The sequence below is a fragment of the Arvicola amphibius genome, chromosome 9, assembly GCF_903992535.2.
Source record: "Arvicola amphibius chromosome 9, mArvAmp1.2, whole genome shotgun sequence".
In the NCBI taxonomy this organism is placed as follows: domain Eukaryota; kingdom Metazoa; phylum Chordata; class Mammalia; order Rodentia; family Cricetidae; genus Arvicola; species Arvicola amphibius.
In genome coordinates this window covers 75132810-75204898 of record NC_052055.2, presented here as the reverse complement: position 1 = coordinate 75204898, position 72089 = coordinate 75132810, and the positions used below count along the sequence as shown (strand labels likewise).

General features: G+C 42.4%; 1 protein-coding gene across 1 annotated transcript; it reads right to left on the bottom strand.

Moving 5' to 3' along the window:
• Positions 1 to 17246: 17246 nt before the first annotated feature.
• Positions 17247 to 65454, bottom strand: Opn5 (opsin 5). Its single transcript, XM_038344146.1, has 7 exons — positions 65325 to 65454; positions 61303 to 61422; positions 54007 to 54177; positions 50197 to 50531; positions 39869 to 40110; positions 36757 to 36814; positions 17247 to 17324 (listed from the first exon to the last, which is right to left on the bottom strand). Exons 1-7 carry the CDS (start codon positions 65452 to 65454, stop codon positions 17247 to 17249), a joined length of 1134 nt encoding a protein of 377 aa, XP_038200074.1.
• Positions 65455 to 72089: the final 6635 nt, after the last annotated feature.

Genomic DNA, 72089 nt, shown 5'->3' with positions numbered 1-72089 from the left:
CACAGCACATTCATCCGGTTATTCATATAGCAGTAGTATCCCTCCCTTTCTTCTCTCAGTAGGAGCATAGTTATGTATGCCCATCACATCTCAAACATGAAAGTATATGTTCTAAAGGGCTTATTGCTTGATAAGCTTTATAGCACCAGTAATCATGTGCTATCTTGCATTTGAAAAATTCCTTTTTAGAAGGCTTCTGCCTGGTATGGTATTGGTTTTCTAAGATATTAGTTGATCTTCTAAGACTCTCAGACCTCTATGCACATCCTGACTATAAGCTGGAAGCTAAGGATATTTGACAAGTTGCCTAATATATAGATGCTTCTTGTCCTCATGAGTAAAAGCATATTCTATAACTATTATAAATTATGAAGCTAGATAGAGTTCGATGCTAGTTTGCTTGTTTGCTTGTTTTTTCCCTGTGTTACATGAAATTTTATTCCTGAACGGCATTCAGCCTGGTGACCTGAAGATGCATTGCTATATTCCATACGGCTTCCAAGTCCTTCAACCCCCATGAGGCTCATCTACAGCCTCTCCTGGCCTCAGGTGGTTATGGGATGGTGAGAAACGCTGTGCGGATTTACAGGACCCATCATTCTTTTCCAAATCCATTCATGGTTCCACCACACTGAAATACCATCCAGTCTTTCATTCTGTTGTCCACGTTCAGCAATCTTTAGCGTAACAACTACTCCATGATAGACTCTGAGATAAGCAGAAGGATAGGAATTTTCTGTGGAAAGCCCTATGCATTTTGGTAAGGAGAGACAGACATAATTTTAAAGGCAATAAATGGGATAGTAGGTTATTTATTTGAAGTCCATACAAAGTAGAAAGAACAGAAAGCAGAGAAAAGCCACATCTCTGTGAATGGAGAAAGAATTATAGGAATAAGAAAAATGCCATACAGAGCGTTTGTAGGCTTGTGAGGAGAGAGACCTGCCTGCCCTGCTTGCTATTGTCCTTCACGGAGCCTGACAGAGGGTCAGTCAAACATCCAGTCCCTGAGGGAGACTGAGGCATTGAGTTTTTCTCCAGCTCCAAAGTTCAAAGGAGAAGTTCTCTTTACCCAGAGGCCAAAAGCTATGACTCTTCCTACAGGGAAGGTCTGGGGAAATAGACTCTGGTCAGGGGTTGGTCAGGACAAACCTCTATGGTCTCTGGCATTGATTCCAGTCTGACTGATGCCATCTACTGAGCACCGCCTGCTTCCTTGCCCCCTGGTTATCTCTGAAGCAAAACCTTTCATAGTGAGCACAGACTCAAATGTGACAATACTGTGCAGTGGTAAAGGATAATTTCCTCTGGCTATGACAGAACCTGGCAGGCCCTCATCTGTCACTCAAAAGACAGGAAATCATTTTCAGCATGTCTGCACCCCTTGTTCTCATCCATGCCAACTTTGAGGTATAGCTAAGCACACACTTGCAGTCTTCACAGAAATTATTTTAATTGCTTACATTAAAAAAAATGAATGAGGGTAAGACTGGGCTATGTTTAGAAAGGGAAACAAAGATGTTAAGAAGGAATCTAGCTCTGGAGAGACAGAACAACAAACAGGACCTAAAGGACAATAAGTGATGGTAGCCTCTCCATCCAATCGGCTCAGGGCCCCCGAGAGAGGATACAGAGATATTGGATAGTGACTTGTCTTAGGGAGTCAGCTATCAGACCTGAAAGCAACATGTAAAGGACAATTGGTGGTGGTGGTGGTGGTGGTGGTGGCGGTGGCAGTGGCTGCAGTGGTGGCAGTGGTGGCGGCAGGGGCTGTGGTAGTGGCGGCAGGGGCTGTGGTAGTGGCAATGATGGTGGTGGTCAACTCTAGCTAGATCAGATCAAACAAATTTCAGGGACCTCCTCACCAAGGGAGCATGTTCAGAAAGCTTAACCTTCTGTACATATTCTTATATCCAATACATCTGCTTATAGCCGTCTGGAAGCTGGGTAAAATGGGGTTCTGAGAAAACACATTTCTCACCTGGAAATGCCACCTTGGGGAGCCATTAGCACCAAATAACAGAGAGCAAAGATAAACCTGCCCTGTGCCACAGAGCTCTGGGGCTGTAGCCGCTCTCTTCATCCCACTCTCTCTCTTTTTCCGAGAATGTGTTCTTGCTTCCTTGCTTGCCCTAATTAAACCCTCAACTGCTGACTTCGTATCCATCTGACTTCTGTTTAAGAAACCAAGGACTGAAATGACTGTTAGGTTTGCTTCTAGAGGAACGGGAGACCTCCCTGTAACAAAGACATATCCTTGTTATGCCTTAAGCTTCCTTATAGGCCATTACCCAGTAGGGCCCCATGTCAATTCTGGTTTCCTTCAGATAAGGGTGTATCCCTGTGCCATAACCCCCACCCCCATCCATCTGTTCTCTCTCAAGCACAGACCTGAAAAAGAATTTTCTAGCCCTTTCTAAGGTACCAACCACATTAGAGGGAATCAGAGACCATAACTAACAAAATGTGAAATACCTATTTATTTCCTGGCTTACTACCGAGTTACAGTGAAACTTTGCATTTTTTTTAAAAAAAAGAGCTTTTTTCTCATTTCTTGTTACTATTTTTCAAATTTTACACATCCATGCTAATGCTCTTGTACAGCCTTGGAATTAACCATGTGGTGTTTGAGATTTGGAATATTTAGATTTCTTTGAGATCTTCTACCTACCATTCACTTAAGTCTGAGGCTCAGAGGGTTACTTCTCTTCAGTGTTTAGGCTTTCTTAGCCCTTATAAGCGTGAAGACCTGCATGCAACAGATATACATTGAGAGTCTTCTTGTTTCACCATTAATTCACTCATCCAATATCCATTCCGTGTTCTCATTCTGTGCTCAGATATTTGCACAAAAAAATTAATGCAAAGTCCTTAGAGTTTTGACGCACACTTACATAGTAAGGACTGTTACTGGTATTATGTCTTCCATTCTTGAAAAAGGAAATTTTGTTTACAAAGACTACATATTCACGTTGATTTCTAAATTCATATTATCTCATCAACTTCCTGCTGTTTCCCCGCTTCTGTGCACCCCAGCTTATGACTGAGGGAATGAGAAATATTTTACACCTAACTGCTGAGCCTGTTGTCTTGTCTCATCTTTCCGGAGTTAGGGGATAATGACCTAAACTTATTATTAGCACGCCATTAGTTCCATGGAACAATCTTTCTTCAATCCCTCGAAGTTATAAACCAAATTCCTGTTCTTGTCTTGGAGAGATGAAAAAGATAGAATTTTTGGTATTGACCAAGTTGTAACTAGGTTATTTTATTATCTATCACTGATGATGGAATATATTTTACCAGTTCTTATAAACTGAGTAATAAGTGAAACAACTCCAAATTTTTGGTTTTTACTTCTTTTTCTTCCAACTTCATCTCATGGATACATCATGCCAATCTAAATGGTACTAGAAGGAATGGGTTTTGCAGAAAGCAAGAGCTAATTTCTACAAATTGTCCCCTGGCCACCAGAAACACAGAGCACACACAACATGCGCATGCATGCACACACCAAATTATAAATGAATAAATAACAAATAAAATTTCAAAATAATTCAAAATTCATTTTGATTTTAGGTAAATACATACCAAATGGAATATTCTTGGAATATTAATTTTAACTATTTTCAACTTGGTCATCCAAAGTTATCATTTATCCAGCCATCATCACCCATATAAAGGTAAAATTAAAAGAACGGAGGGAGGTCTTTGTTTTTCACATAGTTTCCGGTCAGATATTTTTCACTCTTAAGGTAGGGCCATAGACATGAATATTCCCAGTTTACCCTAGTTAGGAAAGTGTTTCACATGGCTGGGGATGTGGGAAGGAAGTAAATACCAAGGACTTTTCCTGTGTTACACTTTAAAGAAAAAAAAAAAACACCTGAGAAGACAGGCTCGCTGTGAGCCACTTAGCAACACAAACAATAAAGGAAATCAACCAGAGAAATGCATTCATTTCTCCCCTCAGCCCTCACTGGCTCCTGAAGTCAGACACTCCTGAGCCTTGAGAATGTGAGCGAGCAAGTCATGGTTTAATGAGATCTGGACATCAGGCCCAAGGGACACAGAGAATCGACTATTGGCAGGAAATAGCCGAGCCCAAACCTCCAGAAGTCCATTCCATATGTGACAATTGGTAACTAAATGTTTATGAATCCGGGGACCAAACTAGACCATCTATTCCATGACAGGATTCAAGAACACACTGCAGATGTCTGATGCACTTTTTTCTGTCTATGCCTTCAGATCTTCTTACCAGAGAGGAGATACTAGCTATAGCAATGAGTTTTCTTTAGCGGTATCTGTTGTTAGTACAACTTACCTAACGTAGGATCCTTTATTGTTACAATCTCATTGTGCTATCAATGACTATGACAGAAAGGCATAGAAGTGTGACCTTCTCAGACTGTTATGACTCCACTTGGCGAGTTATTTGTAAATTATCTTATGTATAGAAATTGCCAGCTGGGCACAATGGTACACACCTTTGATCCCAGCACTACAGAGGGGAGGCAAGCTGATCTCTGTAAGCCAGCCTGGTCTACAGAGCTAGTTCTAGAACATCCAGAGCGACATAGTGAAAATCTGTCTAGGAAAAAAAGATAGAAGAAAAGAAATTTCCTCCCTCACTCAATCCCTCCTTTCCCTTTTTCTCTTCCCCCTTTCCATATATAACCTTCTCATTTAGTCTTCATGAATGCCCTGTATGTATATGTGTATGTATTATATGCATGTATTTACATATATATGTGTGTGCTATATTATATATATATGTTATATATATGCATTGTATCTATGTGTTTATATAGTGTCATATATTATTATGTATATATATTATGTATACACATATTATGAATGTGTGTATGTATTTTATAGTCTATGCATAGATATGTGTGTATATATTGAGAGACATGAAATATATATAAACTATTTCTAGAGATTTATTTTACTTTTAATTATATGTTTATGTGAGCATCTGTGTGTCAGCATATGCACATGCGTGTTTGCAGAGACTGGAAGTGTCAGGATCTCCTGGAAGTACACTCACAAGCAGTTATGAGCTGCTCATTGTTGGTGCTGGAAAGGAAGTTGAGTCTCCTGCAAAAGTAGCACATGCACCTAACCGCTGGACTGTTGTTCCAGCCCAGAGGACAGGTAAACAGAAGGAAGGAAGTATTTGGAAATTTTACATTCTCAAGGCCGTGAATAGTGGCATATGAGCATCTCAATCATCAATATCAAAGCAGCCAGAGAAAAGTGTGGAAGGAGAATAAAACAAATCCACTCTCAAATGCCCCGCGGTCCTGCCCTTCACAGGGACAGTGGGCAGGGAGGACTCTGAAATGCTCATGGTGACAGGAGTGAGATGAAGCCTGACCTGCATCTAGACAGCTCATTAGAGAGCAGAGAAGAAAGGACAGACGACATTCCAGCCGTCCCTCTCATCAAGTTCTTTGTACTCCAATGTGTGCACTCTGTCTTGAGGGAGAATGCTAAGCCTCGGGCTCTGTGGTAAGTGGTGCTTTCTTCTGAAGATCCTGACATGATACTTGTCATTCCCACCTTGTCTCAGGGTCCACTTCCCAGATCCAATTAGTTCAGGCCTTCAAAGACAAAAGGATTCTTTCTGGTCACTGAATATCTAAAGTCTCTCTCTTTTCCTCCTTCTCCCTCCCTTTCTCTCTGTGTCCTTCTCTCTCTCCCTCTCTTCTCTCTCTCTCTCCCTCTCTCTCTTTATCTATCTATCTATCTATCTATCTATCTATCTATCTATCTCTGTCTGCCCTCACTCTCTGTCTGTGGTTTTAATTAACATAACCATATTGCATAGTTTGATTCTGGATTTCTGATAAACGGTAATCAATTCCACTGTAAAAAGCAAAATTTCAAAGTTTAAAAAATCTTGATTTTTTTCTCTTTATATCATAATAATATTTTTTAAAATGACCTCTTTTTTCTTATGGAAAATGGACTTTCTTCAAATAACGTATTCTGATTATGGTTTATCCTCACCCAACTTTTCTCAGATCTTTCCCATATCCCCACCCACCCAAATCCACACCCTTTCTTGCTCTCTTTAGAAAACAAACAGGAATCTAATAAGATTTGGTGCTGGATGGAGATAGAGACAGAGACACACATGGGAGCACTGGACTGAGCTCCCAATGCCCAAATAAGGATCAGAAGGAGGGAGAACATGAGCAAGGAAGTCAGGACCGCAAGGGGTGCGTCCACTCACTGAGACAATGGGACTGATCTAATGGGAGCTCACCAAGGCCAACTGGACTGGGACTGATGGAGCATGTGATCAAACCGGACTCTCTGAACATGGCTGACAAGGAGGGCTGACTGAGAAGCCAAGGACAATGGCACTGGGTTTTGATTCTACTGCATGTACTGGCTTTGTGGGAGCCTAGTCTGTTTGGATGCTCACCTTCCTAGATCTGGATAGAGGGGGAGGGAGGACCTTGGACTTCCCACAGGGCAGGGAAACCTGACTGCTCTTTGGACTGGACAGGGATGGGGAGGGAAAATGGGGGGAGAGGAAAGAAATAGGAGGAGGGGGGAGGTGAAAATTTGTAAAAAAAATTATATAATTTAATTAAAATGACCTGGGTTATATAGGGGTTTCCATGAAGCCTCTTTGGTCAACAACTTGAGTAGATGTAACCAATCCTTGGCATGGAGGTTTCATTTGGTGGTGAGAGATGGCTAGTTGGGACTTTTGCTCCCCAGTTATTTGGTGATTCCTTTTAATTTTCTTTCATATATGCATATATTTAAAGAAGCTTCTATAGTATTAGGTTTCCATATAACCCCTTAAATGAGCCTTTGTTTTAACTGCCCCTCCCCATATTCCCTCTCTTAGTTCTCACTTTGTTCCCCATTTTATCCTCCCCCTGCCCCTGTATATTCATAACTATCTATGCTATTTCCACTTCCTAGGAAGATCCACCCCCCCCACTGCTGTCCCTTCTTTATAACTAACCTCTGTGATTATATATGGATTGTAACCATCTTGTTCTAAGAATTGATAGCCAATATCCACATATAAGCAAGTGCATACCATGTTTGTCTTTTTGGGTGTGAGTTAACTCACTCAGGATAATTTTTTTAATAGCTCCATTCATTTACCTATGAATTTTATGATTTCATTTTTAACAACTGAGTGATATTTTATTATGCAAATGTACCACATTTTCTTTATCCATTCACCCACTGATGGGCATCTAGGCTGTTTCCAATGTGGGATACTATTAATAAAACAACAATAAATACGGTCGAGCAAATGTCTCTGTAGTAGGATGTAAAATCCTTTGGGTGTATGTCCAAGAGAGGTATAGATTGACCTTGATCTATTCCCAACTTCTGGAGGAGCCACCACACTGATTTTCATAGTGGCTGCACAGGTAAGCATTTCCATCAGCATTGAACATACACCAACTCCTGTCCTAAAAGCTTCCAGCATTTCAATAGTTCATCTCACTTACTGATCCTGAATACACAGTGACTAAAGACCCTTCCTTTTCCTGGTTAAATAACTGAGGCTTAGAGAACTTTTCAAACCTAGGAGAGTATAGAGCCTGGGCTCACAGCACACTCTTGAAGCAAGGCTTGTTCTGGAAATGTGAGCTGCTCTATGATACCTACCAAATAAATTTAATCTGTCTACATTCTCTTGACTCAACAGATAGTCAAATTACTTTTCCACACTTCCAGTTGTGACTGGAATGATTGAAGGTTTAGTTGAGGAAGCCACGTGGTCTTCGGAATATGGCTTGCCAACCATCGCTCAAACGGCTGCCACCAAGATGAGGACTGGCTTCTCGCATACATTTCCTAACACACACTGAAGCCAGTTGGAAAGAAACACCGAAAATTACAGAGAGAAGGGAAATGTCTGTCCTGCTTATGAAAGCATGCCTCCACTGCAATTGCTGTTCCCGTGTTAGGCTTGTTATATTCTAAAAGAAAAATTTAGTTCTGATGGGCCATGAATCTTCTGGAGCTCCTGTCTGGAAAGCAATTTTGCTTTCTTAAGCAATTTGATAAGTTAGCTTTGCTGTTCTGCCAAAAGGCGTCTGCTGAAAGCACCCAGTCATTAGTACAAATCTAAGGAGCTATAAGCCTGTCCTATTTTCAATTGAACCTGACCTTGAAAAAATATTAAATATGACTTGTTTAGAGGGGCGAGGAAGAGAATTACTTCATATTCCTGCCACTCTCAGCTCATCTTAATCGGAGGGATTTTACGCCAACAGGAATTCGGGACGTGATGAATTGCTAATGGACAGAATCTCAGCGGAGGTACGTCGCCGCTCTACAGTGATGGAAACACACTACTGTGAATAGACTTTCATGAGACAGCCCTGTCACTGTGTCCGCTGAGAGGAAGTAATTTCCCTGTTACTGGATCTTTATATCTTATCTGGGAGAAAGTGAGGAAAAGCTTGATGTCTTTTCAAGGAAAATGTGACATTGTATTTCCCCTTCAACTTGATCTTCAAATTACATGAACTCTAATTTTACTTCTGCTTTACGATTAAACAAAAGATGGTAGCAATTTTGCTTGCTATGGACAATTTTATTTTTTTTAATTTAGTAAATATTTTTCTTTAGGGTTTTTCAAAGGCCTTCAAAATTATCTCCCAATAATTGAATGTTTCTGGTCGTTGTTTCAGATCCCCCCATTTTTTGTCTATCATCCACTCTCAGAATCATGTCTATTTGCTCTGCCGCCGGGGCCTATGTTGCAGCATCATTGACTCTACTTTCTCTGCTCTCAGACACATCTGCCCTGGTCTCTGGTCCACTCACATTATTTTAATGTGTCTCACACTGTCTTAGTCCCTTTGTATTATGATAATACAGAATAATACAGACAGGTTGGTCAGTCAGTTGGTTCATTGGTTGATTTTATCTTGAGGCAGGTTCTCATGTAGCTAGCTTGGCCTCAAATTCACTGTGCAACCAAAAATTCCCTCTGATCCTCTTACGCTCATCTCTCTGTGCAGGAATACAGGCATATACCATCATGCCTTCTTTGTGTGGTACTGGGGGTCAAATCTAGGCTTCATGAGTACTAAGCAAGAACTCTCCCAACTGAGCGACATTCTTGGCCATTACTGGTCAATTTATGAAGAACAGGAATTTAGCTTGTCATAGATCTGGAAGTTGAGGACCCAGCCAATTCAGCTTTCCGGTAAGGGCTGCTCTCAGCGCCATGATGGTGACGCACACCTTAAATCCCATCCCTTGGCAGACAGAGGCAGGTGGATCTCTGTGAGTTCAAGGCCAGCCTGGTTTACAAATTAAGTTCCAGGTCAGAGAAACCCTGTCTTGAAAAACAACAACAAAATAACAGTGGCTCTCTATTTGCAAGGGAATACCCTCAAGCTGTGTCCTCTAGAAGAGAAGAGGACTATGTCTTCACATGGTGACAGACGAAACACAAGTCAGGATTTTCCCCGATTCTGGGAGAAGCCTTTTCTACAAAGGATCTAATCCTTTTCATAGGGAGAAGCACTCACAGCCCCAACGTCTTTCAATTTCTTGCCTGTTAATAGCATCACCCTGAACAAGCTTCAGTAGCACCTGACTCTCATAAAGAACACATTGAAACCTTGACACACATGTCTTTTCCACCATTTCTTTTTTTCATCATTTACTTCCTCCCCTCCTCCCACTTCCCTCCCACCCCCCCCCCACACACCCTCCCCCTACAACCAGACTTAGGAAGGTATGCATCCAAACAGAATAGGATCCCAAAAAGCCAGTACATGCAGTAGAGACAAATCCCAGTGTCATTATCATTGGCTTCTCAGTCTGCCTCAATTGTGAGCCACATTCAGAGGGTCCAGTTTGATCCCATGCTCGTTCAGTCCCAGTCCAAGTGGATTTGATGAGCACCCATTAGCTGCACACTGTCTCAGTGGGTGGACCAACCCCCTCATGGTCCTGACTTCCTTGATCATATTCTCCCTCTTCTGCTCTTCAACTGGACCTTGAGAGCTCAGTTCAGTGCTCCAATGTGGGTCTCTGTCTCTATCTCTATCCATCGCCAGACAAAGGTTCTATGATGATATTCAAGATAGTCATCAGTCTGACTACGGGACAAAGCCAGTTCAGGCACCCTCTCCTCCACTGCCCAGGGTCCTAGCTGGGGTCATCCTCGTGGACTCCTGGGAACCCCTCCAGAGCCAAGCCTCTTGCCAACCACATCCATTCTTTTGGTGCTGATCCATTTGACGGCATTTCTAAGGAGGAAATCTGACCTCCCTATATACAGTGGTTTCCTATTACCTGTATGTTCACCTAGAATAGTGGATAGCACAGTGCCAAAGAGGATTCCCACAGAACAAAGCAAGAGGCTGTGGAGAGAAAGTGACAAAGTTCTTCCCATCAAAAAACCCAGAACTATCAGATGGAGCTCAGCAGCAAACTGGGTCTACTAACCCGGAATTATCAGATGGAGCTCACCAGCAAACTGAGTCCACTAACCCGGAACTATCAGATGGAGCTCAGCAGCAGTCTGGGTCTACTAACGCGGAACTATCAGATGGAGCTCACCAGCGAACTGAGCCCACTGCTGGGACAGGGGAGCTGACATCTTCTACATGATCTTTGCTGCAGTGTGGTGTTTCTACCTTGCACTTGTTTGGGAATGAGACTGTATTGAAGTCACCTGGTTCTTAACCCTCACACCTTCTCGGTAAGATAATGGAAGTCCAGGTTGTCCTTCCCAAATCTAACAGAGGACTTATGTCATCCACATCTTCGAATGTTTTGACCAGTTGAGACTTTGGTCTAACCTTTCCTTGTGCGAGTGGAGAGGTAAGTGATGGGGTATCTGTGTGATGTTGTAAGCTTAATATTAGTTGTCAGACAGATGTGACAGAAACTATTTGTCCTTCATCTCTGTCCCCTTATTGATTTAACTCTCTATATTAGCTACTTAAAAATGCCCTCTAAATGGAAAAAACATTTTTCTTAGTCATCAATGTAATTAGATATAATCATATGATCATGTGACTAAGTTCTGGCAAGAGGATTGTGGGGATGCTACATCGGACTTCCAAGGTGTGTCCTTAAGAAGAATGTATTCCATGTCCGATCCTTTTAACCCTCCAGCCTCCGTGGATGTGATAGGAGTTTGGAAGTGACAGGAGTTGCTAGTCCAGCCATTTTGAGCATTAAGAATAGTTTTATTTTAGCCATTGAGAATGACTGAGCCGCAGGTGTAAGGATCCAGGGTCTCTGCTGAAAGAGAATACATTATCCAGATAGTATTAGGCCTCTTGGCAGAAAAATTAACTTCTAGCCTATTTGGGCTACTTTATTTTTATTTTTCAACTTAAATGTTGACATGAACATTGTAAAAACATTTGATGAAGCCAGGCGGTGGTGGCGCACGCCTTTAATCCCAGCACTCGGGAGGCAGAGGCAGGCGGATCTCTGAGTTCGAGGCCAGCATGGTCTACAAGAGCTAGTTCCAGGACAGGCTCTAGAAACTACAGGGAAACCCTGTCTCAAAAAACAAAAAAAAAAAAAATTGATGATCATATCCGTAAACCTGTGATGTTGGTTTCTAATTCAAAATTAAGAACATCAGCTGTAGAATGATTATGTCTTTAAAATATCATCTAAACTAGATCCATAAAGTTTGTGTCTATTATTCCTTCTGACAAGGTTGTGATGAATACAACAAATATTAATCATTACTTGAACTGTGCTCTAAGAAACTGAGAGGAGTTACAGCAGGCCCGGTGTCTAAACAAAAGCAGGCCTGAAATAATAACTCCTGGATTTTATGTCATTGGCCACACTTTCAGGTTTTAGTATCAACTTCATTCTGACATGGCCAAGATGACATATCTATCTCTGTCTTGACCATAATGTTCAAATTACAGCTGCCGGCAAAACACCACAGTCAGTAATTAAGGTATTAATTTCAACATCAGCTTGAAGGTCCTACTGAGCTTCTGGAAAAAAATTATGAGGACAGCTGTGGACCTTGTGTACAGATAATAATAAGACAGTGACCGCCTCGTGTTAGAAAATGTGTGGAGAGGGATGGAAATGGTTGGTGGGTTTTTCCATTCTGGATTCTTTCATCTTTTAAAAGCTAAACCATGGGAATATATTACCTAGCTCCCCCAAAAATATCACGCTTCAATGACAAGGACATCGTTCTGGATTTAACAGAGCCGTTACCATGTTTGGTTGGAAATGCCAAGAGAGTAGGAGGTAGGTATTTTGCCACTCCATGTTCATCCTGAGATCATGCACAGATGGGCAGAGCACCTGCTCTGAGTCAAGACAGAGTCAACCGAAGCAGATATATATATATATATATATATATGGAAGACGTTGTTGGAGAAACAATATGGTGTGATAAGAGCACAGGCCCTCACCAAGGTCCCGACCGAATCTCACTTTTATCTTCTGTGGCTGAGGGATAATAAGGAAAGCTATCTCATTCATAGAAGGCCATTCAGGAAAGAATTGGATAAGCATTGTAGATTCTACAGTGTATAATAAGAACTCAATGAGAGGCTGGCAAGGTGGCTCAGCGGGTCAAGACATTTGCATGAAGGACTGACAGCCTGATTTGGGGACAGCATCACACAACGAGGCAAAGAAGAACCAAGTCCTGAGAATTGTCCTTTGACCTCCATGTGTGTGTTGTGTGCTTTATACTTTTAAAATATAACTTAATAGTGGCTAGAGAGATAGCTCACTGCTCTTGCAGAGGACAAAGGTTTTGTTCTGAAAACCTTTATCTGCTCACAACTTCTTAGAACTCCAGTTCCATGTGATCCAATACCCTCTTTCCTCTGTGGGCTCCTGTACTCAGGCAAACACTTACATAACAATGAAAATAGCAAACACTTACATAACAATGAAAATAAATAATCCCTGAAGAAGGAAGAGAATGAATAATATAATAAATAATAATAATAATAATAATAATAATAATAATAATAATAATTAATAATACATATTGGAGGCTGGGGAGATGGCTCAGCAGTTAAGAGCTTGTGTTGCTCTAGCAGAGGACCAGAATTCAGCTTTCAGCTCCTATTCTAGGAGGCTCACAAATAGCTGTTTCCAGCTATAGATCTGCTGCCCCCTTCTGGCCTCCTTGGGCACAGCTCTCATGCACAGACCTAAATGCATACAATATAATTTAGAAAAATAAAGAGAAATACATCTTCTAAAAATCAACTAATGAAAAAAGAGGCAGGCCATGAATTTGAAAAAGAGCAAGAAGGGGTAATGGGGAGATTCAGAGGGAGGAAAGGGGAGGGGAAAGTGATATAATCTCAATGGTAAAAGAAAGAATATTTTTAAAATCAGGTAAATAATGAACAACAATTCATTCTCCTTTTCCTTATTAATAAGGACTTTAAACTCCTCAGAGCTGATGCCCTCACTGCTAACAAATCAGAAAACAAACCACAGGGTCCTGTTTTCAACAAAACCTTTGCATTCTTCCTTGGGTTTTCGGGAAGAGTCACTTTGCTGTACCTTGTCACAGCTGGATCGAGTCACAGGAAGTGCTGGCCAGTGAACAGTGGTGGGACTGCACCATAAAACACGGCATGACGTAGCATCACACCATTCGAGGTTCTGCTCTCATTGTGCCCTCTACAGCAGAGATGGTAGACTGGAGACAGGGGTTTCACCAAGTGAAGTGTCGGGAAGATCACACAGGGCAAAGTCCCTCTAGGGACACATGGAGTCGTGACACAAGCAAGAAATACGCTTTCATAGCACCAAACAGCATAGGTTGGAGGGTGAGGGGAAAGTTTTTGTTCAGTGTTACTGCGTCATTGCGGGACCTTCGCTTTGAGGAATTATAAGAGTATGTCATATCAATAGTAATATTTTAAAAGGTTTAGAAATGCAGCTGTCGCTCGAACATCTGGATTGACTACTGTGTCTATGCTGATCTCACTTCCTCCTTCTCTAGCTCTTCTTGCTGTTCCACGCCCAAGCACAAACACTCCAAAGTATACCCTCTTCAGGCTGCTGCTTTTGGAAATTCTCAACATGGTTTGAAACTGTTCGCTTTATATATTCTTTTCTTATATAATGTATCCTAATGATGGTTTCTCCGCCCTCTGCTCCTCCCAGTTCCTCTCCACCTGTCCTCCCATCTGGGTCCACCCCCTTTCTGTCTCTCATTAGAAAAGAAACAGGCTTCTGGGGTATAATAATAAAACATAACAAACTAAAATATAAGATCAAACAAAAACTATGACATCAGAGTTGGACAAGACAAACCAACAGAAGGAAAAGAGACCAAGAGAAGGCACAAGAAACAGACTCGCTCGTTCACAAACTTGAGATGCCCATGAAAACACCAAACTGGAATTTACAATACATACAGGAGAGGACCTGGTGAGGCCCGAGCAGGCCCTATGCGTGCTGCCTCCGTCTCTGTGAGCTCGTATGGGCATTAATCCTATTGATTCCTAGGCCTTTGTTAGCTTGGTGTCCCCTATTTCCTCTGGCTCTTACATCCTGCCTCTGCTTTCTCAGTATTCCCTGAACCCTGAGGGGAGGGATCCCATGGAGACATCTCATTCAGGATTGAGTGTTCCGCGGTCTCTCTCTCTACACAGTAATCTGCCTGTGGGTCTCTATATGTGTTCCCACCTGCTGGAGGAAGATGGCTGAGGGGGTATAAAAATGTACATTCTTTATTCCATTCCACAGGGAATGGAAGACACCAAGAAAACAAGCAACTAAACCAAGAAAACAAGGCCCTCTAAAGCAACATAAACTGTGCACATATGAACTTGCAGAGACTGAGGCAGAGTGCACAGGGCCTACAGAGATCTGCACCCAGGTGGAATCCTGGAGCTGAAAAAGGTGGGGGGGGAGGCACACATACCATCCCTCACCCAATGCTAGCTCAAACTGAGAACCACTTGCAAATGAAAATCTATTTTCATCCAAGGGAGCCTCACAGGGAAACAAACCACTCTTAAGTGTAAGCTGCATCACCCATGGTAGATGGCCAGCTGGAAACTAATTCATTGGCATTTTTGGAGGTCCCTTTTGTCACAAGGCTTGTTAGGGCTTTTCATATTTTTTTTAACTTTATCTTATTATTTGTTTTTTTTTACCTTTTTTTGTTTTACTTCTCTCATTTTACCCTTCAGGTCGTGTGTGTGTGTGTGTGTGTGTGTGTGTGTGTGTGTGTGTGTGTGTTATGGCTTCCAATTTACTTTTCTTATGGGATTTCTGAGTGTGTGAATGGGTGGTTCTTGGACTCTTGTGCCTTCTTTTGGTCTCTTTTCCTTCTTCTTGTTTATCTAGTCTAATTTCAGTGTGTCCGTTTGGGCTTTTATCTTTTTTATTATTATCCCTTAGAAGCCTGTTTGTTTTCTAATGAGAGAGAGAAAGGGAGTGGATGCAGCTGGGAGGAGAAGTGTGAGGGAATTGGAAGTAGCAGAGAGAGGAAAATCACAATCAGGCCATATAATGTGAGAAAAAATCTATTTTCAATCAAAGTAAAATATAACAAAACTTTTTCCTACTATTTTGTAGTGCTGGAAATTATGTTTAGGACTTTGCATGTGCCGCATGAATACTCCATCACTGAGCTATACTGTCGGCCAAGCCCCATTTTAAGTTATAAACGCAGTCTGAGTTGACATTTTCATACACTAGTGAAACTTTTTCTTCTCCCTGGGCTACTCCTTGTTACCTTCTGTTGCAGATTGGAGATGATGTTCCTTACAAAGGTTTGTGTATTGACAGTTTGGTCCCCCACTAGTGCCGCTGAGAGGTGATTGGATCACCAGGGAGCTCACATCATCAACAGTTCATACGAGAATAAAATGAGCTATTAGGAGGGTGGCCTGGTTGGAGGAAGGAGCTCACTGTAGTGTGTACTAAGGTCATCTAGATGGCCAATGGGAACCTAAATCAGCAGCATCATTGGAGGTCCCTTGTCTCACAATCCCGTGTCAAAGTTTGGGGGGGGGGGAGCCTTTTTATTTGTTTATTTTTGATTTTGTTTGTTTTTGTTATTCCTATTTTTGAATATTATCTTAGTTACCATTTTTGCTTTTATTACTTTTTCTTCCTTTTTACCCTACAGATCCTTTGCATATATATTAAGGCTTCCAGTTTAGTGTTTTTTATGGAACTGTGCAAACAAGTAGGTCTCTGTATCTATAACTGTTTTATATGCCTTTCCCTGTGTTCATTTCCTTCTGTTTGTTTTATCCTATTTTGATGTATTAGATTTTGTTTTATATTACTATATATGAGGGAAAAGCTATTTTCAATAAAAGGGAAAAAGGAATAAGCAAAAAAGAAAAAGAAACTCCCAACCACTGAACATTTTTTCCTAAACTCTATGCTTTTAGAGAAGTTGACACGAATCACCAAGATGGGCAAATGGAGAACACCAAATCATGCAATTTGGCTGGTTCCCTCAATGTAAGGTACCTTTATTTCTGTCCTGTCAGAGCTCCACAATATTGCTGACTCTTTAGCTGTAAAATAAACAATGCCAACAAAACAACAATGGTTCAGAATATTGGTGCAATATATTTTCTTTATTTAAAAAAATGTACTTGAACAGCAGCTGTGGTTTCAAAAGAAAATAATCTTCAACAGACAAAGTTGAAAAGTGCTAATCCATGCTTTCCCAGTACAGTCAACAAACCGCTCTCCAGTTCGGCACACAGCTGGGACGAAACCAAGGAGTCAAAGGCTAAAGCATCTTCTGAATGTTCTCATAGAGAGTACTTACAAGTGCTATGTACAGGTTGACTTGACAGAGGACTCTTTTAGAAGCTTCCCAGATAAGTGGTCCAAATGCTAACCTTCTACAAGAATAAGTGGTTGGTGGTTTCGAGGGCGTGTTCACAGTAATTAATGCATCCATCAGCTCTATGACTATCACAATGAAGAGGAAGCTTAGGGGACAATTCACCTTCCCATGGCTTAGGACATGCTTTTCATCCTGGACCACTTTAATCATCTATAAAGTCTAAAGAGTGGACACTTCACATGCTATGTACTTGTGATTAAACTTCAATATCAACGCTGCAGTCAACACTGACCATATATTTTCTCAAACTTAAGAACAAATGCAAAGAATACACTACAAGGGTTTTTTTTTCAGCATTTCAAAGAGTATATTGAAGCTGGCCACTTATTTCTGAAGCCCTGAAGGACAGGTGCGGGGTTTCTCGGCCTCAGAACACAGGTGTCTATTTCTCGTCACAGTCCCCATCATTACTGTGACTCTCTCCATCCATAACATGGGCACTAGTAAATCTGGAACTGCTCTGTTTGAGAGAACAACAACATTTTTGAGGTGTGCATGTCTGCTAATGTCAGGCCATCTTCAACAGCTTCCCAACTATTCACAGATGCAGAATGGTGGAGATCAGTGGTTCTCAATCCTCCTAATGCTGCAACCCTTTAACACACTTCCTCGTGTTGTGGTGACCCCAGCCATAAAATTATTTCACTACTACTTCATGGATGTAATTTTGTCACTGTTATGAATTGCAATGTAGATATCTGATATGCAAAATATCTGATATGTGACCCCACAGGGTTACGACTCACAGGTTAAGAACCACTGATGCAGATGGTCCACAACCCCAACCCATACTCCCTGAAGCCAGCCTTGGACTTGTATGGATTTACCCATATTTGAGCAATGATCACTGGAGCATAAATGTTTAATGCTTACCTTGGGGCACCTCAGGTAGATGCTAAAGATGAAGCCCAATGGGAATGGGAGAGCTTCAAGAATAGAATCTGAACTTTGCTGAACTTAAAATCAGAAGGAACTATGGTGTGGTGCCTCTCTGGAAAGTGAGTAAAGACATTCTGCCGCTTTTGAGGAAAATTCAAGGACCACAAAAATATAGCCTATGTTCAGAAAACCTCAGCTATAATGCAATTATTACCACATATCTTTACAAAACACTTAGATGGGAGATGGATCCAAGGATACACATGTGTATGCAAAGATACGTATATACATGCATGTATTTAAATAGATGAATGGGTGATAGGTAGATGGATGAATATAGATAGACAAACAAATAGATTGTCTCCTTCAATTCTCACATATGTTGTGTATCTATGACAGTATTAACTTATCATTTCACAATGTAGACAATGCACTACATGTCAAGAAAACCTCACCCCTAAAAAGACTGAAATCTAATAACCTTGGAGCAGTAGAATTATGCCTTTAAGGTATTTCATGTTGCAGATTCTAAACCAGCCCTTCTCTGTGCCACACTCACCAGACAGAAGCATAAACATCACCAGGCCCAGGTCATCCAAATGAAACGCATCTGTTCCATTCACCTCCCCCTTAGCCTCCCACAGAGAGAGAGCCATATACAGCAAGCATACAGGGTTCTGGACCCATTCCACTACTTCTCTTGCTGTTTGCCTAACCCCACGTTCTTGACTTGCTATACTCCAAGAGTAGGACCTTTCTTTTGCTATCTTAACTTTCCTCATAGATACCTGTTAGATACACTCTGCTGATAAGAGCTAATGTTCTGTGATGATTAATGATTGACGTGCCATCATACAGCTTTCTTTGTCAAACTTGATTAAGGAAATAGGAATGTTAAGGGAAGAAGTCTAGTTAGCATCTAGGATCCTGCAAATGTGTTTGTTCTAGAAATATCTTGCAAATATGCTTTTCTTTAATGCCTTCTGGTGACCTCTCTTAAACTCTACCCCTAAGCCTTCAATCCAGATTCTCCTATCCTGATTCATTCCACGTTGGGTTGTCTTTAAGAGTGAAATGTCTGAAGTGTTTTGGGGATTCCCTGGTTTTGTCTGATGTTTTGCCTCTTTAAAGTGTTTTGCTTATCCATGAGTTAAGGTATTCCTTAGACAGATGGATATGCATCATTCTTTTCATACCAAGATAATAATGAAGAAGAGTGATGGATTATTTTTACATGTGTAGCATTGTTCCATTTTTGCTAATAAAATTGCATTATTAAGAAAATGTTTAAAAATTCTCCCTGATAGTTTTAAGTATCTTTAGCCTCTTTAGAGTAAACTAATGGGCAGTGGTGGCGCACGCCTCTAATCCCAGCACTCGGGAGGCAGAGGCAGGCGGATATCTGTGAGTTCAAGACCAGCCTGGTCTACAAGAGCTACTTCTGGGATAGGCTCTAGAAACTACAGGGAAACCCTGTCTTGAAAAAACCAAAAAAAAAAGAATTCTAGAGTAAACTAACACATGTCTGTATTTGGTTTCTTTTTGATATTATAACAACCATAGTTATAGAAGAAATAGTTTTCCATCAAAAATTCAATTTGTCACTCAAAATATTTGTAATCTTTATATATTTTATTCTGTTGTGGAATACTATTTTAACTAGGCAAAGATGTTTACTTTTGTTTATGTTGCAAAATATTACTTACACCATGTAGAGATGTGTTACATTTGTTTATGCTGTATTGTTTAAGTGTATAAAGATGTATTGCTGTTTCACCTTGCATGCCTAAGGCTCCTGATTGGTCTGATAAAAAGCTGAATGGTCAATAACTAGTCAGGAAAGGAATAGGCAGGGCTGGAGGGCAGAGAGAATAAGTAGGAGGAGGGGTTTATTCTCGAGGGATTGAGAGCAAAATATGAAGGATGAAAACAGGAAGACACCCAGGGCCAGCTAGGCAGTCAATAGCCAGGCAGACATGGAGTAGGACATACAGAATGAAAGAAAGGTAAATAGCCCCAAGGCAAAACATATATTAAGAGGAACAGAGCAATTTAAATTATAAGATCTATTAAAACAGGCACAAGATAAGGCCTAGCATTCATAATTAATAAGAAGTATCCATGCCATGATTTTGGGAGCTAGCAGTCCAAGAAAAAAACCTGCTTCATTACTCTGAAGTAAATGAGTGGCGGTGATGAATTTGAGCATTTAGCACTTCTCAAATCACAAGTTTATCCAGAATAATATGGTGATAACGCAGGAAACTTATGAGATAGAGAACTACAGGGTTCATCTCCAGATCAGGGAGAACACCTCCCGTCTCCACCTCACTGTTGGCTTCTCCTTTCAATCTCCCCCAACAAACTGTAACCTGCATCCTTAAACATCCTGGTCTCAACTTGGTGGCCCCAGACTTCCAGCCATGCATTCTCCTTTGGATCAGAAAGAAGATATATTCCCACTTCCTCTTTTTAGAATTTCTTTATGGGAGGAGAAGCTGTGGGGGGGGGGGGTGGAGAGGCTATATGTATGAGTGTGGTGTGTGTATTAGTATAGCGTCTGTGTGAATGGTGTATGGGGGTTGGTTGCACACCTCACACCTCCGCATTTGCTCTTGGAAACCAGAGAAGGAATCAGAAGCCCTGCCTATCACTCTTTGCCATTTGAGAGCGGCTACCCCAATGAACTGGTAACTAGCAAGCCCAACTATCCTGCTGAACACCTCACCCCACCCAGTACTGGGATTACAGGTGTGCAGACATACCTGAATTTTTATAGGTGTTGGGGATTCGAACTCAAACCCTTATACATGGGCATCAAATGCTTTACCGAACAACCCAACCCCTCAGCCCTTTGTCTTCTTAGCTATGAAGCTGTCACTGCCAACTTTTTCTATCTCTTTAACAAATCCATCTGATATAGAGATCCACAGTCAAGCACCCAGTCGAGCTCCAAGACTCTAGTCGAAGAGAGGGAGGAGGGATGATATGAGCCAGGGGAGGCAGTGTCAAGATCAGGATCGGGAAACTCAGAGATAGCAGACCCGAGCTCATGAGACTCTAGACGGACAGCTAGGGAGCTTGCATGGGACAGATCTAGGCCCTCTGCATGTGGGTGACAGTTGTGTAGCTTGGTCTGTTTGTGGGGCCCCTAGCAGTGGGACCAGGATCTATTAGCTGGCTTTTTAGAACCCATTCCCTGTGGTGGGATGCTCAACCTTGATGCAAGAGGGAGGAGCTTGATCCTACCTCAACTTGGTATGCCAGGCTTTTCTGCCTCCCCATAGGAGGCCTTACACTTCCTGAGAAGTAGATGGAGGGGAGGTGAGTAGAAAAGAGGTTGGGGGAGGAAATGGGAGGAGAGAATGAATGGGAAACTTTGTTTGTTATGTAAAATAAAAAAATGAAAATAAAAAACAAAAAATCCAAATCAGTCTGAGGTAAACCTCAGCATATTCCCCATTCATGCTATACTCTAAAGGTTCCCTTTCCCTCAGTAATATTATTGTGGAATGACAGCCATTGGTGGGGGAAATATTTTACAAAACATCCAATTAGCTTCCAGGAGTTCTAGAAGAAGGAAAGGCCGGCCTCGTGGTGTCTTCTCCAGTTCTATTGCTGTCTTGCTGTGCTATTCATCAGTCTAAGAAGACGGTCCATATGTTATATCATTTGATCACCAAAAAATAATTTAAGGGCTATATCCCACTTTTCAAATAAGCACACTAAGGCTCCCAGCATTATTCTCCCAAGGCCTCACTGTAGAAGCATAAGAAGCAACTCCCCGACGCTGGAGAGCCCACAGCAATAACAGTGCTGTCTGCTGTATTTTGGTGGCCCCATCTTTTTAACAGCAAACTATAAATTTACACCCCTCGTAATTATGAGAGTGGATATAATAAGTAATGGGATCAAGATGCTTCACTCTGTATCTTCCCTTTTTAATCTACCTAGAGACAGTCCCTTTTCAATCACCTGCAATGAATGATTGCTTATTACATAATTTTATGGCCCAGATACAAGCAACACTAAAGCTAACTGAATTATCCTTGGTAATTATAGCATGGGGGAAAAAAATCACATTTGCCTACCTTGACCTACTTGAATGAACTGATAGCGCTCATTTTTAGCAGTCATCCAGCCAAATGTTCCTTATCTCCACGCAAGTGTAGCGCAGCCAGAAGAAAAGTCCCATTTTTGCAAAAGCTCTGCTAATGGTGGTGCTTAATTCTCTGTGACCATTATACAACTAACTGTCCTGCTTCCCTTGATGCATTGAACAGAATTGTTTAGTATAGGCTTTTGCATAAGTTTCTACTCGTCAGATAATAGAACTAACATGGTACCCAGGAGGCAAGGCTTTGACCTTGAAGAGAGAGTGGTGTGGGTGAGATGTCTCTTCCATGATTCTCCTCTGGCCTCTCCAAAAACATTGTGGGTAAGTCCACTAACGAACCACTGGCAGATTCTGCAGAGGCTAAGTCATGATGAGCCAAGGACCAGAGTTTACAAAGCACGGCAGGGGTAGGCATCCCAGTGAGCACCAGCGGGTCTCCATGGTCTGGATGAGTGGATAGATTCCACGGCCTTTCTTACCTCAGCCGCAGGTTTCCTTTAATGCTAATGAAAGCTTGAACTCCTGCCTCTACAAGATGCTCAGAAAAGCATTCCCAGTAGAACATTTACCTCTGTCTGGTGGTTCTGGGTAAAGGTGACATCCCTATGTCCTAGCCCTCAGCCTGCCCCTTCAATCAACTAGAACAATACAGGTTTGGGGAAGCATTCCATCTGTGAAGGCAGTATTCACTATGCATCAAAAAGAAACTTGTCACGGACATAAAAGGTTCTAATTCCCATCCCACGGTGTGCTTATGACCTTGTATAAGACATGTACATTCTCTGGCTTAGCTGCTGACCAGAAAAAAAAATCCATCCTTCCTACCCTTTTTACAAGGCATCGGAAAGTTTAGTTAAGACAGGGAGCTCTAACAAGAGCACACCGTACGATGGAAACTGAAAACATTACTGTTAAACAAAATCCTAGTGGCCCTTACCTAGTGTTTCTTTTTGTGCCTTGTCACTACAAGGAACCCAAATTATGTCAGAACCACCAAAAGCCCCTCAGGTCACCAGCTGCTGTTATTTGTCCTGTCAAGAGCATTGTGGTGCCTGAGAACTCGGGCTCAGGGAGTATCGCACAGCCCCAGAACACCCTGCACAATTTCATGTACTACGGAAGCATTTTCTGGGTTTCATTTCCTCTTCTGAAATGGCATGATATGTTCATAGTAAACCCCAATGAACTTGACTACCTAAGTGAGGATTAAATGAAGCAATTAACCCATATAAGAGGATTTAATATCAAATTTAACACACAGTGAGTGCGTGATCAGAGTTAGACACATTATCTCTTTAAATGCCTTCCCTATGACAAGAGTAGAACCTTCAAGTGAGAAGGATTTCCAGAATCAATTAAGTTCAGAAGTGGATAAATTCCTATGAGGAGACCATGAATAGGCCCACTCTTCAAAATGGAGGTCGTCTTATCTACACTTTGCGTAACGTATTTGAAGATTAGAGTGCTTTCTTTTTGAAGATACTGCAGAACTTGGATGCAGGGGGTTATTTTGTGAGAAATATTTCTCTCAAAAATGGGATCTTCATTATGCTATGTTGCTAAGCTCCTCAAAATCTGAGAAAGAGAGCCAGCCTTTGCCGGATTCAGCAGGTGAAGGCACCAGTTACCAGGGCTGACAATCTGAGTTCCATCCCAGAGACCTGCTTAGAGGAAGGAGAGAATAAATTCCGACCTCCACACGCATGCCATGGCAATGTGCTTCCCTACCTGGAAACACACAAATAAATCAATTTAGTTTAGAAATTATTTTAAAATTTGAGGAGATGAGGAAGAAAAAAATGGATAAATGCATCTAGTGTCTGTTTCTCAAAGTTCATGGTGCTTCAGGACACTTTGGTTTGTTTCCTCCCTGGGAAATTCCTGTGTCTATTTTCCCTCTAGCCGGGCTTATGAAAGAAGAAGGGTCGTGTGCAGTTGGCCATTGCGGAGGCTAGGCGATGAATATAAAATATGAATATGAAATATGAAGATAAAATATGTTATCAAACTATTCACACGGTGTGTCCTCTTTCATGCGTGTTTAAGAAGTTCCATGAAAGTCTTAGAAAACCCATTAAATAAACCAGAAAAAATACATGTGTACATACAGACAGACTGTCACTTTCTTTAGAGTATTACATTTTAGTTATTTATTTTGTGTGCTTTAGGGGCAGGGGACTCACACACGTCCCACAGCATGCAAATAGAAGGCAGAGGAAAACTTGCCTGAGTCAGTTCTCTCCTTCCATGGGGGTCCCAGGAATCAGACTCAGCTGAGCAGTCTTGGTGCAGGGCGCTACTATCCTCTGAGCCATCTCACGGGCCCAAGATGATCTTTTAATATCTACAACAAATCTAAGGAAAATGGCAACTGCCCTGGGGTTTACACGCCTATTCAAGCAAAGGTAAATAACTCGCTTCTTTAACAAACTTGGAAATGAAGCTCTCCTCACACTTCAAAACCAGAAGAGGTCCCTCATGTTGATAACACTCAAAGCAAGTCCATGTGGAATATGTGGAGGTACGCAAGCAACGCTGCTCATACTTTCAGCCTTTAAGGAAAGAAAGGATTTGCATTTTAAACTAGAGCATAAATCGCATCTTTAAGTTATTCTTCTCTCTTACCTGCCTGTCAGATAAGTTCTATATTCAGTCAAGTCAAATTCTGGCAGGGCTAGATACATGATCAGCTCCCACGCAGTAGTGAACTTGACTTGAAGACTTGTGTCTAGTCCTCATTTTTTAGTGGTCGTATTTTATTATTATTAATTTTTTCATTTGTTTTGCATATCAACCACAGTCTAGCCTTCATTTTAACTGTAACGCTCTTTGGGGTTCCCAGCTGCCAGGGAATCCTAAGGAAGTTTCATTTAGACCAGAATGCATTTCACTTGCCAAAGTGTTAACTCATTGTTAAGAACTCTCGGCTACTAACAGTGAAATCAGCAGGCAGTGATCACATTTGGCCTTTTGAACAAATTCTCCCTAAATGTTCTCTTATTCCAAATGCCTTTGTTTTAAAATGTGCCCCGTTCTTTCTAATTGTGAGCAGTTAACGTACTTACATGGGTGAGTTGTGCATTTTATACTCACTGTGGGACGTTCACTAACCTGCCTGTCACGGAGGTTCCTGTCCATGCATTAGTCATGTCCCAACTGGCCAATTTCACGGTCTCCTGGAGGGCCATTCTCATTCATCTTGTTTGTGTTTATAATACCATCAAAATTTACAAGGCACTTGGGTGTGTTTCCACACTCTAAAATCCTCTTTCCTCTCACCCCAGCCAAGCACAGTGACTTTTTCTTCTTCACCTGAGAGTTACCTCTAAAATTAAGGTCGCCACTTTTGTTCTGATTTACAGGTCAAAAAAAAAAAAAAAAAGCTGCTGTGTTGACTTGCAGCGATAAAGGCTCTCCAAGCGCACAACAGGCTGAGCTGCTGTCATGGCAAATGCTTTAGTCTTTAAGGTGGGAAAAGGTGTCTGGGAGGACATTTCTACCTCCATGAAGCCACATTGTGTTTCCAGTCACAAAACACATTTTCACTAATCCACATTCACATCTGCATAGAAACAAGTCATATTCCAGATGTGGCCTGAAGCTGCCCTAGATAAACACGCAGCCCAACACTTTCCAAACAAGCTTTCACAAGACTAGATTGATTTTAAAAAGAAAGAGAGAGAGAGAGAGAGAGAGAGAGAGAGAGAGAGAGAGAGAGAGAGAGGGAGGGAGGGAGGGAGGGAGGAAGGAAGGAAGGAAGGAAGGAAGGAAGGAAGGAAGGAAGAGGGGGAGAGGAAAAGAAAAGAAAAGAAAAGAAAAGAAAAGAAAAGAAGAGAAAAGAAAAAGGGAAAAACTGGGGCCTTTATTCACTAGTAAGAGCTGCACATGGCCGGCATAGAACGGGGGCTTCTAACACTCAGTTCCTCTCTCTCTCACTGTTTCACAATAAATAATGGGTTTCGATGCTGCTAGGTCATGCTATTATTTTACACTGTTTATTAATTTCTTTATCCTAGCAGGATAACTAGGATAAAAGCGGGAAATCAAAAAATTCACATCTGTAACCCGCCTTCTCAGCAGATATATGGGATAAGCATTTTGGTTGTGCCCTTATCAATGGGCAAGTGGATTAGCCTCCTTATAGTGAAGCAAAAATTGAGCTTCAGCAAAAAACAAAATTAAGCACCGTCCTACATAGCCAATAATATATATATATATATATATATATATATATATATATATATATATATATATAAAGGATAAGGACTGTATGCGTTCACTTCTCACGGACAGCTTCTCTCACAACTGCCCTCTTGCCCACAGGACTGTAGACTCTTGTACAGTCTTGTAGACTCTAATGGACACTAATCCCGAGGTGTCCTTCTCCCTACTCCCTTTAGATTCTTCTACTGAGCACAGGTACACGCCAGGTCCCCTGTCTCTCTATGCCACTTTCATCCTGCAACATTTCTTTGTCTTCCAATCATTGACCAGAATGAAATTCACCCTTCCTATAACTACGGATTTGTCCAAAACCTCCTCCCTGGTCACTTGAACTATTCGATGTTCTGATATGCCAACGAATCCACTGGACACAAAGAGTTCTCCAGCTTCTTTCTGGTCATGGCTCTCTGGGGCCCTCCACCTATGCTCAGAAGTCCAATTTATTCTCTTAGAGTCTGAAGAAGCCAAACTTCCTTCTTGAAAGCAAACTCTCTCCATTCCCTAACACAGTCATTCTTGTCAAAAGAATAAGTACTCTGAAGACTAGATTCAAGTCTTATACTCAATTTTACTTGGTTGCTAATGGAACCAAGGTGATTTAACTAAGCATGAGCCAAAACTACTTCTGATGAATGCTTTAGCAATGCTTCTTCCAATATGCATGTTGCTTAAGACTGTTAGAGTTAGGACAAGCTCTGTGCTGGTCTCCTGTGAGTTCAGAACAGCCAAATAGATCTGTGCCCTTGTGCTTATTCTTTGAACATATATGGGGGACCACTTGCTCCATTTTCAATGACAGTGAACTTGTGGCACTGTGTAGTCTAAGGCTTTCATTTAAACGACAAATGTATAGGGTGATTTGGGGGGAAAAAATTAGTCAAATAACACTTTCCCATGGAGAGGGCATCTCTATGATGGTGGTTCCTGAACAGGTCTTCATTGGCTCTCTAGTGGACAATCTGCCCACAGAACAGATTTCTTAATTAAACTGAATTGCCCTCTGCCAGACTCTGTCTCGTATTTGCTCAATCAGTTTCATCAACAGGCCATCTCGGGTATCAGATTCTTGACTGCAAATGTGTATAAATCCACACTGTATCCTACTGTTCTGGGCAGAGTTTTGAATCCCGGGGAAATAAACCGGGCATTTGTTTCCAAGCTGACTGGCAGGTTTCATTAAAGCGTGAACAGAAGGGACGCTCTCCAGTGAGCCCATGAATTGAAATAGGCAAGGTTCGGAATGGGAGGAGAAGAAATTCTACTTCTTGTCAACAACCTAAGCTTGGAGTTTTTAAGTAACAAATAGTATGCTTTCGATAGCCAGGCATCAACCCAACACTAACACTTGCTCATTTTTATTTCTGAAATAGTTCTAATTTGTAGCGATCCTTATTCTACAAAGCAGGCACCACTCTTTGGGCCTTCATCAGCCTTGACTTGACATCAGTTTCTAAGCATAGATTGTGTGAGAATTAGCTCGGATATTCACTTGAATATAGACACACAGATACCAGTCCATGGACCATCAAATGGGACCAGGTTATTCACATGTTAAATAAGCATTGCATGTAATTCTGATATAGGGCCATACTTGGGCCAGAACAAGGACCAGTGCGTCTATCATCTAAAATGGAAATCTGAAAATAACTTACATGCACTAAAAACTCATGTGTTCCCACACCAAGTAAAAACAACGGGAGCTCTTGGCCTCAGCGGCATGATGTTCAAAGACTTTCATGACCCCTTTCCTTGGATACTACCCAACTTGGAAGTACTCTGGAAATATTATTCTCAAATATGTGGTGTGCTCATCCTCACAAAACTCTCTTGTTTGAAGACCCTCCCAAAGACTATTTCTGAACAACTCTTACCTGAGACTTCCTCTTCCAAGATTATCTCTAGCTCCAACTGCTCCTGACACCATGTGGTTCAGAACAATCCCTTTATATTCTTACAGATCCCTTGGTAATGGCAATCATAGCACCTTCGGTGATGTAATGCAGCCATCTACTCACTCATGTTGTGTTCAGCCACACCATAGCCTCTCCTCATATCAAAAGCACACATTGTGTTGTGCCTGCCTCCTCTAAAGAAAGCGCTCAATAGATGCTCCCTGCCTGAGTTCATTCTCAACTGTGACTCCTGCCCCATACAACTGATTCCTTATCCTACAAGGGTTAGAGCTGCAGGTATAGGATCCTAAACAGAATGGCAATCAGCTCATTAAGCTCACTTGTTCCCCCAGTGCGATTTTCACAATAGCACAGAGAGTAAATTATTGTCATGGCTACAGATGAAGATTTTTAAAGCAAGCCAACAAAAAGAAGAAAATCTAAATGCAGAGAAAATCTGTCAACCATAGACCAGAGCACAGGTGCTACAGGCTGACTGAGAGGGGAACCCCAGCTCCGCCATGCGCAGACCACATCACCTCTCTATACCTTGGTTTTCTGATGGAGAGCAAAGACTGTCCCCCTGGGTTTTTAAGACAGCAAAGAAGATTTTGGCAAAGATTTTATATAAAGTACCAAAGTACAGATTTTGTGAAATCTGACATAAAGGTTGAGGAGTTAAAAACCTTGTCTCTCAACTATTCAAAAAGACGAGCATCTACGGACAATGTAGAAATGAATGTTTGTGTGCCAAGACAATTTCATTTCTGAAAATAGGCAGTGAGCCAGATTTGGCCCACGGGCCATGGTTTGCAGACTTCTGCAACAGGCTTAGCCACAACAAGTGATGAACTGGGAGATGCTAATATTTTCATTGGAGAAACTTTCTACTTGGTGAGCACCCTGGGCTTTAACCTTTTACCCAACCTTTAATTGTGTCCCCACCGCAATGAGAATGTACCATGACCATGTGTACTCACTGAAATCAGTATATCACAGGCTGTCATCTGGGACTCACTACCTCTTACTTCCTATAATTCTAATCTATATTTGTCACCAGCAGTGAAACCAGTGGGGAATCTGGAAAAGCCCAGGTTCACCTATAATTTTAGCCATTTTGCCCCTTAGAAGTTAATCTGAAATTCTCTGTAAGACACTGAAACAGAAGCCTGGCTGATAAAGATGATTTTCTTCTACTTGAAAATTACTTGTATTGATTGATAAACTGTTAACTAAGACTTGCATTAAATGAAACCCAGATGATGAACTGCTGAATGTACTCCATCATCCCCTCCTTTCCCTCTCCTGTCACTTGACTGTGACAGCAAAGAAGAAAGTCCCCATCCTTCAGAATTATTTAAATATTTCTGACCCTCAAGATAGAGCAACAGTGTGACTCCAAAGGAAACTTATTGTGCTCTAGCGTGAGACAGTAGACAGATGCTGTACCCGTGGTTCATGTTGTGCCTGCTAAATTATGGCTATAATAACCACTGCTAGACTGTTATCCAGGGAGGGAGGCAAAAATAAGTATTTTAAAAATAAATCTAAAGAATCCATACCTGCCACCTTTGCATATCAGCATTTGTAAGCTAAGTCTTTTCCAGATGTTTTTTTCTGGTACAAGTTGTTGCCCTCCTCTGCCCTCATAGTCACCAACTCTGGGTCCTCCAATGTCTGTCTTCATTGGCAAAGCCTTGACCAATGGCAGCTACTACAACACACCAGGATAGGAAATACTCTTGCGTGCTGGCACTCGGATGCTGACATGCTGCCTTTCTTGCTCTGCCTCCTACCATATTTGAACAGCTCCTATGTGCTTTGGCTGCTGTACCTCTTCTCAGGAACACCTAGAGCCAGTCCTTTTTCTACAGGTGCTTATCTGGTCTAGTTCCCAGGCAGAGCCAACTGCTGGCTTCCAGATTTGTTCAGGTCCTCCATATTTTGGGAAAATAGCTTAAAAGACAGGGCTAGGATGTGTGCTCATTTTGAAATAAAATTTTTCTTGTTTGAATAGGTATCTTCTTTGGTGAGAGTGCCTAATTCCTTCCCATCCTAAGAGAACAAACTCACAAGCACCTTATACTCAGGTTCAACCCCAAGCTAGATTACCCTTTGGCTAGTTGAGCAATCTCTTGCCAGCAGCAAATGACCACAACACAAGTCCTTAGAGGTATTTGTACAAGTCTCAGGCAGGCCTGGTTGTATTTTTAGAGAATGGTGCCAACTAATCCGCTCAAGGAATGTGGACTGTAACTCACTGCCTTGATAACATTATTCTCCACTCCTAACACTTTAAAATATTTCACCAGCCTATGCTGTCACATAGATTTGTCTCTACACACATAAAATGTCAAAATGCATAGCTCCAGAGCAAATTCTGGGCAGTATGGGTAAAGCCCACATGACTCCTGGCAAACCGGGTTCATTTTTTCCCCAGGAGGATCGGATGCTTCGCACTTTCTCCAACAAGTTAGATTTTGTTCATTTGGAAGTGTGCATATGTGGGTCAGGGGGATGCTAGAAGCAAGTGAGACTTTCAAAGTAGGAAACACAGGGAAAGTGTAACTTTGGGTATCAAGGAGAAAAGCATCCTCTCTGAAGGAATGAGCTCGGAACAGTAGATAATCTCCATCAACACAATTGTATATGAAGAAATGCTCACACATGCAACTCACTCTTCCTTCCCTGCATCCATGAGGAGGTGACTAAACTCCACCTATAGCCCTCCACAGCGGTCTTCAAAAGGTTCTTCTCAGATGCCTGATGCTCTCCTGCTCCTTTGTCCTAATAAAGCACACTAGAGAAAGGGCTCTGCTCAAGGAACACTTGTTCCTAGGATACAGTAACACTTTTAGCACAGCTGAGATGCTCAGGTAAGTTCTGATCATCACCACACCCAGTGCGACAAGTCTTAGAACCATGCTCATCTTTAGAGGGTCATCAATTTAACCAAGTCCAGGGCACCCAGGTTGCCTTATTAAGTCGCAGATCCTGGATCAGTCAATCATTCAATCCTGTTTCTCCATTTCTAATCAGCTCTTAGGAAGCACCCAAATCCTGGGTATGCAGATGACATTTTCGGTGACAAGAATTTAAGTCACGCTATCATAGAGACTGGTAGGTTAAAATCCCTGCATGGTCCTTGAAAAAACAATCTCTGCAGCTATATTCTGTTGTTGTTTGGAAGCTTTTCGTTTATCTGTCTGTTTGTTTGTTTGTTTGTTTCATGTTTACTAGAAAGCCCAGGCTAGCACAAAACTCACAATTCCCCTGAGTTCTGAGATGACAGACACAACACAAATCCAGTTTTCTCTCTAATTTAAATACACTCTCCAGATAGGAAGCAGAGGTAAGTATGAATTTCTGGACTATCTTGAATGCCAAATAAGGTTTCTGATTGTTCCTCTGCATAGGCACTTATGGTAGGAAACTGTGTTCTCCACTCGGCAATACGTTACTGGAACACAGCTCACCACAGTTCTTCTATCCGAGCCAGGCAAGACTGTTCAGCCCCTTTCTCCTTACTGGAGACTCTTACTGGAATGGACCAAGCCACTGGTGATGCACTTCCTGCACCCCAAATGTAGTTTATACAGGAAACATCTTCAGTCCAAGACCTAACACTAGCAATGCCCCATGGAAGGTCTACAAGCGGATGTTTCCACAGAGCCCTGTTATCTTTTGCCTTCTCAAGAAGAATGAGAATCTCCCAGATCTACAGAATCCAGACTCCTCCGGCACCTTTAGAAGAGTGCATGTTATTCCTGTCAGCCTCATGCAGATTGGCTAAGTAGTTCTTCTAAAAAGTCCTTAGACACATCTGTTGATTTTATCCTTTCAAGGAGTCCAACGATTACTAAGAATCTTGTAGACTTTAATGAATTTAAAACAAATTATAATGATGTAAGACTTTTGAGAACTGAGGACTTGGAGAAATAAGGCCATTTACCCACACATCTGGTGGGTGATGTATGTTTGGCATGACATAAGGCTGATTCCCAAACTGTGCCCTGTTTCCTACACTCTATCTCTGTTCTCAAGAAAAAAAGTATAAATCACAGGATCTGAGATCACATGGTGAGGCTCATTTTATTATATCCTGGGGAAGGAAACTAATACATGAAGTTAAAACATCCAACTCTAATGGCATCCAGAGGGCCCCCATCTAGCAAATACAATAGCTGTGACCATTTGGTAGATGACACAGATATAGATAATGTGGACAGAGAGAGAGATAGATGCTATATAAATCTAAAGAGTTGTTTGGCAATATTTTCTGATACTGAGACACAATTCCTAGGAGACTGAAAACACACACTCCCCTTCTATATTTTCCAAAATATTCAGTACACTGTTGTTGCAAATGTAATCAAAGCTTCTGACTAGAAGGAATGAGTGGATGCACCATTTACCTAGGTAGAGTCAGCCAACGTTGAAACCAAAACAAAATAGAACCAACGAAATCCTTGTACAAGGTAGTTATGTTTTATATGATATACATCTGTCTACTGTAAATTTCATGGGGTGCTTGAGACATGTTCAGCGGAGACCAGAGATAAGGAACAGATATTTAACGTAACTGAGAAGTCACTTAAGATTCAAATCTATTCAGTAGAATAATCTCAAAAATGTATTCCACTCATTAACACGACCTGTGCATATACATGTTGAAAGTTGTACAATCTTTAGAAAGCAAAATATCCACGTTCACAAAAGCCACAGTGGTGAGCAAGGGTTTTCTCTAAGTAATACACTTAGACTTTGAGATTTCAGGCTGTTGGTACTAAGAATATGCTTTTGATGATGTTTCTTACAGAATTCCCTATAACTTTTAAAGATCTTGCCTTTTGCCACCTTTTCACAAGAAGCATGCAAACCATTTACAATTTCCTAATGTGGAAACAACCGAGGGACCTGTAGACAGATGATCAGAAAAAAGATAATGCATTGGAAGTGGTAGGCTGTGCACATTAAATATTAATTAGTCATAAAGAAAATATTATATCACTTAGAACAAACTACCTCTAAGTGAAGTATATTACATTGAGTTAAATAATTTAAATAATCTTGCATGTGTGAAAGTTAAAAGAAAAGTTGGCCTGAATATAGAATAGTGATAACTAGGGGAGGGAGAGGAAATAGATAAAGAGAGGGAGGCAAGATTTTTTCACTGTTGGTTTTATATATGTATTGGCATATCAGATTGAGCTCCATGCTTATGCATACTGAATACACATTAATCAAAAGTAAAGAGGGATGACCCTTTGGACAATAAGACCTGGCTCCATCACAATAAATACAATTATGAATCCGAAGCTAGTGAATGTTAGACACTAGCCTTTTCCTATATACCTTCAGTGGTTGCCCTCTGGTATTCTGATGTGTATAAGACCTCCCATCATGCTGGCACCGCCTAGCCCTTTCAGATACATAACAGCTTTTGCTGCTGGTTTTCCTCCCTCATGCCCCTCAACTCTGTCTTTTCTCCTCATTTTCACTGACTTAACGGAAATATTGCTGTTCATAACCCGGTTCACATTGCTATAGATTATCAAAGAGCATGCTTTCTAAGGAAAAAGTAAATGGAACCAAGCATTGTAGTTACCAAGAAAGTTGCAAATAAGTTTAATGTTTGATTCTTAAGAAAACTGCATTTGAATGATCAAATAGAGCTTTACTATAAAAACACATTCCTGTTGCCTTTCTCTGAAAATCATTTAAAATGTTTTTTGGATTTTACCATGATGCTTGAAAAATCAAATTTTCAAGTTCATAGTGCATTTAAGCTCTCAGTCTCTTTTCATAGATTTATTTGTCCATTCTTACATTTAAATGGCTGCCCATAGAAAGAAGGCAATTTAGGACTGGCTGGGCATGGTGACACAGGCCTGCAGTTCTAACACAAAAGAGGTGTGAGGTATAATCAAAACCAGCCTTGGATATAGTAAGAATCACTAATAATAACAATAGCAATAATAGTGATAATGAATAAACCAGATATCTAGGATTTCATATTCTCCTTTTAACATTCTATTCCATGTTCCCAGGTTACCGATTTGATTCCAATCATTTTACTTCCAAGTACCCTTCAAAGGGCAGGCACTAAGCCAGTTACTCAGAGTTCAAACAATACGAACAGTCTGTTCAAAGATTTAGATGCTAGTAACACACAGGCATGCAGCACAAAATGAAGCTGGAATGGAAAACTGAGGAAACATTTGGTAACTGCACAAAGTTTGTTTCCCTAAACCACTGTGAGCCCTGGGAAAAGCAACACCAATTCAAGCAGCCTTCCCTGAGAGCCTGGTGTATGCAGCCAACTGTCAGTAACACGATTCTTCCCGCATTCTTCCCCAAGGATCACCTCTCTTTTTCTCAATCAATACTGTAATAATTCTAGTTCCTTCCAGCTCCCAGGGTATCACAGAAACTTAGGGAAGCAGGGCACAGAGGATTGGAATCATGTCTTTCATACTGGTAAAAGAAATGAATGCTAGGTTCTTTCCCCAAAGCTCCTATTATTTAAACTCTGTTTCCCTTCTCACTATGCTCAATCTTCTTTGGACATGCTTTTTCAAGTCCATGGTTTAGACAGTTAATAATTGAGAGCGTGCACTCTATGTCTGGCGACTCCGGTAAAACTTTCGCTGTCAGGCCACATTAGCGCGAGTACACTCACCTCTGAAGTTTCTCACTCCCCCTCATCTAAAATCACCTCCTCAGAACACCTCCTTGACCTTAATCCTTTCAGGCCTTTTGAACTCAGCCCTTCTTCCTCATCCACAGTTTCCCCCAGGCAGTCTTAACTCTGCCATCACCATGCCATCACCTGCCAAGGACCCCTACTTCTTGAGTCATTTGGGAGCTATGTTTGCATTTCCATGGCCATTGCCATCACGTCATTCAGAATCTCATGAATTTTAACTTCTTTACAAAGTCCCTAATAAATGGGAAAATGTACAACCTTTGCCCTCCATCCTCACTAAGTAATCCGCCTTCTGCAATACCTCCAGACTGGTAGTTTCGGACAGTACAAACATCATGACTTCCCACTCGGCTTGTGCAGGGCAACTGGTGACCACTTCTCGGCTGAGCACCACCAGCACAGGAAGAGAAACTCTGTGTGTTAGGAGTGTGTGCTCACTAACAGGGTGCTGAACGGTCTTTTCTCATCCTCTCATCTGCGCCTCACAACAACCCTTAGAAACCATTGGTTCCTTTCTCCACTTCACGAGCTTACCAAAGGCACAGGGTGAGGATGCAAACCCAGGCAGTCTGGGTCTGGGCTCTAAACACATTGCCCACTCCATCTGGGTCCCTCACTCTCACGTATCTATAGTTACACATCTGTCTGTGAGCTTGCCTCTCCCTTCTAATGACAATTGTGTCCTTGCTCACTCCAGACTTAGTAGCCCTGAGTCCCAGAGAGAGATTCTTACCTTTGCTCTAATCACACAGCTCCTTTTGTTACAGCTACTTAACACTTATCTTAAGCCAACAACACGCACTAACTCCTCCTTCATTCCTCCTGCAATCCTCAAGGAAAATAAACACAGAGAAGCTGAAGCTATCATACACAAAAGACTGAGCCTTGAGGGAACGGCTGGCACTCTACAAACCTTCAAATGCAAGGAGTAAATAGATCACCAGTGCAAGGGAGAAGTGGCTCACTTCTTGTTTTTCTGCCTAGCGGTTATCAGTAGAGTAGAAACAAGAAGAATGAACAAGGCTATGTTCATAGTGGACTTGGAGGTAGACAGAATGTAGAAGCATGGAGGATACCTGCCTGGGCCTATTCCTCGGTAAGGAGAGAAATGGGCACTGACGAAATGCCTATCTGGACCTAGTATTTGCATGCCTTATCCTTCACCTTAGCATTTAAAGAACACAACTTGGTTTTAAAATCCTTCCTTCTTATTCATTCTTGGGCTTAAAAGGGTGTTCGTGGAGATACAATGAACAATAATAAAAAGAACTAAGGTCACGAAGAGCAAATAAAGACAAGAAACTGGGTTTTCAAACAATACTGACACTAAATCCCTTCCTTAGGTACTGATACCCTACTCATTGCATGGAGTTAGCAAGAACCTAATGAAAACCCAGGAGAATGAAAGTGCTATCATCAGGAATTGTTTTTGTATTCAAATTCAGAGATACAAGAAAACCATTCAGGATTTTCAGACAAAGCTGATTTCCCTAGAGGACTCCTTCCCATTATTCCTGGCAAGAGTTAGACCCTCAGCCAGCAGAGAAGAGAAGAACTGTGAGAATCCAGTGCCTACCAAGTAACCATGGCCCCACACTGTCTCAGTGACCTGCTGCCTAGGGGAACCCCAGGCACAGCATCCCTGGCCTTACACAAAAAATGATGATGAAGAAGAAGATAATGATGATGATGATGATGATGAAGAAGAAGATGATGATGACGATGATAAAGAAGTCATGGTGGCATAAGTAAAACAATACCCTAATGAATAAAACTTGTAAACATTGTTTTTCTTAATATCTTAGGCAAATCCTATTTGTCATGGGATAGATTTGGCATAAGGAAAAAGAGAGTATCAGGGATTTCCTTCCTAGTATACAGGAAGTCCTAGCCTAGTTTCCATTTGCAGTTTCCCAACGAACCCTGGCTTCAAGAAAAAAGAGGGGAAATATACAAAATATAAAAATATAATATAAAGACAAGAGTGGAGCCACGACTGAATGTTAAGACCAGTGGAAAGGCAAGCGTGTGAATAGCGTGTCCATGAGTGATGCTGTGTCCGTCTTCATACCTCTTGATGGATCTCCAGCACAGCAGAAGACTTCCTGGCTGCCGTTACCGTGTGCAGCCTAGAAACAGAGAGGAGACAAGGAAATGCATCCAGAGACATACATCCACACACTCTTAAGTACGCTATCACGTCAACTGAACTACCATCACTACCTGTTCGGAGAACCCTGGTGTAGCAGAGCATAGATGTTCTCTAGATATATCAGATACATCTATTACATTTTTAAAAGTTAAAGAAAACTGTATCAAGTGGTAGAAAAATGAGCAAAAACTTGTGGAAAAAAAAACATGCACATAACATTTCAGCGTAAATGAGAAGAAAACTAAAAATCCAGAATATTCTAAATGAAAAAGAAAGCTCTTGGGCAAAGGCTTCTACATCCAGAGCGTTTCTTTGCACAAATTCTCTATGTGCAAATTCATCACGCTCATTCATTTGAACCTGCAAATGCAGCCTGTAAACTCGGGCAGTCAGGAAGACTTGAAGGGTAAGAGCCACCCCAGAATTTGGGGTATTGATTGTCCTTGGGCTAATGTACTAAAAGTGTGAAAGACATTTGTCCTTAACAGCATAGCCCACTGAGTCTTGCTTTCTACCCACGCAACTGAAGTCTCTTCCCCTATCATCAGCCAAAAACAACCTCATAGGTCTCCACGGAGGCTGAGGCAAAGAACTGTAACTCTGCCTGCCCTTGCCGGTATTTTCCTTTCTCTGCCTCTCCTTCATCAGCTTTCAAAGATGGCTGTGATGAGAATCGCCTGGGAGAGAGATCCAGGCAGATGGCTGAAACTCGGGCCCAGCCTGGACCTATCGGCTGGTGGAGTTCTCAGAGGTCCTGAGGTAACAATCACACAGCCAGCCACAAGAGACTATCTCAGCAGCCGGGCGAGGACTGCAGTACCGTTTCAAACTGGAGTCTTCTCTCTGTTTGGAATTCTGGGGTCTTTTTTGTTTGCCGTGTGGCTCATTACCATCCGCCAAACTTCAGGGAAGTTGACTGGAAAGCTCAGCGTTGCTTTTCTAGGCCTGATAAAATTAACTCAAAGTTTCTTTTCACGATCTCCGATTCTACACAGTAGCTTTTCTGTTGGAATTCAATTTTTCCTTCCTCAAAGCAAAACGCATTTTAGATCTCAGAAGCAGAGGGAGCAAAAATATCATCTGCTAATCCCGTTTCAGCTCACTGACTTGGTCTGCACCGCGGAATCACTTCACGTCACCCTGGGAGCATTTTGGCTCTTCACAACAGTAGAGATAAACAGGAACTGCTTTATTCTCTCCATTTAAAAAAGAAACTTTGAGGGCCACCTTCCACCCTTCTGTGATCCTCTAGAACAGACACTTCTCCAAAATGGCTTCCCAGAAGGCGCTCCAGCCTGTGGAATCCAAGGTCTCCCCACTGCTTCAGCCCTGATGCTGGCTTCCCCAGTAGAAGCAGGACTGTCAGGAAAATAAAACTCTCCCAGTCCTCTTCAGAAAAGCAGTCACTGCATTCTGCATAAATGTTTCATGAGGACAACTAAACCGAGCTGTCTCTTGCCTGACTGGGTTTTCTAAAGGCTCATGCCCCAAAGTCACTTTCTGTCCCTCTTTCCCTTGCTGAGTGTTGAATATTTATGTGCTGCTCACACTTGTGATACATGTGCAAATCACAGTCCAAGGCAAACTTCTGAGCTAGGTGAGAAGTGCTTCCAGCCACCTCTGTCACGTTGTCATTTTTGAACAAAGTGTCGCGCTACTTTCTCCAAAAATTCTCTGTAAAAATTATTCTATCTACCTGCATCCACAATAAAGAATTAATAGTTGGTAAGGAAAAAGCTTTAATACTTCCTAAAGATATGGATGTTAGCATTTGGACTTAACCATTCGTTTCCAAAGAGAAGACATCAACTATCAACACTCTGTCAGGCCGCCCACATTTGTCACACAGGCCTTTCCCACACACCCTTTGGTTCAGTCACTACAACTTCCTGTGGTCAGCTCATCCCAGTCTTTGGCTCTAAGCAACTAATGTGCCCCTCGGAAGTTGGACTATTGAAAGCTACTGTCTTAAGGACTAAGTTTCCATCTCAAATTGTAGATCTGGTCCCTTCGTCAGAGCAACAATGGCAATATTGTCATTAATTTATAAATTTTATGATCATTCTTATTTGATCATGTACTCAGAGACTAAAAACAGATTAACGTTCAAAAGAGCAGTCATGTGGTAAAGCAGAGTATCAGAAGGTAAAATTCCGTGTCTTCCTGGTGATCTGTCTCTAATACCCCTTACTAAAGGGAAGAGGTGTTGAAGAATATCTGTGCCCAGGTAATAACTGGAGAGGATCAGAGACCCTGAAGCCTTCCCTGCTTCCTCAGTCCAGACAGTGACTTGATATTCATTTTCCATTTTTCACTCAAAGACAGGCTCTGCATAGACACAGGAGACCACCCCATCCCCGAATCCTAGCTCTGTACTCATTCAATATTTAGGGAAATATTTAGGGAAAATAGTTGTGGACTTTGGCGGTCTCTTGTACTCTGTGCAGCAGAAACAGCATAGGTGAAAAAGACCAACGTTTAAGTGACAGTTCCTACCCTGCTGCCTATGTAAAGGTGAGTGGCATCCCAGCCTTAACCTTACTTGAACCCATGTCTTCATGTGACACAGAGAAAGAATAGAACATACCCGAAAGAGCCTGACAGAGAAAACAAAGAGAGGGGAATGGGTTATCTGTCATCCTTCCCTCACACTTCTGCCTCAGGCCTTTGATTTTAGCTAAGAGCGCTGATGCCAGTAATCTTTCACAAGTATTGATGGTTGGATCAATGTCACATAGAACGCTCCTGGACTGATATGGATTTAATCCCCTCAAAAGGAAGTTCACAATCACTGATACAGTGTGTATTCCAAAATGCACAGGATCAAAAACTAGAATGACTCTTGATACCTGTCCATCATCCAGCCCATACGCATCTGATGACTTGAGTTCAGAAATTTTGATGATCAGAGAACAAAATCCTCCTAACCCAGCTCCTTGGGAACTCAGCTCCCACCCCAAGTGTCAGCTTAAAGTGCCACCGCTTTTTAAGACAAAGAAAATACAATTCATCTCCAGCTCCTGAATTTTACCTAAAGTCTTCCAAAGACTTCTTCTTCGTTGCTCTCAAACCACCGGTCTGGCAGCAGGCAAATCTGTAATCAATGACCTGGTAGATGATCGGATTGTACATCGCTGCAGATTTGGCAAGGAGGGTGGGCACCACGGAGAGCTGTATGGGAATGGAGTCTGGCCTTCCGAAAGCAGACCACACGGAGACCACTGCATAGGGAATCCAGGCAATCAGGAAGCCAGCGCAAATCAGCATTGCCACCTGACACAGGGAAAAGGAGAGACAGTGGGATCAAGAGAATTCATGAGCAATCCAAAGTGTTGTGGCAGGCATGAAGGAGGGGCAAGTCCTTCATCCCCCAAAAAGTCCCGTTTTGATCACAGAGATTGCATTCCATTGACTTCTGAGAAGTTGGCACAATCCCTATCCCATTTGCCACATCCTGTCTACTCTCCACTTTAAAATTCCAATGCCCTCAATGACCCAAAATATAACCCTGTAATAATGTCAGACTCTGCCCACATTGGGGCAAGAGATCATAATAAAATGATACCAGTTCTCCTGAGCTTGCCAGAGTCCTCAACCCACATTCTCTTGCAGACCTAACAGAACATAAGTTCATCTTGATGAACTCTTAAATCATCTCCATTGGCCTCAGGAAAGTGAGAAGTGTTGTCCTGGTTTAATTCTAATGTGCACTTTCTTCAAAGATTTTCACTAAATGTTGATTCTTCTGATTCAAGTTTTTCACAAGTTAGAGGCTTGGATGATAGAAATTTCCCAGATATAAAAGACAAAAAGAGGTTGTAGAGCTTCAGCCAAAGCAACATGGAAAGTTTTCTCTCGTGAAATTAAAATAATCTCTTAATTTTTAGGCCACAGAATAATTGGAAATACAGTTTAAAACACCCTCACACGTTTTCACCTTGCCAAACTCAGGCCCTTTAATAGTGTAACCCTAACTAGTACCCTAGAGCTGCTGATCCTAACAGCAGGGGATCAAACAGTTCAGGGGAGCAAACAGTTTTAGCAAACGCTTTGGATAAGACCCTAAACATGCCCCAGTTCCTGAGTGGTCTTCTAGGATATAAATAATAGCAGAGCACGGCTGGATATGGTTTTGGTGCCAGCACGGAGGAGAACAAATTTGTTTCTTATTTGGAATAAGTAAGAGCTTCGTGAAGTATGTTGCACAGCCCCTGCACTTGGGTAAGGTGAAGGGATAGTTGCGAGAGAAGCTGCCAGGAACGCACCCTATGTATGAGTGGAGTCTGTCCATATACAAATGAGAGAGCCACGAAGATGTGGCAAAGCTGCTCAGGGAAGTGAGGAGCAGAGAGAATACGCATGTGTTCAGGGTTTTGTAAAACCATATTGCTGAGTTCTCTCTTACCGCTATATGCTCTGTAGCTTGCAGAGGTTTATAAACAGAAATGTGGAAGATCAGCCCATAGGAAGACATTGCCTGGAGAAACAGTGAATAGGCAGACCACTATCCATTCAGCCAACAAGCAGTATTGAGAGTCTGTGTTTCGTGTACAGGACACAGGAAGGACAAGCAGACACATCCCTGCCCACCTAGAATTTCCACTCTAACCAGATTAGTTTAAACAAATGTCCAAGCAGAAATAAAAAGGTTTTCAGTGAGACTACTAACCCTAGGAAATGAAGTCCACGGTCGGTTTTTTTTTTTTTTTTTTTTTTTTTTTTTTTTTTTTTTTTTTTTTTTTTTTTTTTTTAAGTGGCCTATTTCGGGACCTACATAAAAGAGAGCATTGCTAACTTCTAAATGTCCTCACGCTGTTGTTCTTCCAGTGAGCTAAATAATGAAACTGAACCTAAATCAGCACTTTAGCATGCTTTTCCTTTCGTTGGTCTGCATTCATTTTAGTTTTCCTGCTGTGTCTTCAGCTTCAGAATTCTCGGCATCTCTCTCCATCCTGGTTTCGTGAAGCTCATATAACAGGTAGCGCATCACACAAACCTGACTAACAGGAGAACGAAACCCACTGACTACAGAGACAGGAACGGGAGATCTAGTGACCCTCACTTTTATTTGTGAGCTTCCTCAGAACTTGGGAAAATGTAAGAATGTTACTAACAAGGGTCTCATTGTGTCTTCCTCCCACCATTTGACCTGAAAAGATAACAACCGTTCCTGATATCCTGGTCATGATGTGCTACGAAGAGGTGTGAGAGCCAACATGTTGTACAAACATGTTAAATTACGTATAGATGCTCTTTTGTTTAAGTGGCACAGCTGGGTGCTATTTTTCTGCCCTAAAGGTTGTGTGCATCTGTCTTACATGATCACACACATATGCATGTGCATTTCCATATGAATTAGTAGGAGCCTGACTGTTATACACAGGGAATGATCCAAAACTTGTCTGTCTGTGACCTAAAGAGGAGCATGAGTGTGAGATGCGTTGCCATGGAAACCTACCTTTGCGAGATATGTAAGAACGAAGCATGAGGCTGAGTTTAGGGATAGGACACTTGCTTAGCAAGTGTTCCATCTCCATTCCCAGAAACACACACACACAGAGAGAGAGAGAGAGAGAGAGAGAGAAAGAGAGAGAGAGAGAGAGAGAGAGAGAGAGAGGCAGAGGCAGAGACAGAGACAGAGACAGATTGGAAAATATATTTTAATTCTGGAGTTACAGAATTTAGAATATTTCACTCAAGAATTTCAAGGCTCAGGAGGCTCAAGAGACAGAGACAGTTAAAAAGAGCAGCCTGTGCTTTCAAAGAACTCAAGTTCAGTTCCCAGCACTTACAACCACTCGTCAGTCCAGCTCCAGAGAATCCAGTGCCTCCTGTGGCCATGGGAGGTACCTGTGCTCACCTGCACATATCCACACACAGACATATACACACATGCATGATTTAAAAAATAATAAATCTCCAAAAAGGAATTTCAAAACTCATCTTCACCACTAATGGCAGGCAAGAAACTCCTCAGCAATTCTCAGTTTGTTCCACTCTACAGAGAACGAGAATCCCCAATAGATGAACCAAAGAAGCCAGGACTCGGTTGAAGGCCCAGCAACCGTGCTTCAACCTCTTCAGCTAAATCTTTTTCTCTTCCGTGTTCAACACTTATAACCCAGTCTGACTAAACACGTACCCTCTCTCTCTCTCTCTCTCTCTCTCTCTCTCTCTCTCTCTCTCTCTCTCTCTCTCTCTCTCTCTGAGCTTGCTTTTCCATCATCCCACAGAAACCTACCCAGGAGTCCTTTCTCTTTGGTTTAGTGTGACTTTTGCTTCTAAAGAGTGGATGCCCCAAGGTGCCCAGTGAGGCCTCTTTTTTTTTCTAAATTCCCAAATAAACACTAGCTACAAAAATAAAGCTTGTGTTAGCAGCTGTAAAGCCCCATCTTTGATTCTAGGGTGAGTCACAGGATGATCTTATGCCATCTTGAAAGCCATTGTCTGTACTGCTGCCAAAGCCATTGACAAAAAATAGGTTAGCACAAATCCCATACTATTTTCTACTTTTATGGGAATTCAATAGGAACAGAAAAGGTTTATAACATTCCTGCTATGTTTTCTTTTCTCAAAAGATGCAGAAGATTTGGATACACTGTGTTGTTTTGTTTTGTTTTGTTAACACAGTCAATTAAGTACTGTGGGGCTTCTGGCTTCAGAATAAAACACTATCACTAGAATCAAGTCTTAAACAAAAAGAAGGGGCAAAGGCGAGAGGTGTGAAAAGAAAAGCGTGTGCGTGGGTGAAAAGTCAAAGCCAGGCACATCCATTTCCGTTGGCCTCATTTTAAATTATACTGCACAGAATGCCAATCATTCAGGTAGTAAATCTGGGCCAGCAAAATAAGTCCCAGAGTAAAGGTGTTTGCCACCAAGCCAGACAGCCTGGGTTTGATCCCAGGAACTCAAGTGGGAGAAGGAGAGAAGCCATTCCTGTAAGCTGTCTTTTGACATCCATTCATGCAATGTGACAAACATGGGTGCACACAAAAACACACCAAAGGGAAAAAAAATTAAATTAATTAATGTTTAAGCTTCTATCTATCATGTACTTTCTGAAACCTTTGTGACATTTTCCCAGAGCTTGGTCTGGGCTTCAACTTTCCCTCAGTTCATTCCTCATTTTACCCAATTTAATCTCACTTCATCAGTTTCCTGACATTTACTCCCCAGGTATCCCCAGCACCCATTGCCCTTCCTAGGCTGTTTATTTTTTAATGACTTCATCCCCATCGCTGTTTCTTGGTTCACTGACAAAGCACTAAAAGCTCTGGTTCTTAAATTAGAACAGTTTTGTGGGAGGCAATTCACAGAATTCATGTTTAGCTTGTACAAAAGAATCACACATCTGCAGCTCGGCTCATTTTAAATAAGTCTTGCTGCAAAAGACCCAAGGACGCCAGTATTCCCCAGCTCTGGTTCAGGGTGGCAGTAAGTATTACCAAGTAATGGTGCCTGCATGTGTTCAGTTCCACTGAGTTAACTAACTAGTTAACACTGTCATAAGCTGATGGGGCTGAGCTTAAAGATTTGAAGCTATCCATGACTCTGAATTATTAGAGCAGAGACGGTTCCAAGGAGGGCGGCTCCCTCCTCTCAGTATGGGGGACATGGTAGAAGAATGCAGAGTCTTTGGCTGTGAGATACTGTGTCTCTCCATGGTCCCAATCCTAGTTTAGCCCCACTGTCTCTCAGAAGAACAAAACTCTGCTGCTCTGTGCACAACCATTTCAGGAGTCCAGTTCCTCCCACCAAGCTCCTCTGCCCAGATCTGAGTTAGGCTCAGCTGCACGCTTCATTGAATAATGAAATAGATGGGTGGAGGCCATAGGATTGATGTGAAAGGAAAAGCATAAAGGAAGGCAAGGAGACAGAATGAACCCTCCATCCATGTTTGAATTACATCACCAAGCAAGTGATAGCAATGCGAATTTGGTGGCCGAGGTGAAATCAGTGTGCCAAGCGAAGGGTAGTAGAGGGTCCTGCCCACTGCCGGACACTGTGTGACTGACCTATGTATGGGATGGATGAAAAGACCAAGATATATTATCATAGATATATTAGCAAGTACATAGATCTGCTCACAACCAATTAAAATTAGATTAAAAGACAGTAATGCCATTTCTTGGACAGCTGCCTTCCATGTGTGAGTACGCCTGTCACTAAGTGATACTACCAAAATGCAGAAAAGTAAAAGGCCAGGATGGAGGCTTGCCAGTGACCCTAGCACTCAGGAGGCAGAGGCAGGAGGATGACCGTAAGTTTAAGGCCAATATTGGTTTCAGAATGAATCCAGGCAAGCCTATACTATAGAGTATATTCTTGAAGGAAAAAAAAAGTAGAAAGTAGAGGGAGAGGATGAAGGGAAATGGGGAGGATGAATAGGAAGGTGGGGACCCTGACTGCTGCCATAGCTTTTTGTACTCAGTTCCCTCGCACATATGTAAAGCTAAGAGCAGGATTCCTGTGCTCTCAGACCACCTTCTACGGGCTCAGGTCATCCAACAACCTAACAGGTCTGCTTTGAGCTCCTTTTGTTTACCCACAAAGTGACAACTGAGGTCAACTGTCTCACACCCTCTTCCACAAACTTGCAAAGAAACTTTTCTGGAGTCTTTGGGGCGCCTGCCATCTGTTAGCCCTGGCTGCGATCCAAGCAGAAAATATGAGCTCATGCTTAAGAAAAAAAAAAAAAAAAAGACTTCCACACTTTCCAGCTGCAATTTTTTCAAACCTTAAAAATACCGCTACTCTAAAAACAAGCAAAACCCAAGACCAAAAGAAAGGAGACAAATTAGGTCACTCCTCCTCCTGCCCATCTGTGTTTGGGAGTTCAAGTCTAAAACGGAAAGCAATGTCCCCAGACTAAGCCATGGCCTGACCTAATGAACGCGAGATAGTTTGTAAGGGCCTGATCAACAGAGGAAGGGACGTGGTGGAAATGTGGACATTATAGGTGAGCCAAGGTCCTTAGATGGGACGTTGTTGCTGACAGGAAGACAAGCGGCTACAGGACCCAGCTAATATTACTTTTGTCAACAACCGCAACAGGCCTTGAAATGAGCCAACGTGTGTAACCAGATGGGCAGAATCTCAGAGTTTTATAGTCAATGACGATGCCATTGGACTTGCTGGTCCTTCTCTCTCTGCCCCACACCCATTCACAGATGAGAAAAGCTAAGGCCTTACGCGTGGCATGGTTTGCCTGAGGTGGGTCAGACCAGAGTCTGGGTTGTAGGTTACAGCACTGAGTTCTGCTGAGTGGAGTAGAAATTATCAAAAGGTGTGGATCTGGGCAGGAACCTGGCCCTGAGACTCAGGAAGGGATGGCACTCAGGGCCCAGCGACCGAGTGGTTCTGATTAGAACACACTGCCTTAGGTAAGGAGGACTCTGGCCCTGGGTCGGCCCTTACCACACCCTGACGCACATAAGGATGGCGGGTGACAGTATAGCTGTTGGCTTATGCTGCATTTTTGAGTCACATACATATCTCTCACCCCTGCTCCACCAAAATGATTAAAAATGTTGGTGCTCTCTCAGAACGGGATTCAAATACTGATGACCAAAATCAATAATAAATGTTAACAGTGTGTATCCTCTCACAGGACAAATGGGAAGATTGGAAATAACAATGACTTTGAAATTCTTTTTTATTATTATGTCTTTCTGGCCTCATTTTTCTTTCCTTCAGCAAATATTTATTAAGCACTTAGCATGCTAGAGTCAGTGTGCTGGGTTCTGGGGACAGGAAGTGTTGGAAGGATGTGGTGTCCCTGTAGGCCCTATTGATTGGTAGTAAAGAAGGACATCGAACACACAACCACAAGAGGAGTTTGCAATTGCAAATTAACTAAAAATTTGACAATTCCCATGAAGTAATCATAGTTCAGTAAAACATTCTTACAAGAAGACCTGAATTCCATTTTTAAAACCCTTCTCTGAGAAATGGCCTTTAAGCTTGAGAAAGCTAAAGAGAACAAAGAGAAAGAACTAATTGGTTTTAAAAAGAGCAAGTGTTTCTACTAACTGCCCTTGGCATCCACATAGGGAGTCCCCTGAACCCTACACCTCACTGGCAGGTAACAATCAATGGGTAAAACAAGGAAACAAGCCACCTGAGAAAAACTGAGTTCACAGCTTGGGTTTTGGGTAGTTTTTTTTTTAAGCCTCCTCAAGAAAAGGGAAAGAATGAAGTGAAAAGTCCCAAAGAAAGAGATGTTCAAGCCAGAAGTCAAAGAACCACTTCACAGTTAGCAAGGTAATTAGGTCGCCTTAATGATGTATTCAATGGAGGCATCATGGTTACCATCTTGCAAGTGCTGGACTGCAGAATGCAGAACCTAACAGGGCTGCAACGTGTGTCTGTACCTCCTTCATTCTTCTACAAAGAAAGAGAGATAAATGTTCGCCTCAGTATGACAGGTGCCACTAAAGGCAACAACATGCCAAATGCCCTGGTGCCCTGCAATGGGGAACTTAGACTCTGTAGAGATAGCTGAGGAGGGGTGTTTAAACCATAGTGGAAGGGACGGGGAGAGAAATCCAGGGTCTGGATTAACTACAGGTCTGGACAGAATAGCTGAGCAGTGTACATTAAAGAACAAACCCGGAGTGCCAAGGTACTTGGCACAATCATGTTTGAAAAACTTGTGTGCCCTTTCTGACAATGTCCTCCAGTCACAGCATGGGCCCCCCTATCAGAGGAGTCACAAGAGTTTCAATGCACTGGGTGAATAATTTTACCAGCAGAAATATTTGCCCTGTGCAACAACTAAACTTTCATTTCTTGGCCTCTCAGTATCAAAATAGAATTTTAAGTTAGTTGGACATGATAGAGTATGGCCATAATTCTAGTACCTGGGAGGTGGAGAGAGAAGGATCGGGAGTTCGAGGCCAGCCTCAGCTACATGGTGACGTTAAGGGCATCTTGAGCTACATGAGATAGTGAAAAAGGCAGGCAGGAAGGCAGGAAGGCAGGAAGGCAGGAAGGCAGGAAGGCAGGAAGGCAGGAAGGCAGGAAGGCAGGAAGGCAGGAAGGCAGGAAGGAAGGAAGGAAGGAAGGAAGGAAGGAAGGAAGGAAGGAAGGAAGGAAGAGAAACTTGAAACCTACAGGAGGGAAAAAATAGTTGATAATAAATGCTTTTCATCTTTTTATGGTGAAAAGCCACTGAGTGTCCACAGCCAGGGGCCTAAGTGATGCTGAGAATGCACAAGAAACTACAAACTCGTTTTCCACCCCAATAGATGAAATGTTTATAGTCCAAAGACAAGAAAGGACCTCAGAAGAGGTGAGAACAAGTCCTAAACTGGCCTTTCTGAGCTGAGTGCCACAGATCAGAGCTGCAGAGAAAAGCCACAGGGCCCTTTGCGTGTGTGAGGAGGTCCAAAGCGAAAACACGTGCCTTCCTCATCAAGGTCTTAGCCACGTCCAAAGTGTCCACTGTATAGGTGGCAGAGGAGAGGGAAGCAGAGTCGAGACACTGCTTACAAAGGCCTTGGGATAAAGAACATGCAGTGTGCTACAGAGGAAGAACACAAGGAATTGGATACCTTACCAGAGTCAGGACAATGAACAACAAAAACCTGTGTATCTCCAACCAACTGGGACCGTGACACTTTAAAGACCCCCGCAAGCCTGAGAGGCAGCTTTGAGTACCGAGGGGAGACCCGGTGCTACTGAACTCGCCCTCATTGGCCAATAACGAAACGTGCTTCACAAAGTCGAATGTAGACAGAAAGGTGAGGTTATGTTGAGCCACAGAGCCAGAGAGTGCATACAGATTGTGCACTGTGTAAACAATACGCATATGTTTATACAAGTACACACTCTACTTCCGTTTATAGTCTGTGGAAGTCAGAAAAACCATCAACAAAAAAAATAATTAGAGAAGCTGACAGGCTTGTAGACAGATGCCATTTCAAGTTTTCTAGATGAAATCAGACCAAAAGAGGACAGATCAAGATAATAATCCAGCTAGAACTACTTAAATAAACTTATTTTCATGCTAAAATCTTGGCCGGCAGCCTTGAAGTTACACTCTTGTAGATCACTGTGGCGAGGGGAAGCTCTGAATGAGTGAGAAGCTGAGCGATCCTGAGCAGGGGCTGAAGGAAGGGAAGGACAGATGAAGGGCCCTGGGAGCTTCTTCTTCTTCCTTCAGTAGAAATGGGTTAGAATTGGTGTCAGTGTATAACGGATATCAGGGAAGTTCACTGCATTTCTTTCTAGGTTTATTTTCGTTTTAAGTGTGTGGGTGTTTGCCTTCGTGTATGTTCATCTTGAGCATGTATGATGCGTGAGGAGGCAGAAGTGTGTTTCAGGTGAGTGGTAGGCTGCCGTGTGGGTGCTGGAGGCCAAACCTGGTTCCCCTGCAGAAACGGTGTTCCTAACTGCTGAGCCATCCCTCCAGACCCAGGTGATAGCATTCTTGTTACACAGTGAGAAAATGGACTCAAAGGAGTTGGGTGTTAAAGAACAAAGATGGACTCAACAAGTGTTTTTACTCATTTGTCAATGTGTGTGTGCATTTGTGTGTGTGTGTGTGTGTGTGTGTGTGTGTCTGTGTATGTGTCTCTGTGTGTAACAATAATCATCAAGGAAAGGAAGGCTATCACCTTGAGAGTGGAGGGGACATGAGAGGATTGGAGGGAAGGGACATGGGAGAGACTGGAGAGGAAAAAAGAAAGGGAAATAATATAATTATCCAATAAATTCATGAATTCTAAAGAGAAGCTAGGTGTCGAGTGCTGGGCTACAAAGGGGAATGGTTGTGATGGAATTCAAACCCTCATCCGTTGTCAAATTCCACATTCTTCTCCTTTTACCACCACATGTAAAGAGCCACCAACTGTATTCTCTCACCTTTAGCACAATATCCAACCATTTCAGGAGCAATCTGTGACAAGCTTCTTCAGCAAACAGTGTGGACGGCAGGAAGTCCTTAAAATGCCCACCAGAGTCCAGCAAAATGGTATGAGCTCTAAAGTATCTTATGTCATGACTTATATAAATGTATCTAGATAGATAGGTAGGTAGATAGACAGACAGACAGACAGACAGACAGACAGACCTACAGACAGATAGACAGATAGACAGATAGACAGATAGATAGAGATAGAGATGTATATTAGAGAAAATAAGGCCCCACTGATAAACTAATTTAGTTAATTTAGTATATATTTGTGTGGTGGGAGTTAGGGAACAGAACAGAAAGACTTCAATGGCTTAGGTAAGGCGTAACAAAGTTCAAAAGCACACAATCAATAGGGATTCTAGGTTTTCCTGGTCCCAACAATCATCATCCTTCTCACCCTCTGACCTTTGACTTCCCATCTGTAAAGTGATTGCAGTTACCTTGGTCAGCTTCACCTCCAGCACATGGCTGCTATGAATCCGACTGTCGAAATGAGCTACCTCTTTGGATGATGACTTCACCTTGGCGATGATCTTCACATACGAGAAGACAATCACAGCCGTCGGGAGCAGGAGGCAGAAGAAGAGGATGCTCAGGATGAACACCTGGCCCCCACCTGAAGCCTGGGCCAGCCACCAGTCCAGGGTGCACGAGGTTCCGAAGGGTTCAGGTGCATAGTCCCCCAGGCCCACCAAGGGCATGGTGGTCCAGAAGGAGGCGTATGCCCAGATGATGGCCAGGCAGATGTAAGCATGCTTTCTCTTCAGCCAGACCCCTGGAGGTGGAAAAAAAAGCATTACCAACGGAACCTGCCCGACACCCATGTACCTCCCCTGGACATGTCAAATTCCATCTCCAAAGATTTATTCCACTGAATTCTGGGAGACGTGGACAGATAATTGAAGCCTGGGGGAGAGCGAAGTCAAGGGAGGGAAAGTTCCAGAGCTGGAGCCTTTGTCCAGGAGGATGCAATTTGAAGAGAACTCACAGGGACAGTTTTCTCTAGGCACCTAGGAGCTTCCGGAGGGAGAAGTGACACAGGGGGAGGGGGAAGCAGACAGCCAAAGAAGGAAAGGACGCTGAAGACAATGGAGGAGCTTGGGAAGACGGCTGGAGAGTATGTCAGGAAGTGGTCCAAGAATTGAAAGAAGAATCCTTCCCAGGAGTGAGAAATCATAAAGGATTGGCTGTGTCTTTCAAACACCCTTATTCCTAACACCTTCTGTGTGTCTGTACCCCTTGTTTGCCTAAGAACTGGCTGCGTGGGGCTGGTGGGTCCTGACACTGTATTGGGACACTGAAGACGGTGGCTATGCTTAGAAATTCATGCAGTTTTGTTTTTTTTTTTTTTTCATGTTATTCACGGGACAGTCAAGCACACACAGCCGTGGTGGGAGAACAGCAGACAATCTGATTAGGCACACATGCTGCAAAGGTAACTCTGAGAAAACATCTTCAAGAAGGTTGGGGGCGGAGCTCTGTGTAAGGATACTAGTTTCTTAACCAAAAGGGAACTCCAAGAGGAAGAAATGCTGCCATAATTTAACATAAATCGTTAAAAAGAAGTAGTGAAGGACCAATGATTGTATTCCAAAGTTCAACATGGCCACCAAAGCCAGATTAGCATCAGTTGCTGTGGAAGTGTTCTCTGGCCCTCCCTTGTCACACTGCAGGAGAGCCAAGGGAGAGGCTCCTTGATGCCTTGGGTGCACAGTAGCAGGGGAGAAATACGAAAACACGGAAACACGTGGCGCAAAGCTCAATGATCCCTTCCGCACGCACTCAAATCTGCTTCTGCTCTGAGCCAGTGAGATCTGAGTCCCTAAGACCACAGTTCTTCGGAGGGTAGTGTCTCATGTCACCTTTCTGAAGGCCCACCGCCCTGAACAGCAAGGGAAGTTGTGCTGACCCAGAGCTTATGGGTTTGTTGCTGGTTTCTTTGTTTTCTTGTTCGTTTTGAGACTGAGTCTCTAGCCCAGGCTGTTCTCAAACTGGCTGTGGAGCTGAGGATGTCCTTGAACTGTCCTTGTATGTCCTTGATCCTCCTGCCTCCTTCTCCCAAGAACAGGAATTACAGTGTACATTCCCACTGTGCCTAGTATATACGGTGCTGGGGGTAGAACCCAGAGCTCTGTGCATGCTAGGCCAGCACTCGGCCAACTGAACTGTCTCCCCAGTCTTTGCTTAAAGGTTTTGATGAAGTTTAAAGCAAATGAAACAATGTCAGCTTTGCGAGCTATACACATGAACATGAACATGAACATCTACTCCTGTGTGTGTGTGTGTGTGTGTGTCTTGTCACTAAGAAAAACATATAACCAATTGTTGCTATGCTCAGTTGTCTGCGTTTGCTTGAATACATGCCATTACACGCCACGACGTACAAAACTTCCTCAAGCCCAACCCGAGAAGGGTAGCAGTCGGGTAGCCACAAAGGTTTGTCAGCCCTTGATCATCCATGATAACGCATCAAACACTGGCAGAGACCATGAACATATACTCATAAGGATGTGCAGAGGCATACGGATAAGCATTGAGAGTGGGGGTTACTTAGTGAGGTGCTTTGATACTTACGTTCCAGTATGGAGAAAGGCTGTCAAGTACAGGAGGGAGGAGATTAGTAGATGGGTTCTGTGTTGCTCCAGCAGTCAGAACTAGGACCAATGGGTGGAGGTTACTGGGAGGCAGTTTCGTCTCAATATAAGGAATAACATTGTAACAATGAGAGCAGACCAATCAGAGAATGGGCTGCCTTGTGCAAGAGTAAGCTCCCCGTCACTGGTCACTGGAATTGTGCAAGAGGCCAAACGGTCATCTCTCGGGGATAACTGTTTGCAATATTACATGGTGGGAAGGTCTGAACATCCCCAAGTGACCTTTAAAATTCCAATATGCTAGAGAACACTGTGTGGTGGGTCCAATAGTGAATCAGATCAAATGGTGAGGTATCACTGAGGGTCAACCTTAGAGAATCTAGAGAGTATACACATTTCTCATACAGTGCATGCCCTGCCATGATTCTGGTGATGGATAACATCCTGTCTTTAGTTGGTACCAAGTTTAAACTGAAGATGACATTTTAAAACAGGGATCAAACTTTAGTCTCCTCAAGTACTGCCAGGAAATTGAACTTTCTGTCTTCTTGTCTATAAAATCTGTAATTTTATTAAAAATTAAGTTTGTTGTGCTAAAAAAAAAAAAAAACAAGATTGGTAAGAGTTAGACTCTGATGTCATCCAAACTGCATAATTTTACATTTTAACTTTATTGGAAATTTTGACTTGGGCTGTTTCTACTGGAAGCTTCAGGTGTTTATAAAAAGAGATTTAAATTATAATGGTAAAGACATTTACAACACCATTCTCCTGCCATAGTCTCCCTTAGAGTCTCGGTACTATAAACTGTTTAGGAACCAAAGAAATCTTTCCCTTCCACATCTGTCTGCTGACTGTACTCTGTCCTCTGTCCTTGGCCACTCTACCTAACCACTTGTCAGTCCAAACAGCTTTACGCAAAGGGAATCAGAACCACTTCCTGGGTAGGTCTGATTCTCAATATTAAAAATAAGTGCCACCAAATTTTCTCCTTCTTGTTCAGAAAATTCCCAGAAATCCCCATACCGAAGGTACTAAAACTTGAATTAGTACGACAGTCTAATCTTGAAAACACAGGGCTCTGAAGACTCCATTACAGCTCTCTCACCAGCTCCCTTGTTAGCTACTCCTCTACCTACCAATACCAGGACAGATCAGCAGAGCGGCATCTCAGTGTGTGTGTCCTTTCAGGTAGGGACATCTGTTTGGCTCTCTAAACCTGGAGAACATTCTGGAGCTCCCCATCTCTGAAAATACGGGGAGTCCGAGTCCTAAAGGAGAGTTGCAGACAGCTTTCCTTATAATTGCGAAGCTGAGTAGGTCATCAGCTAAATACCCCAGGCCTGATCATGCTCATGCATTTTTTTGTTTTTGTTTTTTTATGGGGAAATGTGGTAGGCATTTCCATACTTTATACAAAAAAGTAAGATATTTAAAAGCTATAGGCATTATTATAAAAGTAGTACTAAAGGAATATACATTGATACAGGTCAAATCAAAATACAGAGTAGAATAGGGCAGGCTATGAATAGTGGAAGTATTCTTGGTCACTGAAGTTATTAATAATAAATTTATTTACTGGGAAAAGTGTATACAGCTCTAACGCTCAAACCGTCTAACTTCCACCATCAGGGAGCAAGGAACCTTCCAACTTACCATAAGATAGATAGCAGATCTTCAAGTACCGGTCCAGGCTAACAGCAGTCATGGTAATAAGACTTCCACAGCCAAAGAAAAATCCGGCCCATCCATACCAGCGGCAGCCAAACCAGCCAAACACCCAGCGGTGGCAGAAGCAAGAGATGATGGTGAACGGTTTGCCTACAACTAGAGCACCAAGCGGGTGTCAGAGGAAGTTCCTTGTCATTGAAACCTCTCCACTTGCTCAGCTGACTAAGCTGTCCCTTCCTCCCACAGACACATTTCAAGGTGTGAGTATGCGCGCGCGTGCACACACACACACACACACACTTCACAGAACTGATAGATTAATAAGATTCTGACAGGCCCACCACAACTCAACGATAAAACCCTGTTGTTGAAGACACAACAGGTCTTCGTCACGGACATAAAGTGATCAAGTTGGAACTGGGCTGAAAGTTTTCTCCACACTGGGTAGTCTTCACAGTGCTTGAAGGTGCCATGAAGTCGGCAGGGAGACAATTGTCCTGAGCAGTCTTGCTCAGCTGTAGATGATAGGATACTATGAGTCTACTGGGCAGTAATGGATAATGTTGTAGGAGTAACCAACTGTTTTCAGATTCAGTTTGAAGCCTGCTTCAGAAGGAGAGTTCACATCTGAAACTGTAAACTCAATGAACAAGCTGATGGCTTAGGAAGTCCTGGACAATGGGAAGAAGCTACTGCCTTGCCCTGCTAGAGAGTCATAGTAAGCCTTCCAAATAACTGCTTCTGCCCATAGACTATAATGCCACTGTCAGTGCTGGCCAGACCGATGTCATTTTGCAGTTAACAGTAGTGACTTCAGGGACAACTGGCAAAAGCACTGAGAATAAATGAGTGTTGAATGTCGGGCTGTCCTCTCCCTCCCTCCCTCCCTCCCTCCCCCCCTCCCTCCCCCCCTCCCTCCCTCCCTCTCTCTCTCTCTCTCTCTCTCTCTCTCTCTCTCTCTCTCTCTCTCTCTCTCAGAACAACACAGAGCAGAAAGAATTTAAGAGCCGCAGGAAGGGATGGGGAGTGGTATGAAATACTAACATCGTAACAAGCCTGTCACACTCCTGAGCTCACAGTGGGTGTGACTACCTGTACAAGAGCTGGACTAGACTTTACCAGGGCTGTCAACACCCTCTCATGTGTTTTGCTTTAACATATTTGGCTGTTGTGTCTTGGAGGCCTGCTGTTATCTAAAAGCAGGTAGAGAGGGAGTGGATCCTGAGGAAAGGGGAGGTATGAGGGAGCTCAAGGGAGGGGCAACTACAGTCAGCAAGTGTTGTGTGAGAAAAAAATCTATTATCAGAATAAAAAAGACAATAACACTTAGATCAAGAAATATTTAAATGGAAGGAATTCTAAACCGTGTGCAATACACTGGCTTTCCAAGGATTCCAATAACTCCACTCTGTAGTTTCATGAATAACAAAGAATTAGAGATTTGAATTCACTTGATTTCTATTTATTGTGTTATGTCAAAGATTTACGCAATGTCACAGATTTACAGAATAATGTTAACTAGAAGTAATCTATTTTTTCTTTGTGCAACGTCATAGATTTACAGGATACTGTTAAATGGAAGTAATCATAGTAGGCATCCATGTACTGACAAATTTTAAAACAAATATTTGCAATGATTTTGGTTGGTGTTGTAACTCAGTTGTTGGAGTTTTTGCCTGGCTCAACGTTCAGTGCACACAAATCAGACATTGTGACATCCCTGTAACTGTAGCACTCAGGAAGTAAAGTTAGAAGATTAGAAGTTCAAGAAGTTAAACTCTACTATACAGTGAGTTCGCTGCCATCCTGAGGCACATGAGACCCTGACTCAGAAAAAAAAGAAGGAAGGAAAGAAGGAAGGAAGACAGTCTTAAATCTTTCATTATTAAATGCTTTTAAATCAAAGGTCTTCCTTTGTCATACCAGTTTGTTAAGGATTGTTAACCAGAAATACATATTGTTTTATTTAAAGCTTTACAATGTCACCTCCCATGAATTTTTATGCACTGATTGTGAGTTTTCTGTTCTCGTTGAAACTTTTGGTACAATCGCTCCTGCAGTGAGAGAGTGAGCATGGTTTCTAAGACCAGATATAACTTCTTGCACTCAGAGTTAAGCCCTGAAAAGGAGGACTTGGGAGAGGAAGGGGGTGGTTATCTCTGGGTATGGTGGTTTGAGTAGGTATGCCCCCCACAGACTCATGTGTTTAAAGGCTTGGCCCACAGGGAGTGGCACTATTAGGAGGTGAGGCCTTGTTGGAGTAAATGTGACCTTGCTGGAGGAAGTGTATCACTGTGGAGGCAAGCTTCAAGTCTCATATGCCCAAGCAACACCTAGTGTGACAGTTCACTTCCTGATGCCTACGAATCAAGACGCAGAACTCTCGGCTCTTCTTCAGCACCATGTCCACCTGCACACTGCCTTGTTCCACCATGATGATGATGGACTAAACCTCTGAAACTGTAAGCCAGCCCCAATTTAATGTTTTTCTTTATAAAAGTAGTCATGGTCATGATGTCTCTTAGCAGTAATAGAAACCCTAACTAAGATAATGGGAAAACCCTATTTTGAGAAACCATGGGCATTACATACCTTGAATACAGAATAAGAGACTGAAAGGCCAAAAAGGTGTTAGCCTCACACATACTTCCTCAATTTTGAATTTATTTACCATATGTATATATTATTAACTGATAGATAGATAGATAGATAGATGTTAGATAGATAGATAGATAGATAGATAGATAGATAGATAGATAGATGATAGATAGTTAGATGATAGATAGATAGATATCCATTTTACTATTCTCTGTGATTCTTATCAATAAATACAAAAGAGAAATTCAGATATCTCCAGGGAAACAAAAGGATTCAAGGAGATGAAAAATGAAAGATTCTTGGGATTGGAAAGAACTTTACCACTACGGCAATTTTCAAATGTTCCTCCCTCAGGCTCCTCCGACAGCACACATATGTCTGGGCATGTATGCATAGGTGGATACATATGTGTATACATGTGGCTTTGTGTGTGGTTCCGTATGTATGCATGTCTGCGGGTACATGGGTTTGTGCATGGATATGTGCAAAGGTGCACGATCTGTGCATGCATGACTATGTGCATGAGGGGAGACTGAACAAGGAGATCCTGACCTCCTTTCAATCAGGAAAAATATCTTCTTATTTATGGCTATTTTATAACATTATTTGATGTTTGAAATTGTTTAGGAACACAGAGGGACTAGTTAGGAAGGGAAGCACCAGGAATGGTGAGGGAAGGAGGAGAAGAGGTATGGGAAGGAGATTCATTGAAAAATCTGAAGACAATCCTGCAAGAAAACTCATTATTTTGGATACTATTTCTTAAAAAAAACTAACAAAAATTGTTCAGCAATCACTTCTTTAAGTTCTTTCATTTCCATGTTCTCTTGCAATTTTTCCTTCTCTATTCATTCTTTGTCTCCCTTGCTATGTTGACTTATCGCTCATTCAAATATGAAAGAGACATTTTAATAACTGTAAAGTTCAAACACATGATAGCCATTGTAAATACAAGAGTCGATGTGTTTACAGCCAGGCCCAGCAAGCAGGGAGGATGCACAACAGAATGATAAATAGGAATTAGTGGGGTGAAGAAAAGTAATGTTCAGAGACAGACAGGAATCGGTGTTTTACATAAGGGAGTGACATTTAGGGAGAGTCGGAATCAGTGAACTGAAGTCTTCTGGCAGAGAAGAGAGTGGACTCCAAACCTGTGGAGAACCCCTTGTGTGGAGGCCAAAACAGCAGAAAAGACAAACACTGATCTACAGACCAAAACTAGTATAGGTGCTAGATCTCCATCCAGAATAGAGTTTTTATTTGGCTTGGGTGTGTGTGTGTGTGTGTGTGTGTGTGTGTGTGTGTGTGTGTGTGTGTGTGTGTGTCTGTGTGTGTGTGTGTCTGTGTGTGTGCCTGTGTGTGTGTCTCTGTGTGTGTCTCTGTGTGTGTCTCTGTGTGTGTCTGTGTGCGTGTCTGTCTGTGTCTGTGTGTGTTGATTGGTTGGTTTTTGAGACAGGGCCTCATGTAGTCCAACCTAAGCTCAAATGTATTCTGTAGCTAACAGGATACAGGATAACCTTGAAATCCTGTTCCTCTTCTCTTCACCTCCCAAGTGCTAGACTCTGTGGGCACCCTGGGGTGGAGAGAGCCTTTGAGGTCTCTTGTTGGAAAGGTCATCTACAACAAGAATCTATCCATCCATCTGTGTGTATGTGTCTGCCTGAGTGTCTGTCTGTCTGTCTGTCTGTCTCTCCCACAGAGCAGAACACTCCTCAGCCTGGCTGCTGTTAGAAACACCAGAGCTGTTCTGTTTCCATGGCATCGTGCTTTGCTTTGCCTTCACTATCGATTTCCAGGATTTCAAACCCCTATCTCAGCTGATACCCTATGTCTGGAGGGAACTCAGGCAGCGGTTTCCTCTCTCCGCCTCTCCACCTCACGCTCTTGCATGTCCTTTAGTAAGAGCCTTCTGTGCCCAAGACAACCGGCATTAAGTTGCATATATGCGGCATGTCTGATTCTAGAACGTGCTTCTCCAGTGTTTAGAATGGAAGGCAGCTGGGTAAAGAAAAGACTATTTCTTGGGATGTATTGGAAGAAAGTGTATGACAGACACTCGCCATGACCTAGATTAACCAGAGAAAATTTAGGTGGAAGAAAATACCTTCTGCTGGATTCCTGTAAGAGCATTTACGGGGGAAGGAAGGAAGCAGTTTCTGTGAACTCAGAGCAGACAGGCAAGGCTGAGAACAGTTTCAATGTATCAGACCAATTAAGAGTGTGTTTTAATTCGAGCCCGATCCACGTCAGCCTTCAGCAACAGTCAGGTATTACTCACTGGTGAAGGATGTTGCTGAAATGACAGAGTTCACTAGGACAGACATTTTACACTCAGAACTAGGAAAGGAGCCTTAAGTAAGCGGATGGAGAAAAACCAGACCATTCCTGCTGCTTTAGCGCCATCGCGTGACCACAGACAAAATGACAGGCACTTTGCAGCCTCACAAAACTTAGGGTTCACACAGAAGGGGGTTTGGTAATGCATTCCTCTTCTGTTGATTATACACATTACCACGTAAAAACAAACACATCAAACACTTCACTAACAGCCTGAGACCACATCGGGTTAACAGATATGTGAATCCCAATAAAGGTTAGGGTACAGCTAGGCAACTCTGGAACTCTATAGAAAGGATGACAAGGGAACACATGCAGTTTTTATTTTTTTCCACATAGAAACTTGCCTAGAAATGCATGAATGTGAATACATGGAGTGATGTATGTCTGTATCTCTGTGTGTTCTGTGTGTGTGTGTGGTGTGTGTGCAGGGACACACATTTGTTTAGGCGTGTGTGTACACCAAATGTCAATGTTGGTGTCTTCCTCTGCCACCTTATTTGGGGGACCAGGATCTTTCAGAAGCTGGAGTCGACGCTCCTGGGTGTTCCTGTCTCCACTTCCCAATGCTGGGATTATGGCTTTGCCACAGCCGTGGACACTGAGGATTCAAACTCGGGAGGACTTCATGCTTGAATAGCAAACACTTCACCCTCTGAGTCCCTCAACCACTGGAAGTAAACACCTGATAGGCGAACTTTTAAGTACCCACCCCCCCCCCCCCCAGTAATGATGTCTGTGCAGCCAGCTTTAAGGACCATGGAAGCAGAAGCTTGTGACCAGTCCTTACGTTACAATTAAGATCACCGCTGGCCCAGAGGTTTGCCTCTCTTCTCCTAGTGACCTGTCGCTGTCTTTGGCTGGTGTTTTCCCTTCTACATACTGTCCTCTTCCAGTTTTCCCTGAGAGGGGTAAAGCAGTCATGGGGTGTAACGCGGTAGACTGCTGGATAGCCAGTCTGTAGTCCAGTGCACTCTGGGATACGTATGGTATCATGTGTTGTTCAAAATGTTATCCTTAACACTTAACGTGCCTGGGGCACAGCAAGAACGCAACAACGGGCTTGGGAACTGGCTCCATGTGTAGAGTGCTTGTCATATAAGCGTGAAGAGCAGAGTTCAGATCCACAGCACCCATGTAAACACACTGAGTGGTCAGCCCATGTGAGGCAAGGATAGCGAATTCCCTAAGGCAAGCCGGCTAGCTAGAGAAGCAAATTAGAAAGTAATGAGTCCAAGCGAGAAACCCTGCCTCAGTATGGAATGTAGGGAAGGATTGAGGAAAACACTGACATCAACTTCTGGCCTACACACACACACACGCACACACACACTCTTGCATGCGCACCACACAAACATGTGCCCGCCCACACACATATGAATATGCTTGCGCAGACACATACACATGAATGTGTAACCTTACAAATCTGCTCATATATGTAAAAATGCAAATCCACACAAATATATGTGCAGAGAAAAAATAAATAAGGAAGAAAGAAAATATTCAACATCAACAACAAAAATCTAGGCATAGTGCCATGTGCCCGTGACTCTAACACTCAGGTGGAAGACAAAAGGATGAAGAGTAAGTCCTCCTCATCTACACAGCACTTCGGGGGACAGCCTAGGTTACAGGAGACCTTTCCTCAAAAGGAAGGGGGCATAAAGAAAGAAAGGAGGAAAGAAGGAAGGAAGGAAGGAAGGAAGGAAGGAAGGAAGGAAGGAAGGAAGGAAGGAAGGAAAGAAAGAAGGAAAAAAGAATTTTTTGTTTTTATTTTTATACAATATATTTGATCATGTTTTCCCCTCCCAGAACCTTGCTACATTCCTGCATACCCAACTTCATGTTCTCTCTCTAAAAAGAAACAAGTAAACAAATGACAGACAGAAAGACAGGAATAAAGACAGAAAGAAAGAAGGGAAGGAGGGGAGAGGAAGGAAAGAAGGAAGATGAAAATCAAACAAAAAAAATTTAAAAATGCCAAAAAAAAAGCCCACCCCAAACCATGGAGTTTCTTTTTGCACTGACTAACTACTCATGGTTGAAGGGCACTCCACTGAAGAATTTTTTTTTCCTTTCCCACCTGGTATCAGTTGAAAAATAGCTTCAGAAGAGGGACACGGTTGAGAGCAATAAGTGGACAAAGGTCCCACGCCTGACCAAAAATAATAGATGTTGAACGATCTCTTTAGCAGACATCTCATTGGCTGTCTGCAAAGACTGCAAATCTGCTTTGGGAAGGGAGGAAAGAAGTAGGTGGAGAGAAGAGTGAGCTCTGAGCCAGTGAGTGATTTAGACTGACTGATATTTAAAACCCACAAAGAAGGAACAGCGTGGCCATGTTACCTGATATCCCCAGATCACAGACTGCTAAATTGATAGTCATTATTTCAGCAGGTCTCAGTTTCTTCTTGCGTCTAGAAGACATATAGAGGACGTACCCATTTCCAAATGCCGAGAGAATCCCTACAAAGAAAAACAAAGTTTCCCATCATTAGAATGAGGGTCAGCACTCCCTTGCATATAACACACTTCTCAATTTCAAAAATGGACACCACAGATTCAGAGGGCAATGAGAGGCCACTAAATAAAATTCTAAATTAAGAAGATGAAATAAAAGGCATGAACTGTGAGTGACAGGCAAGGGATGGGTTGCCTCCAAAGGAATAGGAGTCAGGGATTGCAGGACTGAACTTACCCAGATAATGGAACCGCTAACTCCCCGGTTAGGCTCAGGAGGATGTGGGGATCCCAATGGTCAGTTCTTGTACTGGCCCCCAGGGCAGAGTGCTTTCCTCAGCCATTTTTATAAAGTATTGGCTTTGTAAGATCCCCTCCCTTGGAGAAGTGGGATCAACCCCTTAACTGTTTATAAGTCCTGAAGGTAAAGTCAACCCAGGGGGTGACTTCCGTGCCACTGTGAGCTCCCAGAGGAGCACCAGCATGCGGGAAAGGTGTGGTCAGAGGTGGCTGTTGTGAGCCCTGGCAAGGAAGGGGTCATCTCCTGGACACAAGCCCCAGGACTTAGACTCCTGAGGTGGTATCTGGAACTCGGGATGCCTTCAGCTACCGCTGGACTAGGTGTCAAGGGTAAGAGTGTAACGACTGGTAACATGGGCACTCCCCCTCCCACCAAGGGGAGAGAAAGTGACCCTCAACCCACCAGACCTAACAACAATGACAACATACATGTGTTCCCAAGTTTGAATAGTCTCTTATTAATGAAAAGTTGGTTTGGGTAGTACAAAGAAACTGTTCCAAAGTTCTTACAAAGCCCAGTTAAAATCCAAAACACAAAAAAGACCCATTATCTACTGACTGTATTTAAGAAAAGAATACACCTACTTCCATAGCTTAACATGTAGAGTAGATTTCCTCAGGAATTCTTGCTTCATAGTGTGGCTGTGTATAAATGAGAATCTGGTACAGCTGCCTTCAGTAGTAAGGAATAAGGAAAGCATTAAAGGAGAGACCCAGAGTTGTCTACTTTAATTTCTATTTTAATTTCTCCACCACAATTCATTTGGGGGCAAGGAAAAAAAATGTGTGTCTCTGTTGATGGCACGAAACCACCAGGACCTGCCTGCATTGTGCTTCTAGGAGATGCTGACTCTCTAGAGTCAAAGATGCTTAATGGTCCATGAAAGCCTCTTTAGCTTTCTTAAAGCAAAGGGGGAAAAAATTGAAGAAATTGTACAGTTCTAAAGCAAGGCAGATAAAAGGTAATGCCTGTCTCCTAATAAGAAACCATCTAGCAAGGCACACTGGGAAAGGAAAATACAAAAAAAAATGGAGATCGAAAATAATAAAATAAATTCCATCCATTTCATATCCAAAAAAGAGTAAAAAATAGTTAAATATTCACATGCAGTCAATTTAAAAGGCTTGTCTGACACTCTTTTGCCTGCCAGCATCTCTTGAGAATATTTCTTACTGTGTTTCCTTACATTTTTACTTAACCCTATTGCATAGGGTTTCACCCAGTGCCCATCGTAATTTAAAAAAATAGAATTCTATTAAGTGCCATATTCCATTGTTTCCACAAGCAACCTTGTCTGCAAATGAACTTTAAGAGAAAGTGATCTATTTTTAACACTAAGGAAAACAAGATTAAGACAATGGAGACTATGAGCCAGTCGTTTTTTTGACCATCAAAATCCTGTGTCCTCTGCAGACAGGAAGGATGAAGAGCCTTCCTCTACAGGCAGTTAATCAGGCAGGTGTTAATGTGGAAAAGTGGGGAGTGGAAAATGGGTCTCACGTTTATTTCTCCTGCATGCCAGACTTGCGCTTCTATTTCCATTCTTCAATTACCCCTAAGATTCCTAGTATTTAACAAGAATGTTGCCCTGTCTGCTTTGGCACCTTAAAAAGGACCTAGACATGTGACGACCAGACATGGAGTCAAGCCGAAGACATGGGTCTAGAAAGAGTCCCAGGTCCTCCATCGTCATTCAAACCTACCCTTCTCCCCTCAACCCAGATGGTTGTCCGGGACTTCAATTTCCCTCCCTGATTTACCTGACACTCCCTTTGCTTGGAGACTCTTCATTCAACATCTAGTTTCTAAGCTCGACTCCAGAATTTAAATCTGACTTTGATTCCCTTGAGCCCAACATGCATAAAGTGAGAACGTCCCACCGACAGTATTGGACTCTCCTGCTAAAAATGCTTCAACTTAGGAAAGAATAGGCTAATAGCCCTCCCACTGCTACACTGCCGAGAGCCATTTCTCTGGTTGAAGATACTATTTTCAAATCATCCCTTGCAACTGGCTGAGTTTATGAAGTGCTTGCTCGTCTGCCTTTTCCAATCACTGAGTTTAATAAAAACACGATGTGGAGTTTACTCTGAGGGAGTCTGTATACCAACAAAGGGCTTTTAGTTACTGCTCTGTTCCCAGCCACTTATGAGTAGCAAAGAATAGGTACTTCATATATTTGTGTTTGAAAGGACAAATTTAAATTAAATGAAAAGTAGCCAAATGCTCACAGTTGTACAAGGACCCTGGGAATTATTTGGCAATAGAGCACTTCTTTTTTTAATATCACGAATTCTTTCCGCCTCAAGCACTGACCATAGAGGGATCTTGAGAACTTTCTAATGGGTTTTTCTAATTTCAGGAATTACGTGAAATTCTTCGCCAGTCATAGACAGATGAGAGAAGGGAGAAGAGAGGGGAGGGAGGGATAGTGGAAGGAAAAGAGAGAGGAGAAAGAAAGAAAGAGAGGTTGAGAAACCAGGCTTGAACCAACACCTGAAAATATTAAAGGCATATAAACCTAAAGATGGAAGCTCACCGCATGCCCAAACTTAATGTAGCAACTTTAAATTAAATAAATGTTGCAAATATTTATTTAAAAAAACAGGGTATCACTATGCAGCTCTGGCTGGCCTGGAACTCTTCTATGTAGACCAGATTGGCCTCAACCTCACAGAGATCTGCCTGCCTGTGCTTCCCAGATGCTGGCATTAAAGATATGTGCCACCATGCCCAGCCAAATGTCATAAATCTTTATTTTCTGCATTAGTACAATCCAATATAAATATAATATAAACCAGAAAGAAGAGCTACACGTATACTTTAATTTTTTCTGGTAGCCACATTAAGCAACATAAAACACACAAACAAATTAGTTTTGACAGTTTAATACTTAATCTAATCCAGGAATTATGAGTTCAACAGGTACTTTAGGTTTCAAATATTTGTGCATTATTTTCCCAGTTCTAAGCCTCCAATAGGAGGCATGCATTTTCATTGCAATATGCTCCTTTGAAAGATAACTGTTTGTGTGCCCAGGAGCCACGGGTGGTTGCTGGATGAAAATACAGTCTAACATTATACAGGCAACCCTGTGTGAGTTATACACCAAAATCTTTTCATCCTAGACTGGTTTCCACTCATCATCAATGTAATTTTTGTCTTCGCAGTATCGATAAGGTGCAAAATCTAAGACAGTGTCTACTGTCACTGCTGTCCGGGGCCACAGTTCCCTGGGTTGTGAAAAGAAGAAGCTGAAACATTTGGCCAGCAAATGGTCTAAGGGCCATTCTTTCAGGACAGAAATATATTCATGATCACTCTTTTAATATTCACAAAGCAAACCTACTAGTTAAGCAACCAAAATGAAACAATCTCTAGATAAAGAATTCACTGTGAAAGTTCTTTGGATTATCAGTGGAATATTTATCCCTAATGACAGTAACAGTTGTTTTTATGAAACATTGTTTGACTGCCGTAATGCCTACCCACCTTTCCCCACCTCCACCAATCCCCATGTAAGTATCAGAACTGTTTGTGCAAAATCAGCCCAGCCTGTGACTTCTCTCAGTGCAGCCTCTGACACAGAAGCATTATGGAAGCTTACCGATGATTGTTAGGTAGAAGCCAGCCACTAAATCCGCTTCCCAGGAAAGTTTGGAAGCAAAGGGGTCCTCATCTCGAAGATAGTGTGGCAGGTGCTCGTCCTGGGGTGGGGCAGTGTGGTTTAAGGCCATGCTGTCTGCACACCACCGGGGTCTGTAAAGCAAATCAGCAGAGATCTCAACAGATGGAACAGTAAGTCCCTTTGGATCCTCTCACAGACGCTCTGCTTCCTGTACAACAAAAGGCGCACTCCGGGGCCCCATGGGGGATTAGTGCCCAGGGAGAAAAAGTTCAGCGCCTTTCTTAAATGACGTAAATACACCAACACTCAGTTGTTCAATTTGCAGTCTGGGCAAGGCTGCATCTTCTCCTCAGGCTTCCTCTGAGCCTTTTCACACCTCCGAAGACTAGCTTGTCCTATCGCTCCTTCGCAAACTTTATAAAGCCCTGAACTAAGAAAAGCTACTGTGTGAAATGCGGGCACGATGTACACTGTCTGATTTGTCAAGAGCCCAGCGTCTGTGATAGCCCTATCTTCTCCACTCCCTACATGTTCGGTGAGCTGCAGAGTTCTGCTAAGCGGAAAAATGGGGCATTCAGTGCAAAGGAACGTGGCCGCTTCTCTAAATGAAGCCAAGAGGTCAGAGATTGACAGGGTTAACCTGAAAGTTGAGCTGTTCATGAATGGCTCAGGGATGCACCAGCCTCCATCCACAGCTAAGCAACTATGACGGTTGATGGCTGCTAAGAGAAGGAAAGTCAGTCTTCTTTGGGGATGTGGCCACATGGTCCAGCAGGTTGCCCTGAACCCAACACAAATTGGACTCAGTGTGTTATTTTTTTAAAAGTGGAATTAAGAGGCAGGGGTGATCTGGGAAGAGTTGGAATGGAATTGAAAGCATTATATATGTACATGATATTCTCAAAGAATAAATGTTAAAAAAATACGTATTAAAAAATTAATGGCTGGAGTGCTAGTTCAGTGGTTAAGCACACACAGTACATGTATAGAGAACTCAAGTTTGGTTCCCAGAACTCCAATTGGGTAACTCAGAGTCACCTGTGTCTCAGGTCCAGGAAGATCTGGTACCTCTGACCATAGGCATTAGCACTTTCTACACACACACACATACATGCACAGAATCACACATTCATTCACACAAAGATTCACATGCAGAAACGCTAACACACACATACATGCATACACATACACACTCACACACACAAAGACATGTTTATGCACCTACACATACATACACACACTCAGAAACACAGAGTCACAATCACACATATGCACACATACACAGAGAGACACACACATATGGGTGATGGGGAACCTCCTTTGCCAATGGGCTTTGAGAGGCTGGAACAGGTTGTGTGTGGCCTTGGGCACCAAAATGGTGCACAGTGGCTTCCCCCCCTCTGTCTCTCTCTCTGTCTCTCTCTGTGTCTCTCTCTCTCTGTCTCTCTCCCTCTCCCTCTCACTCCACCTCTCTCTCTCTCTCTCTCTCTCTCTCTCTCTCTCTCTCTCTCTCTCTCTCTCTCTCTCTCTGTGTGTGTGTGTGTGTGTGTGTGTGTGTGTGTGTGTGTATCTCACCTGGATGCTGGATTCGGTTCCTGTTTCCTGGTCATACAGAGGGAGGACTGTGATCTGTGAGTCCCCCTTAAATAAAGAACACCTTATTATACTTAATTCTGATTTAGTGTAGGATTAATTTATTTGTGTTCTCTTTAATATGGGTGCGCACATGTGTATATACACATAGACACACACTCACAGAGACACACACTCACATACATATCCACATACACACAATCACACATTTAAGAATGAAATATCTTAGGAAAAACTGTGCCCGTTTAGAAAAGAACTGGGTCTTGACTAAGAAACCCAAAGTTCAGCCTTAGGAAGCTTTAGATTTTCCTAAAACAAAGAGCAGCTATCAGGGCACTCTCGTTCAGCCGCAGGATAAGATCCTGAGCAATGAGGACTCCTCCAAAACACACAGAATTGTGTGTTGTTTCTTTAGAATTTTTATTTTGAAAGGTTTACCAAGAAAACTTGTGAGTGGCACTCGGCAAAAAAAAAAAAAAAAAATAGTCCCACGCTACCCCTACGTGGTAAGAAAGAAGTTAGTACCTCTGGGAAGTGACCCACACTCTGAGATAAGGACATCCAGTGGGGCAGTGGGGGGATTCTTACTTCCTGGCATATAAAGAGGAGAAAAGCTTCTTCCAAGGGTTCTCTTCGGAGCTAGCTCATTTCACACTGCGCCAGCAAGTGTCACTGTTCTGCCCTCTGAGACAGTAGATGATAGCTGTCAGCCTCACAGAGGGCGACCAGCAATCAGGAGATGTCACAGGGTATTTTCGATTTCTGCAGAAGGACAGATTCAACCTCTTTCTGACAAGACAGTTTATAGCCCACACAGGGCTTTTCCGGGAGAACTGGCATGTGACAGACGCTACTGCAATTCTGGACACTCTGTTAGTTAATATCCGTTCCCCTTCTCTCCAGTAGCTACAGAGGGCTGGACTGGAAACCCTGGCTGCCACGTCCACTCTGTCTCCAGCCCTGACCCAGACAAAGGTTTTCCTTTATCTGTCAAGCTCCTGACTGCCCTCATTCTGGTAAAGCCTTTCAGCACAAGCTCCCAGGCCCTCTGCTGTCCGGTCCCTTAGATTCAGACACACAAGATGCAGGCTGTCAGATCTGGCACTCACCCTCCCGTCTTAAGCAGATCCTTAAATTCTGATCTATGGCAACTTGTGGGAAAAAACACATCTGACGTATCTCTCACGCTCACAATCAATCAGATAGTGGATTTCTTTTCTGTTTGCCATTTTCCCCAATGTGTGTGATTGCCATGGTTACACTGCATGATTGCTTGTGCGGGAGCACATGTGTGGGGCATACACATGGAGGTCTGAGGTTGAAGCTGACAACCGCACACAATCTTTCTTACACTGTTGTCAATCAAACCCAGAGCTTGCATGGATCATTTTTGCTAGTCCATCCCTCTGTGTCTCCATCTCTGCCTCCCAAGGCTGCAGTTAAACCACACCCACCTGAAATTTTCTGTGTATTTCTGCTGAAATATGCAAACCCTGGTCTTCACACATGTAGGGTGTGTTAATTTAGGTGCTGAGCCAACTCCTTAGCCCTAACCAACGAACTTACAAACAAATTGTACACACAGAGACCAGAAACCCTATCTAATTTTTACATACCATGGTGCTTACTTTTCCCAAACTTACAAAGGTTTGATTATTCATATTAGCATAAGCCTTTTAGCAACAAAATATACTTTACTGTTCCCACTGCATAGCCAGTAATTGTTTGACCATAAATAAGGCCACCCAAGGCTTTCTTGTAACATTTCCCACACACACAAAGTCAAAATCACCTCCCACTCCTAATCATACATACAAATTTTAAATAACTCTTGGAGTCTTACAATACATGTGACAATATAGATCTATCTTCTATCCTCTATGGATCCATATTAGAAATTAAGTGATAATTTGAGGCATAGCCAGGCCCAAGTCCTCATGTCTGAGCAGAAGGGACTTGTAAAATGGCTTGGTGGCAGATACAGGGAAGGAAATTTTATAAGGTCACTCACAAAGCAAACACACACAAGTTATTACTGAGGAAAAGAGCAAAACCAGTCCAGTTTTGCTGATGGGCAAACTGCCTAAAAATATAAAAATGCTACATGAGAAATTTTCCTCTGGCTTTCTAAATTTCTTGTAGTTTAAAAATAAGAAATAACAAAAGTCCTAGGTAGTATAGATAGTGTGCACACATAAACACTGAGTGCAAATTTCTGACCCCAGATTGTCTTGCCCATGACCTACTCTGGCTCCATGAACTCTTGGCTCTATGTGTGTATGTGTGTGTTCCGTGTGTGTGTCCCATGTATGTGTCCCATGTATGTGTCTGTGTGTTTATGAGTGTGTGTGAGCCTGTGTGTGTGTGTTTATGAGTGTGTGTGTTTATGAGTGTGTGTGTGTGTGTGTGTGTGTGTGTGTGTGTGAGATGAGAAAAATTTCTTCTGGTGAAAAATTTCTACCTGAGAACATGAGATTCAAAATTCCTATCTGAGAACATGAGATTCAATCCATCAGCACCTGTGAAAATTCTGCCCTAAGGAGCCTGTGAAGCTAATGACAGACACCTACCATTGGGATAAGAGGCATGATAGAGGTTATGTCAGTCATGGATGAGAACTGTAAATAATGCTATGAAAGTCTAAACAAAGAAGCCCATCAAAGAAAGATGATCAGTCAAACCTGAAATAGCCAAGCCGGGGGCAGAATTTGCTGAGTGGTTAGCCTGATTCAGATGTCACGTTGCTGGTCTGTACAGGTCTTTTAAGTGAGGCCTACTTTTCCTTTTATCTGAACAACAAAAAATCAAGTTCATCATTGCATAAACTCCAAAAATTCAAGCCCAGCCTAGCAGGTCAGAAGCGATCACCTTTTCCCTTTCCCCAACCCCAGTGAGTCAGCCAGTATGGGTCAGGATTGCACAGGGCTTGGCTTAGTAAAGACATGGGAGAATGCAGCTTGGCTTGAACTCCTTGAACTCCTGCTTTGTCTCCTCTCCCCTCCTACTCCAATCTGAGTCTTCCCCCATTGCGCCATCCCAGTGGAATCTAACTCTTCCCGTTAAAAAGTGAGCTGGAAAATTCTGTTGTCACAGTAACAGAGGAACTGCTATTACAGCTTAGGAGAAAACGTTATGTACCAATAAATATTTTAAGTGAAGAAAAACATAGGGAAACAACATAGGAATTCATGCTTCAAGGACTAAAATTGATTCACATTTTATATACATATATTGGTATACACACATATTTTGTACATATATAAGCATATACACATGTAGTGGCATAGTTATTATATTCAGCTTACATTATATGCAGCTTACAAATTTATTATATGCAGCTTTACATTTCATTTGGCGAGGAAGGTTCTTAATGATGCCCATAATTCTCAGATAACTGCCAATAGTATGTCACTTTTTGAAAGATTGATTGTGCAAATTTTAACATAAGATTTGTTAGTGGTTATTTTAGTAAAACATTCAAACCATCAATTTATTCATTCATACATGTATTTATTTTCGATACATGATGCACAGGCCACTAATGAGTATGTGGTACTTTTTGGAATCTGAAATTGAAGAATTTTATTGCTCTTGATTTGATTTGAGTTTTCTGCATGGAACCTTTGGAGAGTCCTGAAATTTTACCACCCAGGCAGCTGTTCCCAGCTGTGCTTTCTCTGAAGTCAATCAGAATTCCAGATCCCACGTGATATCGCCAGGATTTCCTCCCTAGAAATTATGTCTTTTCTTGCTCCCTGAGTGTCCTATAAACTTAGCAAGCTTAAGCCGGGCTTTAGTAATGCTTTTCTTCTGTGTGACCCACTATGGATATTTTAGAAATGCACACAATAATGTCAATACGGTCCTTATTTACCATTGATCAAATCTGATGCTCTTAAAAAGTTGGGATTATTCTGACAACCATTATTGCGATGTAGTATGTTCCTACTATAAAATGAAACTAGCCAGATATCATGGCCACATATGAAGTATAAATCAAGAAATAAAATAGTTTTGGAGCACAGATCCCGGAAGCCATGGTAAGATTTATCTTTAGAGACTGCTAATGAGTTTTTTGCCTTTTCAACCAGCAAAATGCTCAGAGTCATGAAGAAAACTAGAGATTGTCTGAGGGTGCATGTCACACAGACACACACACTTCCAATTATGTGTGTGTGTATGTGTGATCCAATATGATCTTAGGCAATAAAACAAAATAGCATTTATCTTTAACCCACTTAAGTAAATATATAGGAGGATACATGAAACACATGGAAGCAAGGCAGCAAGAGTAAAAGAGGAGATAAAGGGTAGAAAAGACATCAACGTTTTTGTGCATAACCGAGCGAACAACAGAGTAATCAATAAACTCAATATCTTCCAAGCCGCGTGAGAAATAGAGCAGTGTTATCTGCTGAGAATAACAAGCTTTATGTCAATTTATTTTTGACAATTTCAGCTTGAAGCAGAAAGAAAATTGTAAGTGATAGAAGGATCCACTTGAATATTTCAGATTGCCACTGGTGTCTTAAACTGTCTCGTCTCATGAAGCCCGTGTTAATTTTATCCACCTTCTCCTCTGAAATTCTAAGCAGCAAGTTTTAAATCAGTTTAAGCCCACATTGTCTTCAACCTACCTCTTCTAAACAAATTTCACAAGGTACGCATCTTACATAACAGTTATTAGTGTAATTGTTTGTCTTCAATAACTTTTACTCAAAGGATGAGAAGGACTTGGACTCACGAGGCTAGGTAGTGTTACCCGTCTCCAGGACAGCAAACATTGAACATCTCTGTCTTGGAACCTTGCACACATCCAAGAACCCTTCCTGGGAAAGCAGGCAAATAACACAACCCTCTGCACCCAACAACGACAATTCTTGGCCTACGACTACCCCAAGAGCACACAGAACACTGTACAGCCCCGATATGGAGGAGAGATCTCTGAATCCTCGTCCGCATCATCAAGGAACTCAGGACCCATGATCCTTACCTACACCCTTGACTTCCGTCTTACCACAGCCATCTCATCTACTCCTCTACCCTCAAAACACACAAAAAGAAATTCGAGAGGAGAAAAGAACTTTGAGAAGGGGTCCAGGAATCCCCTAGCTTACTCCTCAAATTCAAATATTCCAGCTCTGAGCTCAC

Coding starts and splice junctions, on each gene's coding strand:
- Opn5 (XM_038344146.1), bottom strand. CDS start 65,454: ATGGCCTTAAACCACACTGCCCCACCCCAGGACGAGCACCTGCCACAC. Junction 40,111..50,196: donor TGGAGGTGAAGCTGACCAAG/GTAACTGCAATC, acceptor TCCCTGTGTCAG/GTGGCAATGCTGATTTGCGC. Junction 36,815..39,868: donor AAGTCTTTGGAAGACTTTAG/GTAAAATTCAGG, acceptor CTCTGTTTCTAG/GCTGCACACGGTAACGGCAG.